General features: G+C 36.4%; 3 protein-coding genes across 4 annotated transcripts in view; 2 read left to right on the top strand and 1 right to left on the bottom strand.

Moving 5' to 3' along the window:
• LOC125676392 (uncharacterized) overlaps positions 1 to 6,061 on the top strand; it is a 22,662-nt gene extending 16,601 nt beyond the window's left edge. The window contains exon 3 of the mRNA XM_048914267.2: positions 2,097 to 6,061. Within this exon, the coding sequence (XP_048770224.2) occupies positions 2,097 to 2,806 (710 nt within the window). The 3' untranslated portion in view covers positions 2,807 to 6,061. The remainder of the gene's footprint in view (positions 1 to 2,096) is intronic.
• Positions 6,062 to 25,595: 19,534 nt separating this feature from the next.
• Positions 25,596 to 28,285, top strand: LOC125676421 (thiosulfate sulfurtransferase-like). Its single transcript, XM_056164612.1, has 7 exons — positions 25,596 to 25,738; positions 25,947 to 26,148; positions 26,449 to 26,544; positions 26,718 to 26,841; positions 26,965 to 27,057; positions 27,530 to 27,651; positions 28,037 to 28,285. The coding sequence occupies exons 1-7, from the start codon at positions 25,596 to 25,598 to the stop codon at positions 28,073 to 28,075; spliced, it is 819 nt and encodes a 272-aa protein (XP_056020587.1). The 3' UTR covers positions 28,076 to 28,285.
• On the bottom strand, positions 28,117 to 67,065 carry LOC125676402 (uncharacterized). Of its 2 annotated transcripts, XM_056164493.1 has the most exons (7): positions 66,649 to 67,060; positions 66,372 to 66,536; positions 47,565 to 48,479; positions 40,753 to 40,820; positions 30,440 to 37,947; positions 30,078 to 30,319; positions 28,117 to 29,635 (listed from the first exon to the last, which is right to left on the bottom strand). In XM_056164493.1, exons 3-7 carry the CDS (start codon positions 48,469 to 48,471, stop codon positions 28,854 to 28,856), a joined length of 9,507 nt encoding a protein of 3,168 aa, XP_056020468.1. In that variant the 5' UTR covers positions 48,472 to 48,479; positions 66,372 to 66,536; positions 66,649 to 67,060; the 3' UTR covers positions 28,117 to 28,853. The 2 variants fall into 2 exon arrangements, with proteins under 2 accessions (XP_056020468.1, XP_048770231.2); XM_048914274.2 differs by having other exon boundaries at positions 66,372 to 67,065.
• Positions 67,066 to 72,089: the final 5,024 nt, after the last annotated feature.

Here is a 72,089-nt window from a genome sequence, read left to right as displayed (position 1 = left end):
ATTCAAGTTTGTTCAAATCATGGCCCCCGGGGGTAGGATGGGGCCACAAGGGGGGATCAAAGTTTTACATACAAATATATAGGGAAAAACTTTAAAAATCTTCTTCTCAAGAACCACTATGCCAGAAAAGCTGAGATTTACATGAAAGCTTCCTGAAATAATGCAGATTCAAGTTTGTTCAAATCATGGGCTCCGGGGGTTGGATGCCCGGGGCCACAAGGGGGATCAAAGTTTTACATACAAATATATAGTTAAAATCTTTTTCTCAAGAACCACTGAGCCAGAAAAGCTGATTTTTACATGAAAACTTTCTGACATAGTGCAGATTCAAGTTTGTTCAAATCATGGCCCCCGGGGATAGGATGGGGCCACAAGGGGGGATCAAAGTTTTACATACAAATATATAGGGAAAAACTTTAAAAATCTTCTTTTCAAGAACCACTGAGCCAGAAAAGCTGAGATTTATATGAAAGCTTCCTTATATAATGCAGATTCTAAATTGTTAAAATCATGGCCCCCGGGGGTCAGATGGGGCCACAATAGGGGATCAAGGTTTTACATACAAATATATAGGAAAAATCTTTAAAAATCTTCTTCTCAAGAACCACTGAGCCAGAAAAGCTGAGATTTATATGAAAGCTTCCTGATATAGTACAGATTCTAAATTGTTAAAATCATGGCCCCCAGGGATCGGATGGGGCCACAATAGGGGGTCAAAGTTTTTTTGGTTTTTTTATTGTTTGTTGTTGTTTTTTTTTCGTTCTTTTTTTTTGTTTTTTTTTTTTTTATATAGAGCAGATTCAAGTTTGTTAAAATCATGGACCCCGGGGATTGGATGGGGCCTCAAGGGGGGGCATCAAAGTTTTACATACAAATTTATAGGAAAAATCTTTTAAAATCTTCTTCTCAAGAACCACTGAGTCAAAAAAGCTGAGGTTTATATGAAAGCTTCCTGATATAGTGCAGATTATAACTTGTTAAGATCATGGCCCCCGGGGGTCGGATGGGGCCACAATAGGGGGTCAAAGTTTTACATACTAATATATAGGAAAAATCTTTAAAAATCTTCTTCCCAGAACCACTAAGCCAGAAAAGCTGAGATTTATATGAAAGCTTTCTGATATAGTGCAGATTCAGGTTTGTTAAAATCATGCCCCCCTGGGGTAGGATGGGGCCACAATAGGGGATCAAAGTTTTACATACAAATATATAGGGAAAATCTTTAAAAATATTCTTCTTAAGAACCATTGGGCCAAAGAAGTTGACATTTACATGAAAGCTTTCTGACATAGTGTAGATTCAAGTTTGCAAAGGGTAGTTTGGGCCATAATAGGGACTAAGGTTTTACATGCAAATATATATGGAAAGTCTTCAGATATGGGCCACGGTGACTCAGGTGAGCGATGTATCGGCCCATGGGCCTCTTGTTAAGTTTAGGAATTTCTTTTTGAAAGCAATGCATAATGATTCACATTGGTATTCTCACCAATAAGCATCTTGCTAGATGTCTTAGACAAGATGTTATCAGTAATAGCAGTCAATATTGGGGTTATAATATTTAGTATTATCTAACGAATGAATGACTCAAGTTGGTTTGTTTTATAATAGGATGATAATACACAATGGAAGCATGAAGTATTTTGTATAATCAGCAAAGCATAATTCAAACAACTTGGACATGCTTTCATTACCTGTAGACATGTGTATACCAATAACAGCTGTCTAATCACATCAAGCTGAAAAGTCACTTTCATATCACAGTGTTTATATCAAGAAATATGATACAATGACATAGCAAAGGTTTATAAATATTAAAACATTGATGAATATATTGATAATTTATGGAAAGTCCTGAGCTAAGATGTAAATGATATCCAAGTCCTGATTGGGAATTGAAAGCACTGTCACTAAAACAAGGTTTTGAGTGTTTGTATACCCCTACGCCTGTGTTGTATCCTGTCCATACTGTGAATCCTCCCGACACGGATATAAACTTTATGAAGTGCTGATGCAGGCTATTTCCTCAGTTTTATTTACATCAATTGCCTACATACTGGTCTCACTTCCTGGTTGTAACAGATTTTTGTTCGTTACAGATTGCACTTCTTCATCATTTGTTGTTCGCCCAAAAGACATGAACCACGTGAACCAAGGCTTCAGCTGTGTGTATTGTGTCTACGCAGCTCCCTTAAGGCACCAAGTACGCTTGCACTGTTATGACAAACACACTAATCACCCGGCCTGTCTCATGGAGTTTCAGGTCCATGGGGAGGAAAAATCCTTCCGCAATGACGGCACGGAGGAGGTCCTGCTAGAGTGTTCGGAAGATAGCAGTGAAATGAACACAAGGACAAAATCAATGAAAAAAGATGGTGATGATAAGGAAAAGGCTAATACCTCCATTGATGAAACAAACAAAAAATCTACAACCAGAAACAGTGATATGGATTCTTCAGAGGTAGATGATGGCCGTGTGAATGGACTGAAAAAGCGGAGTGGGAGTTTAACAAGTGGAGGAGAAACAGACACTGATGAACTTCACTCCTCTGAAATTATAGACAGTGGTGGAAACCGATTCCGACGAGGAAAGAAGAGGAAAAACAAGTTTGACAATCCACTGAAAACTTTGGTGCACAAATTGAATTCCAGCCAGATTAACCTTGAGGACACATTTCACACCAGTTTGGATGAAGTGGATTCATATCTCAATAAGTTTGGGGTTCGGACTCTGAATATGGACATGTTGACCCAGCAGCAGTTTTCGGACTTCATTGAGCGATTCGGGAGCAGTCTACAACCTGTGTAATGTGATTTTGTAAAAACATTTATTTTTGTATTATTGTTTCATATAGAGTTTTAAAAATCATGCAAACTGTTTATCATAGTGCAATGTGGAAGAATTTCATTCAAAGCATTTTTAATACATTGTTTTATTAGATGCACAGCTGCATGTTGAACTTTGATCAACTTGCATATGTTAATAGTACAGAGGTTCTGTTACTAATGATATTCATTTGGTCTGGTATATGTAGAAACTCCAAGTTTTGTTGTCATGTTAAACCAGTTTGTTTAAAGTTGTATGTACTCCAGTGCTTGGTATTTTTTTGCATCACTGCACCAAAGTAAGGGGATGTACTAGTTCACCTATGCCCTTCGGCATCAACCCTTCAGTCCATCATTTGTTTGTAACATTTTTCTTGTGAATTATCGTCACTTGATATTTCCCGTAGGTGAGCTAGTTATTCTGAGTAACATGTTTGATGAGAATCCGTCACACATCTGCATCTCTGTACGTCCCTTGCATGTAATGCTTAAAAGTATTTTATCACATTTTCCCATTAGATGTAAACTTCCTCTTGCAAAACCATTTGAGATTCATCACTCATGAATTACTTTCGCATATATATATCCATCCTTTAAATCATGTAACACATATATGTATCAGGTATACATAGTTTATATTGCAGTGGTTTGTGTTGCAGTTTTAGCTTACCCAAATCACCTATCGCATTCTGTTTTTGTCCTTCATCATGCACTATCATTTAAACTCCTCAGATACCAGTGAGCCAAATTTGGCAGTGGCATAGGAGGATAATTATTTTGATTTTTTGGTCCATTCCCCTTGGGAGTTAAGTGTCGGGTCAAAACACCATTAAAAATGATGCAATCTTTTTAAAATCTCTCTATATCTAGCAGACAAACTGTATGCATAGTCATTGTGAACATTACAAAATTGTGAAATTCAGGGCACATGTGTCAGGGATCCTGGTCTAAGATGGGGGATATGAGTTGTATAGTTAGAATGCATTATTTCTCTAAGCGTCTTCTCATTGATGGACATTAAACAACCAAACAGTGCATAATAATAATGACAAGAGAGAAACCTCTACTGAAAATATAATATTCATGGCCCCTGGGTTCCAGGCTCTGGTCTGTGGTATGAGTAGTGAAAATGCATTATGTCTGTAGAAAATCTTCTTTACTCCTTGGCACTACACCTCCTAACTTAGTATATGGTAATAATGCATGGAGAAGACTACCAAAAATGTAAAATTTAAAGTTATTGGGGTGTAATAAAAATGCAGTATTTCTTTAGAAGCATTGTCTTGACTTCTTGACATCAAACAACCTGAGTAAATAGAATTAATAAGGATAAAAGTTTCTACCAAAATGTAAGAATTTGTGGTCCCAGAGTGTAGGGTCCTGTGGCAATTGTGTGGCTTGTACAGTCATAATGTATGTTTTCTTTTGATATCTTCTTGATTCCAGGACATCATACAACATTGATTGCATAATAACAAGGGGAGAAACCTTAGACAATTTTGTTTTTTAACAATTGTCCTTTAAGTTCTGGGATTTGTTGCTAGGATGGGCTCTAAGGTTCTTGTGGTGAAAATGCATTTTTTAAATCTAAAATTCTGTTCTATTCCTGAATTACAAACGGCTAGAATGATTGCATAGTAAAAATGGGGGGGGGGTTGGGGGGGGGGGGACCACTATTAAAATAATCAAATTCAGGATCTCTGGGTCATGTGTTCAGGCCCCCAGTACTTGGCGGGTCGCTAGCAGTGAAATAGCTAAAAGTAATTTGTTGAGAGACATTAGAAGACCTTGCTTGTCGGAAAGATTTCCCATGACCAAAGAGTTTATATTACCTTCTTTCAGAAACAAAGGACCAGGAACTATAATAGACATTGTTTGATTATATGAATTCGGTAATTGCAATGTTGAGATAGTCTAAACAAAGCAAAATTCATGTCCCCAATTCTAATATCTAAATTGAAATATGAAATCACAAAGTGGGTGATTTATTTACAATGTCAGTGAAAATTGCTTAAACATTTCCAAGGCAGGTTTACGCTTAATAGAAATTGTAGGGTCAAAATCAAAACTATATGACTGATGAAGGTCAATCATTAAAAGTAAGGTTCAATTAGCTGGAATTGAATGTGGCCACACATGTTTATTGTGTTATTTTGAGATCAAAATTTGACAGAGAGTCTGAGACGGACAAGCACACTTTTGTATAAGGTAGGCTTGAAGAAAGCGCATTTCATATTCACAAGTAGTCATTTCTTTGGTATTGAAGTGCATTAATAAAAGAATACATTAACATTTCAAGATGCAGTATGCAAGGAAATGTCATAAAAATGAAAGTTATTGACATTAACAGTGAAATTTGGTTATATTTCATGCTTTTGTGTGATACTGAAGAGTCTGTCTTTTGAAAGTAAAAGTTTAGGGTGCATCACACGGTGACATAGATAACTTTTGTACAAATTTTATTGTGTATTTTTTCAATTCATTTAAATGTATGAATGTTGTATGAGTCTATGCAGATTATCTCCATGCTTTTGTTATCATTGTACACTAACAGTAAGATGTGGTGCTTTGTTGTAATATTAGTGTGGGGGGATGTTCTGGTAAATATTTGTTTTACTAATCACACATGTTAAGTATTTTTCCAACAGCTTTCAATTTTATAAACAGAAGGAGACCATGATGTAGTAAAGTCAGCTTCAGTTAAAGTGAGAAATTAAAACGCCAGTAAAGATATAAAACACTCTTAAGCAAAGCCATATTGTATGTATATATGTATATGGAAGTTTTCATCAGGCATGGATGAGGAGGACATTTTAAATGTGTAAACAAATATGAGGTTTATGAAAAATCCTTATATTAATCTCAAATCTGTACATCACTCTGAAGTGGTTTAAAGTAAAACCATTTGATTTGAATTTTAAAAGTAACAAAACGTCATGTGATGTAAATTGTTATTGAAAAGAAAGAGAGTACTATGTTGTTTTCTGTGCATTCCATGGATGTACACAAAAAAATGTATGCTGAAATATACATGTTACAATTTTTTTTTTGGTATTACAGATTGACCACTGTATTTTCACTTACTTTCATATGCTTCCCTCATATTATCAACATGCTATCCGAAGAAGAAAAAGTTTGCTTTGTTTTCTTTTTATTAGTGGTATAAAGCATATCTTTAAATTGTAATTCAGATGAAAATCTTTTAATTTCTACAAATAATAAAACTTCAATTTACGAATTTTATCTTGTTTACTGTCTGATGTTTGTTCAGAAACAAATTGCTTTATGATCCAATTTATTGAATATCTTTAGAATAATATTCTTCTGAGGTCTGATTAGACAACTTCATTAAACCTACATGAAAGTTTTCTTTAGAAACAAAGTTGACATCTAGGCACTTGTCTTCAGTTCAATGATAGGTTTTGATAAATTTTTAAAGTGCATGGGCAAAGAGAGGTAACTCCATATCATTATACGCCCATCTAAGACGGGACATATAATGGTATGGCGATCATGCCCGTCCGTCTGTCCCACTTCGTGTCTGACTCGTAACTTAGATACTATGAGATTTGGAATCGTCAGCTGATGCATCTTGGTTAGAGGATGGGTCACACTTTAAGTAGGCCTCTGTAACCTTTGATTAAGACAGTGTGGCCAAATATGGTTAATAGCATTTAGAAGTGAGAATCACGGGTCTTTCGGATACCTTAACGGAGGTCGCGGCAGGCGTCGACACGATAAAGAACCCTCACTGCTACGACCCTGAGTGCTAAGCATAAGTCTAAATTTGTGTTACTTCACCAACAGCTGGTGACATCTTAATTCTCAACCAAAAAAAAAAAAAATCATAAAATGTAGCTACACAACAATAAATATTTTGTTTCTAACATTAATGATATAAGTATTGTACTACAAAATATGCAAAGACTTAACATGGTGTAAATCAAATGTGGATTTTAAAAATTCTAAAGAACTTGCAATTGTAGTAAAGAAATGGCAAAGCTTTTCTCAAATCAACAGCATCAAAACGTATGACTTTTCAACACTTTACACGACCATTCGTCATGATAAATTAAAGACTAGACTTGACTTATAGACAGTTGCTTCTTCAACAAAAAAGGAAATATTCATACCTAGTGATAAGTCATCCAAAAATTACTTTGTTAAACACAACTCTGAAGTTGAACAAACAAGTTGATGGTGCAGGGGTTTCAACAGTCTCGTTTAAATTCTATGGTCGTTATAAAGATATCCTCGTCCTCGGTACCTGATCCCACCTCTAGTATATCCAGGGGTCCGTGTTTGCCCAACTCTCCATTTTATAGGATTTATGAAATTGATCACTGTTCGTTATCTTCACCTTTTATGCACATCATTCAACAGATAGAGGAATTGTCTCTTGGGAATAATGATCTAAGTCATGGTGTTTCCAGGCGTTCAGTAAAGCCAAATTCTCTCTGTTGGACGGATTTGCCTGTGGCGCCCTCTATCAATACAAGATAAGATGACTGACTCCGGTTCCTTATTACATATAAGATTCCATTTGTCCCTTGAGAGTGATGATCGAAGCCATGGTGTTTCACAATCTAATTAAAATTAGATGTTGGATCCGCTCGTATACTCGCTACACAAACATCTAACAACATCCCGTAGAGGGTCACGTCAGAGGTCAAATTCGATTGACCAATGAAATCACCGCTGGCAAAATCATTGAATGTTTGTTGAAGCCGATAAGTCTAGAGTGATACCGAATTTGACCTCTGACGTGACCCTCTATGGGATGTTTTTAGATGTTTGTGTAGCGAGTATGCAAGCCGATCCAACATCTAATTTCAATTAGATTGTGGTGTTTCAAAGAGTTCAGCTGGACATGCAGAGATCATTTTGATAAGGGCCAAATTGCATCTGTCCAAGATTAATTAATAAGTGTAATGTAAGAAGGCTGTGGAAATAATTTGTCTCTCCTTTAGTTATAAGGGCATTTCTTTGTACAACCCAAAATTGTTCGTAATAATATCATGTGAAAGAAATCTGAATACATGTAATAACATGAAGCAAGTTTTTGAAATGTAGTTATTTGAACAATGCAAGAGATATATTGTCAAGTAAATAGTTGTACGAAAGTTAACATGATTTTGTTCCATGCACACTGATTTGTTCATTTAAAAAAATGACCAAATATTACATATTTAAAGGGTTATCTCATTTGCAAAAGAAAATCAAATTAGAGGGACGGGTTATCCATATATTATTTTGAGTGTTATACAGATAATTTGATCAATACAGATGTAGGTGTCCATCTTGGGACCATATTGGAAACATTACTCCAATTCTTTTCCCCAAGGTAAAAATAAGAAAATAGAAAATCATTTTATTTTTCTGAAATGATCCGATGTCCCTGACTGATGTCGTTTACACGTATCTTATTACACGTGGGTCATTGTATGAAGATGGCAGTTTGTTTGTTTCACGTCCCGTCGAGAATGTTTTCACTCATTGAGACGTCACCAGTGTAAGTGAAGTACCACAAATTTAGTCCTATGCATAGCACTCAGGGCCGTAACAGTGAGGGTTCTTTATCGTGCCAACACCTGGCGTCATACCACAAATTTTTAAGGTCATATCCGAAAGACACGTGATTCTCATTTCTAAATGCGGAGCGTTTGGTGAAGGAGCAATCACTACCTATGGTACCGTCTTGGGTTTGACGCGACCATGGCACGAGCGGGGCTCGAACTCACGACTTTCCTGTTATGAAGCGAACGCGGTGGCAGATTGTTCTTGAAAGGTACAAGTATAGAAAGAAAAAAAAGATTATTGATGTGCAAAATGTTAACTTATCAGAAGAAATTCATTTGAAATTGACATTGCTTTCATAGGCGACAATGAATGTATGTTTTTGGAAACTAGTTCGATCCGGTTTTTTAGGACCACCTGTCTGCGTAATCATTACCAAATATAAAGCGTCATCATGGTAAACGGCTGTGTTAGCTGTTTAACATAACGAATCGGGTCAACCATAAGATATTTTAGTACTTAAATCTAGTTTATATTCTAAAACAATGCTTAAAAATATAGATATAAACAATAAAATGTCTTTCTTTGTTGTTTCATCAGGTGATGAAGGTAGCAATCATTGCAGAAAAGTTTACATAACCGGCTTCCGCGGGTTTTGAATTTTTTTTCTGCAATGCTAGCTACCTTCATCACCTGATGAAGCATCAAAGAAAGAAATTACATCTGTCTCTCAAATCTGATAAGGTTTGTGGTCTTAAAGAAATCGCTGTCTCTATTGATTTTGTGTATCAGATTTGTTTTTCCTAATTAATTTCCTGCCATCTTATTGATGCGCAAGAGAAAACACCTGAATATGAACTGAATGGACTACTCGAATTTCCGTGGTGTCTGAGGTGATACCTTTATGTAACTCCCCAGATACCGTACTATCTAAATGACATTCCTTGAGAAATTTAAGATGCCGAAAATTGTATGATTACTTTCCTGTGCATGGTAAAGCATGCTTCATGACAGACCGAAGGGTGTTCAGAGACATTATGGAGATACGCACTCTAACCATCAAGGGAGTTTGCATCAAATTAAACATTTCATTTTATTGTGTTGATATCTTTATGAACCTTACTAACTGATAAAGCTTACCCCCATCCCTCCTCTCCCTTTTATTGCGGAAATAAGACAAGTGGTAGAATTCATGTAGGTATTGCAAACCAATTGTAAAATTGCAGTCTTTGAAATGGAATTTAGCGGACTGCAGATGGCTGTTATAGAGGGTACAGGGTCGGGATGCGTCGTAGAAATAGTTCTCCTTTTGCTGACAGCTAGGAAACCATCACACAATACCAGGGAAATGATCTGAATTCTTAAATAGGAGTAATAGCGTGTATACTGTAAAGCGCTTTAGAGGACGTTTTAGATAAGACACTATATTTAAAAGTATTTCATCATAGCTTAAGCATACCAATATTCTAGCCTAAAGAAATTGCACAACAGGTACGTACAGAAATTTAAGGTAAACATCTTTCATGTGCTCTGTCTCTGTCAATTTCACTTAAATATCTCTTTTACTTTGAGAGATATCTCTTTTACTTTGAGAGATATCTCTAAGAATTCTTAGAAAGATATCTCTCAAAGTATAAAAGATATTTTTTATTCGTTAAAAAAGATGCATTTCTCAAAGAAAAAGAGACATCTCTATCCAATTTTTTATGAGAGGGCGAAGCCCTCTCACGGCCGCAAGGACCGGGAGAGCTCCGCTCTCCCCCTATAGGTAACACGTATATACATGTTTAAAAGGAAAATATAGCAAAACTAATGAAAAATTTAAACCATACCTATGGAAGTTGAATTTTTTTGGGTCCCAAATGGCGTCAATTCGAATATTAGCGCGTGGACATGTATTTCTCCATTTTGAAGCACGTCTACCCTAGTTCACGTCGTTCAGAGATGTTACATAAAATCCGTAAAAACATGTAAATCTTATTTTTTAATCATATATAATCACTCCTCGATTAACGCGATTGTGCCATGTCTCCTATGTTTGTAAATTTGCTAAATACCGACGTTGAATATGACGTCACAGTGCACTGTTTACATCAATTGCGTTATATTTCCTGCGTTCAATATATAGGCGGATCAAATGTCCAAAATTAAGATATTTTGATGAAGCTCTGTCCTCGTGCTAACTTCGGGTTGTTTTTTGTCCTGTTTTAGATATAGATACTAATGCCAATACTTTATGCTTCGCCCTCAAACACGGTCACGCCGTAGGACATATTAGTTTGAATGCTTAAGGAATTCTCCCTAAACTGGAAGCCCGCCAAAGCAAATCTTACCAAGATGGCTGCAATCCCGGGCGAAGATTTTGCGTTTACCGCATGTGAAGTGAATACAGGTAACAAAAACAAAGATAATAAATTGATAAAATATGTGAACTAGACTGGATTTACATTTACATCCTCTCGGCAACTTGATAATGTTATCCTTATCACCTCTTCAACCTTTTCCGCCATTTTTACCTAGAAGTATTTTGATTGGTTAAAAAATAGGGTTATTGCATATTAATGGCGATACAACAGGGAGAAGTCATTATGATCACTGGGGGAAAATCTGTTTAATTTAAAGAGATATCTCTTTAAATATCTCTTTAAGTTAAAGAGATATCTCTCTAACTTAAGGATGTATCTTTTTTACTTTGATAGATATCTCTTTACGCAAGAGAGGTATCTCTTTCTCTTTAAAGCTATACAAGCTGTAACTGACGGCATTTTTTCAACTATTCAATTATGCATCAATTAACTCCTATCGGTATAACTGATATAATCCCCAAGATATGAAGAAAAATTCAGCAAAATAAACAAGAGAATATAGTTTGAGAGCATACCTACCATGAGCGTTTCATATAAACCGCCATTGCGTCGTATACACGGACATGGGAACGATGATTGCCGAACATAATCGAGTTGCTGAGACCGACGTCATATACAAAGATGGAAACTGACGTGAATAACTACACCTTCCATTTGTTTAAAATATTACATTGTTTCATGAATGACAAGAAGTACTATATTAGTGTTAGAAAGTAATAATTACGCAAATGTGCAACTCAAATGTAATTTTGATAGTGAATTTTCTATAAAAGTGGCATGTTTTAAAAATTATTTACAAATCTGACATGTGCTCAGTGCCTCTCTTTCGCTTTTTTCCGAACTGGTGACCTCCGAGGTCAATGCACACCGGAAATTAGGAACAGGAATTACTGACAGGATGACAATGATTCACGAATCGACATTTTCTGCTGATTTGACAGGTTTATTGCTTCAGATTCACTCTGATTCTATTAAGTTGGATGTATTTAATCACAAATAATTTCAATATTTGTTCTTTTATTTTCAATATATTTACCGTCAGTTACAGCTTGTATTGCTTTAAGAGATATCGCTCCAAGAGAAAGAGATGTCTCCCTAGCGTAAAAAGATATCTCTCTAATTTACAGAGATATCTCTATAACCAATAAAGACATCTCTCTAGCGTAAAAAGATATCTCTCTTATTGCTCTACAACCAATAAAGACATCTCTCTAGTGTAAAGAAATATCTCTCTTATTGAAAGAGATATCTTATGTAACAGGGTGTTGATTGCGATTAATAATGATGACCAACTCCTGTTGAGGTTCGGAACAAGGCGTTTATTCAGCAAAGTATATATTCAAATATATGTTGTTTGACGTTGTCTAAGGTTGTTTAAGCCCTGTAACAATTGTATAACAATAATCAAACATATGTATAAATCATAAAATACAATATTACTTTACAGACTAATTGATATACAATTGATGGTAGTAATATTTACATACTTCAAGGGAGATAACTGTCTTACACAAAGGGTTATACATGTAACATTAAATACACAAATGCATCTCCCAATATTTACTATTGTCTCTGGATAAAATCTTTACTGTACAATTATGCTTAATGTGGAATCGTCAATGTTCGTGGGGGATTAATGCTCGTGGATTTCGTGGTTCACTCTTATCCACGAATTTACGTGTCCTCGAACATTTTTTTAACCAAGTAGAGTTATCTCTCCGAGTGACATCGTATCACTTACCCACGAAATTACGTCCCCACGAACTAGCAAAATTTTGCTTACCCGCGAACATTGGCCCCCACGAATTAAAATGATTCCACGGTATCATAATATGAACATTACTTTGATATAAAATATGCACTCTGAGAAATACTGAAATGTTTAAATCAGTAACTCAAAATACTCAAACACACCATTCTGGGAATAGGCCAATAAATACAATGATGAACTGTCATTGTGATAATTAAATGTCACCATATAGAGTTCAAACCTGCAAGTTAATCAAATAACTTATAACTTGCTGCTAATGCAATTATCACGAAAATATGGTCATTAATTAAAATACATCATAGTGAGAAAATTGAACTACATGTATTTACACTTTATAGTTAAAATAAATTATTCTCTCTCACTACATACTTTTACTCAGGCTGAAGTGCATAGGAAATTAATCTTAATGTAAAATTGTAGAGGAAAAGTCAGTCTCAGGTAGTACTATCAGGTCTTTGTAAAGTCAAAACTAATAAACTGACCTAAGGACTTTTCACTTCAAATTTCAGACAAAGAATGAACTGAAACAAAGAACGTTTGGTGGGGAAAATCCCAATAATCAATAAAAACGCAAGACACAAAAGTAAAACACCAATGAAACTAAAAGACTTATGGATAACTTGGCCAAGACATAATTAGGCACCGCAGGCACTCTATACCAAAGAATTCACTAAGTGTTATGCTTGACCGGATATTGAATTATTGCAGATCCCTTGAAGGATCAATACACATAACATTGACCTTAAATTGAAAAAAAAAAAATGAAATAATATCAATGCATATATGAATGCATTATGTGCGAAATGACTCTGTCACACTTTTTTTACGAATAAATAGTAAAAGGACTTGCCATAGTGTTGCCACACTTATTTTACGAATAAATAGTAAAAGGGCTTGCCATAGTGTTGCCACACTTATTTTACGAATAAATAGTAAAAGGGCTTGCCATAGTGTTGCCACACTTATTTTACGAATAAATAGTAAAAGGGCTTGCCATAGTGTTGCCACACTTATTTTACGAATAAATAGTAAAAGGGCTTGCCATAGTGTTGCCACACTTATTTTACAAATAAATAGTAAAAGGGCTTGTCATAGTATTGCGTTGAGAACTACCGGATTCCACAAAATATTATCTTGGTATGGTACTTAGGGGTCCGTTTTATTTTTATCTCCAGAGTGTTGGTCGATATCCGTGCTAAACTATATTTATATATACAAATGTACTCCAAAGTCGGCTATCTGTAACCGTAACCAGAAAATTCCGGAAATCTACAGTTATGACGGACGGAAGATAACGACACTGTAGTAGTCACGGGCACTACATGGTGCGTGTAAAGCGCCCGTAACAATGAATATACAATATGTATGGCACGCCAAATTCACAAAAATGAGCTAAACATAGTTTCACAGTTGATAAACTAGGTTTATCGACTGTAAACTATAGTTTACGAACTGTAAACTATAGTTAACGATTCGTTAACTATAGTTTTCATCCGTAAAACTATATTTAACGGTTGTAAACTATAGTTTACAAATGCTAATCCAAGTTTATCTGTCTTTAAATAAACGTTAACAATAGATTTTGCTGATAAATACAGATTCACGTTTGTAAACTATAATTTACATTCGTTAACTATAGTTCACAGTTGTTAATCCTAGTTTCACAAATTGTGATACTATATTTATTAGATAAACTATGACTTGTAAACCGTAGTTTACAATCGTGAAACTGTATTTATCAGATAAACTATGTTTTGCAATCGCTAATGATTGTTTTCATTGTTAATTATAGTTTACGCTTGTGAAACATAGATTATCTGTTAACTATGGTTCACAGATGTGAAATATAGATTAACGTCGTTAACTATAGTTTACGGTCCGTAAACTATAGTTTACAGTCGATAAACCTAGTTTATCAACTGTGAAACTATGTTTAGCTCATTTTTGTGAATTTGGCGTGCCATAAATATGATATAATGCTATATATATAATTTTACATGAAAATGTAAATCTTGAACACATTTGAAAATTTATGACATATACTGCTTATCGTAGAATTCCTCTGATAGCTTCCTCGGTAGCTGCAATCCAGGTAGGTCAAAGTGAAATTTATATGTATAGTTTAATAATTGTAAAATGAAGGCGTGGAATTACACGTAACTACACGATGTGATATGTATGGTAGAATGTACATTTTATGTGTCCCATGAAGTGTTCACGTCTCCAGCTCAAAAAATTATTAGAACATCGATAAAACAGCGTCAACCATGTCACGGGGTCATGCAAGTGCTTGTTTATGATTCTCATTCGAAAGAACGCCGACTAAAATAATGATATCCTACCCGACCGGGATCAGTCAAACATCATATCGATATTCATGGCAAGTTGTTTTTATCGAAACAAGAGGCCCACAGGTCTTATCGGTCACCTGAGTACTAGCTAAAAGTATCACCATTCCCAAGGGTTATGGAAACTAGAAATACAAATCCTGTGCTAAATATCTAAGCTAAATTCTTATATTCATCAGCAGCTAGTATAAACAGGATGTGTTCTTAAAACTTCGATGCCATCAAAATACATGCATACTAATGAAAGGCTTTATTCAATATATGTATTAACATTAAACGACATCATTACCGTAATTTGGACCCATCCTAGACTGAAAACTCAGGGGTTGTGAAATTCACCATTTTTTGTACACCCTTTTCTGTTTTTCTTAAATATGCATTTAGTTTTTATACTGTTTCAGCAAACTTAAAGAAGTCCTTCAAATGATAAAGACAAGAATCACTATCATAATTTTGGCTCCACCCTGAAGTCAAACCCCCACTCCTCTAGGATCATGAAACTTTACAATTTTGGTAAAGGAATATCTATTTCTTCTAAATATCAATTTAGTATCAATAGCATTTTAAAAAGCAGATACCATTGACATGTGTGGCACATATACACGATATACACCAAGTTTGGCCCCGCCCTGGGGTCAGAACCTCTACCCTCAGGGATCATGAAATTAACAATTTTGGCAGAGGCCTACCTGCTCTATATCACAATGCATTTAGTTTTTAGCTCACCTGAGCTGAAAGCTCAAGTGAGTTTTTCTGAACACCTGTTGTCCGTCATCTGTCTGTAAATTTGATTTAATTTCATTGTTTGGGAATGGGACCTTATTTTGGCCCCCTACAGACCCTAAAAAACCACTGTCATGATTCAACTCTTGTTATTTAATTCTTAGTCTAGGTTCATTTCTTGAAGTTGTGTATAAACAATCCCCTTAAAATATGAAAAAAGAGAAGAAAAAACCTATAGTGTACCTACCTACCTAGATGAGTTTTTTTTTGCTTTGGAAATAGGAAACATATATTATTATGTGAGCTTCCCTGATCACCTGTTGTCCGTCCTCTGTTCATCAGTCTGTTCGCCTGTATGTAAACGTTATACATTTTCGACTTCTTCTCCTGAACCATTGGGCCATTTTCAACCAAACTTGGCAAAAACATCCATGGGTGAAGGGCTTTCACGTTTATTAAAATGAAGGGACATGCCCTCGTCAAAGGGGAGATAACCACAAAAATGCAAGAATAGGGTGGGGTCATTCAATAATCTTCTCAAGAACCACTGAACCAGAGGAGATGAAACTTGCATGAAAGCTTCCTGACATAGTGCATGAACCTCGGGGGTAGGTTTGTGCCACAATAGGAGATCAAATTTTTACACGGTGATAGAATAGGGAAATCTTTTTAATATCTTCTTCTCAAGAACCAATACGCCAGGAAAGTACAAATTTACATAAAAGCTTTCTGACATAGTGCAGATTCAAATTTGTTAAAATCATGACGCCTGGAGGTAGGAAGGGGCCACAATAGGGGATCAAAGTTTTATATACAAATATATATGGAAAATCTTTAAAAATCTTCTCAAGAACACTGGGCCAGGAAAGTACAAATGTACAGGAAAGCTTTCTGACATAGTGCAGATTCAAGTTTGTTAAAATCATGACCCCCGGAGATAAGATTGGGCTACAATAGGGGGTCAAAGTTTTACATACAAATATACAGGAATAATCATTAAAAATCTACTTCTTAAAAACCACTGGGCCAGGAAATTACAAATTTGCACAAAAACGTTTTGACATAGTGCAGATTCAAGTTTGTTACAATCATGACCCTCAGGGGTAGGATGGGGCCACAATAGGGGATCAAAGTTTTACATACAAATATATAGGGGAAACTCATTGACATCTTCTTCTGAAGAATCACTGGGCCAGAAAGGTTTACATTTACATGAAAGATTCCTCATGTAGTACAGATTAAAGTTTGTTAAAATCATAATAATAATAAAGCCTTTATTTATCCAGGATTACATATTTAGCGATAACGCTAGTTTTCAATATGGTCCTGCATATAACATACATACAGACAGATATTAGTAAAATAAACACAGATTAAAAGAAATAGAATACATATAAACTTAATAAATAATTATGAATGTAAGATAAATAGGAACAAAATGAAGCTTAAAAAGTATGGTGATAATCTCTAAGATAATTTCTCTTAAAACACACAACACTTGTTAAGTTTCTTATATTTTGACTCAAGGCATTCCACACTGTGCTCCCTGAAATGCTGAAAGATCTTATATAATATTCTGTTTTTGCCCTGGGTATATACAATATATTTGAATTAGAATTTCTAGTTTGCTTCTGACTGACTTCTGATACATATTTAAAAACATTTAAATAATCTGGCATTGAACCATGTAAAACTTTATACACTAAAATGACTTTTCTATAGACAAAGTAATCTGATAGAGGCAACCAGTTAAGTTCCGTAAACATGACATTAGATGGTGTTTCAAAATTTCTGATGTTAAGAATTACCCTTGCAGCTCGTTTTTGCAATATAAAAAGCTTATTCACATTTTCAGCATTTCTTGGATTGCTCCATATAGTACAACAATATGTAAAATGTGGAAAAATCATAGCATTAAAAAATCTTCAGCAGCGCATCGTTTGACAAAAAATATCTTATTCTTCTTAAAATGCCAATTCTCTTGGAAATCTTGTTCATAAGTGATTCTATATGACTTTTCCAGGACAAAGTTTCATCAATAATAATACCAAGTAATTTTGACTCCTGAACACATTCTATGACATGGTTATTTATGACTAAATTTAATTTTCGATACTTTGATAATTTTTGTGCCGATCCAATAAGCATACATTGAGTTTTAGACAGGTTTAAGCTTAATTTATTTTCCTTAATCCACATTATACTGCGCTGAAGATCTTCACACATCTTTGACTCAATATTTTCCACCGACTTATCTGTTACATTTTGTGAAGTATCATCTGCATACATATTTACATAAGAATGTTTCAGTGCTTGTGGATAGTCATTAATATACAGGATAAAAAACAATGGGCCTAAAATAGAGCCTTGCGGAACTCCAATGGTTGCATTGTTTTCATCCGATAAATTGCCTTTCCAAATAACTCTCTGTGTACGATTTGTTAGATATGATTTAAACCATTCAAAAGTATCATTGCATATATGCCAAATGACTTGAGTTTGTGTAATAAAACCTTGTGATTGACAGTATCAAATGCTTTCCATAAGTCTATAAAAAGTACACCAGTAAGTTTACCTTCATCAATATTTTTAAGCCATCTATCTACTAGAGAAATAAGAGTACTTTCACATGAGTGTTTTGGGCTAAAACCAGACTGACAATCTGTAATTAGAGAATTTACTGACAAATACTCATAAAATGAATTAAAAACACGCCTTTCTAAAAAATTTGCTAACACAGGGTAAAATGGATATAGGCCGATAATTATTAACTAGACACTCATCCCCTGATTTAAAAAGTGGTACAACACGTGCCTTTTTCCAGTCAAGTACATGAAGATAAAGAATAGTTGAAAATATATGCAAGAATATCACATACACTGTTTGATGAAAGTTTTAGAAGTTTGACAGAGCTATCATCCAAACCTGTTGCCTTTGATGTAGACATACATTTTATCTCATTTTCAATAAATTCTGCAGTTATACCTGATATTGTATAAGAATTTTTAGGTATTTGTTCTTCAACAGTAGGTAAAGTGTCATCAAAATGTTTTCCTAGCTCATGACCAATGTTACAAAAGTAATTATTAAAACATTCGGCAATATTCTTTGTATCTTTAAAAATTACGTTATTGTCCTTAAGAAATGTACAGTTTGTACTCGTTTTCTTGGATGGTAAGAATTGCCTAAGTTTGTCCCACATGTCCTTGGGCTTGTTTTCTGCCTGGGAAATTGCTTCCTCAACAAATGCATGTTTTACCTCCCTGATCTTTTTTGTCACCGTTTCTTGATGCTCTGTATAGGTTCCACCCCTGATCATCATTACTCTGTGTCGCCTTTTTAAAGAGGTGTTCACAACAGTGCATTTCTGTAAGTATGTCATCGTTTATCCATTCTTCTGAACGTGAGTTAATTCTTCTTTCTTTTAGAGGAATGTGTTTATCCACCACTTCAAAAAATTTAGAATAAAAGAATTGCCACATAGTATCAATATCCACCATTTTATATATGGGACTCCAGTCAATAGTGTTTAGTTCTTCCCATCATGCCCCCCTCCCGTGGGAAAGGGTGGGACCACAATAGGGATCTCAGTTTTACGTACGAATATAAACATATTATCTTTAAATATGGGCCAAGGTGACTCAGGTGAGCGATGTGGCATATGGGCCTCTTGTTCTTAAAGATATGCAGTTATAAAGAAGATATGTTTTTACATGAAAATGCAAATCTTGAAGACATTTGAAAATTTATGACATATACTGCTTATCGTAGAATTCCTCTGATACTCTCTCGGTAGCTGCATTCCAGGTAGGTCAAAATGAAATTATATATATTTTGATAATTAAATTGTAAAATGAAAGCGTGGAATTACTTAACTACACGATGTGATATGTATGGTAGAATATACATTTTATGTGTCCCATGAAGTGTTCACGTCTCAAGCTAAAAAAAAAATAGATCAAAGATGAAACAGCGTCTGTGCTACAACTCTGGCAGTAATTCGAAACTCTCCTATTAGGTGTCTACACAGGTCACACAAGACCTATGTTACTTATTTGGTGATTAATTGTTTAATCGGTCAAATTTCTCCATTTATCAGTGCTTCGTTCTGGGATTGGATGATTGTTTAATTGTATAGTTTAACAACGACAATATAACTAGGAAGCCGTGTAATTTTTGGGGGGAAAAATCTTTTTTTTATGCAAGATTAATTTCTGTGTTGTTTAAATCAACATGAAAAAATACGAAACAAAACGTGAAAATTTATTCGGTTATTCATAATGGTCAGACCTTTAATTTCAGGATTTAATTCAACTTTCGAACTCTTGATCTCTCGAAGTTCTATTAAGATCCCTTAGACTTCGAGTTATGAAGAGTCACCTATATCTTCCTAGTTAAAGATATCTCTCTCCAAGTCTAAGAAATGTTTAATAATGATTAACGTTTCATGTACTTCTATTGTGTTTCCTGTCGGTATTAGTTTGAACGATATTTTGGGAAAAAACAACACCCTGGTGTTATTTGATTGGACTCGGCTATCAAACATGGTGACATAAGTATAGAACTTTGTAATTCGTCGGAAGATGCCTAAGTGTAACCCTCCAGACAGTTTTGCCGTCAACAGGCCGAACAAATGGTCGAAATGGAAACAGAGATTAGTGCGGTTCCAGACTAAACTCCACGAAGAGGACGACGTGATCCAAACAAGTTCGCTTATCTATGCGATGGGTACAGAAGCAGAGGGGATCTTTATGTCGCTCGGACTAGCTGATGGTGACGAGAAGGAGTTTAAGAATGTTCTAGAGAGCTTCAGTGAATACTTCGTATCAGAAAGAAATATGATTCACAAACGTGCGAAATTCTACGTCCGGTATCAACGAAAGGGTTAATCTGTGGAAAAGTTTCGTCCGGAACTTACACGAGTTGTCGGCGCATTGTGTTAACCAAATTTGTGACAGGTTTAGTCGTTGGCATTATTGACAAAGGCTTAACTGAAAAACTACAGCTGGAATCAGAACTACCATTGAGAAAAGCAGTCGAAATGGCGCGAACTTTTTAAGCATTAAAATTAAAGACTTACAATCTTAGAACTTGGATGCAGTGAGAGTGAGATAACATGATGACAATCAAGCACAACATGATCACAACAGACAATATAAAGCTAAGAAAGGGTTTTGTATGAATTATGTGACAGGTGTAACCAGAAACACAACCGTGGTAATTGTCCTGCATCAGGTAGGAAATGTCTTAAGTGTTGGGGGAAAGGGACATTTCAAGGTTGTAAACCCCTGGATGAAGTTCAAGATGCTACATGCTCTGAATCGTTCAATATGGGTTCTATCGACTTGAGTGAATCAGACAGTACAGACGCGTGAACATTGAAACTGAAAGTGTGATTAGTTATCTGTGAAACCGAAACTGCAGCCACTAAACCACCAGTTGTACAGCTCAGAGCCAAGGCTTTGTTACACCCCAAATCGTCGCCGGCGACGATTTGGGATTTCTTATGTAATATCCCAAATTGTCGCCCGTCCTAAATCGTTGCCGGCGACGATTTGGGCATAACCTCATATCCCAAGTTGTCGTCCCCTTTGCTGCAACTATTTGGAAACATCATTTACATAAAAACTGACCCTGTTTGTTAACTCCTTCTCCTCTTCTTTCTTCTTCTATGTTCCAGCTATGACCGGAAAGGTTCTCTGGTTTTAATCTTCTACTTCGTCTTTTACTTGTTCTGTTGTATACGGTTTTTTTTTAAAGGACCGGTCGACAGGGGATGCTTATTCCTCCTAGGCACCTGCTCCCACCTCTGGTGTGTGTGTGTGTGTGTGTGTGTGTGTGTGTGTGTGTGTGTGTGTGTGTGTGTGTGAGAGAGAGAGAGAGAGAGAGAGAGAGAGAGAGAGAGAGAGAGAGAGAGATGACAATGAATTATTTCGCCTTTTCCTGTAGGGTCATTCTGCTGATCATGGAGTTGTTAAGTCTTCTGCACCGCAGATGTGTTAGTGACCTCAGATTATATTAGATTACACCTATTAGCCACCGTCTGGACACTCTCCCGTCGTTTGGACACTCATAGAAACCTCGAGAAACATCCTTCCTTCCGCTATTTTTCAAAATTTTGTTTGTTTAACTCGTTGCTCTCTCTCTCTCTCTCATGAAACCTATGTGTTTAGTCTAATATAACCTGTATGCAAAATTTCAACTCAATGGGTTTACAAACACCAGAGTGACAGTCGAAAATAATTCGCTATGACAGCTCTTGGCGCTTTGAGTTCGGGATCAAGAGATTTCATGTTACAGGAAGCACATGCCAGGAACACATGTAACCCACATATCGGTTCACAAACACCAGAGATACTGCAGAGTTGCTGAAAATTAGGCACTGCTCTCAGCGCTTTAAACTATCATTTCAGAATTCTTAATTTTTGGGGAGGCATGTCAGAGGGTCAGTTGTAATCTACATACAAAATTGTAGCCCAATAGGTCGACAAACACCATAGATATGAGTGCGGACAGACAAACAAACAGACCAGATGAAACCTATGTGCCACCCTTCACGCATATAAAAGAGGAGGGCACAATAAAATATATTCTGTGTAATCTATCCTAAAAACGTCAATGAAATATTGGCGGGCGACGATTTAGAACGGACGACGATTGGGGGTGTACTATAGTACATCCCAAATAATCGCCCATAATGATAGTGCAATCTTGTCCCAAATCGTCGCCGGGCTGACGATTTGGGATGTAACGACGACCAGATAAGAACTTTTTAAGTTTTGAAAGAAGGAAAAAGTCGCATGGGGCTAGATCTGGAGAGTATGGTGGGTGTGGCAAGACGGTAACCTTCGACGACTTCAAGAATTGCTTCACAAGCTCAGATGTATGTGATGGAGCATTATCATGAAGTAGACTAACATGCCTAAATCCTGACACAGGGCGTCGTTTATGATAATATTTATTGAGATTTTTAGTAGAACATCTCGGTAATACCGACCAGTAACACTTTTGCTCCACGGCACCGGAATTTGTACGGCTATACCATCACATGAGAAGAATATGCAATAAAGAGCCTTCTTTGTGCTTATGGTTCTTTTGGCAACTACAGACCTTCTACTGCGTTTAGTTAGCTATAATTTGTTTCCATTTTTTCTTACTGGTTCGAAATAGTGAACCCATGCTTCATCACCAGTAACAATGTTTGCAAATTGTATTTGATTGAATTTGGGAAACATTTTGAGCAATTGCTTAGCGGTTTGTACTCGTACCCGTTTTTGGTTATCTATCAATATATGCGGTATCCATCTGGGAGAAATCTTTCGTACTTTCAAAATATCCTTCAAAATGAAATGCACCCGCGATAGCAATATGTCAATAGCTTTGGCAATATCACGAATCGTGTATCTGCCATCACTTTCAATTATTTCCCCGACTTTTGCCTTGCCTGTTACAGTCACAGGTCGGTCAGATTTTGCTGTATCTTTGACGAACAGAAATATCCTTCTCTACCTACGAACTGTGTCATAAGATACCTTAGTAGACCCATAAACTCCCCCCAATTCAGAAAAAATCTGCATTACCGAATGACCGAGTTTTATGCGAACTTTTATTATAAGCTCTAATTTCTTAAATATTCTCAACCCGTTTCTCAACCATTTTTAAAACAGTGGTCAACGACTGGCTCTATTGAAATGACTATAAGTTTAAAACTATGTGGAGCTGAAGGCTCCTGTTTATACCGTTGGATAGGTATTGAATAGAGCTATTCAGGAGTATCATCATCCACGAAATCGTGCAAAGTGTTATCGCGCTGTGGTACAATACACATTACATATCGAACAGCCCTCGTACATGTGTATATGCTTAAGAACTTTACCAGTGATTATAATATGCTGAGTCGAAGTGTGGCACACAGTACGGGACTCGTGATGAAAGTCGAGGGAATTAGGAATGTGTTTGGAAGATATGAATACCGTAAATGCCCGCCTGTGAAGATAACACGGAAACCAGACACAGTTCCATTTCGTATCACAACAGCACGAAGGATTCCGTTTCTTTGCTGTCAGCTATCGAAGAGGAACTGAAGAGTATGGAAAACGCCGGAATCGTCACAAAGTACCGAGCTGACTGATTGGTGTACGCTGAACTGCGCCTAAGAAAAACGGTGATATTCATGTGTGTGTTGACTTGAAAAACCTCAATCAGGCAGTGAAACGTGATCATTATATGTTGCTGAATCTATACGACATTACACCAGAGGGCCTCCGTGGCCGAGTGGTTAGAGCATCGCGCTCAAAATTCACGGCCTCTCACCTCTGGTCGGCGCGGGTGCGAATCCCGCTCGTGCCAGTAAGTGAGAAAGTTTCCCAGTTTACTTTCGGAAAGTCGGTGGTCTCTTCCCAGGTACATTGTAACTGGGTTCTCTCTTCCATCAATAAAAAACTGGGCGACACCAGATAACTGAAAAATTGTTGAGTGTTGCAAAAAACAGCAAAACAAAAAACATTGCACCAAAGTTGAACAAAGGAAATGTTTCCTCAAAAATGTATGCAAGTAGTGGGTTTGACCAGATACCATTACCACCGGAGAGTTGTCATCTAAAAACATTCATGCCACCCTTTGGACGATATCTTTTCTAGCGGGTACCCTATGGGATAACGTCAGCTTTCGAAATATTTCAACACCGAATGTCCGAGATACTTTCATATATCGATGGAGCCGATGTAATCATGGACGACATCGTGGTGTGCGGCAATCCAGTATGAAGAGGGACACGAAGAACGCATAGACGCTGTCCTTAACCGCATTAAGGAAGTTGGCTGAAACTTAACAAACGGAAATGTGAGTTCAGAAAACAGAGTATTGAGTACTTTGGACACTTGATAAGCTCAGATTTATCAAATATTCATCCGTGTACGATTCGGGATTTTGCGGCACCTACAAATGTGACAGAACTGAAACAGATTTTGGGTATGGTTAACTACCTTGGGCGATTCCTACTAAACCTGTCATAGGTCATGCAGCCACTTACCGATCTCTTGAAAAGTGGCTTAGCATGAATATGCGATAGACTCCCCAAGGAAGAAGCCTTCAGCAGGGTGGGCATTCTACAATTCCACAGAACCCTGTATGATTAGCGCTGATGCAGTAGCTATGGACTAGAAGCCGCCATATTCTAAGACTTTAGGGACCATCTTAAACATATTGCTTTTATGAATAAATATTTGAAAATAGCGTCCAATCAAAGTAATCGTTATAGTTACGGAACCCTTCTGTTTTAAAGGTAGCATTAAGTTAACTTTGCTATCACAATAGCTTAGGTCACGCAAGCTGTTTGACTCTCCACTCAAACGCCTTGTAGAATACTGCATTGGCAAACGTGTCGGTGACCTAGACTACTATCACAACAATTGTATATCGATATTGGGCTGAAAGCGTCTTGTTGATTGGACAAATTCGCTCAGGGTGCACAAATATTTTTAAATTAAAGAAATCGTAAATGCTCTGTAAAATCATGCTTTAAGATTTCACCATGCCTGCAATGTTTCTTTTAATTTGAAGCAGCTTTAGTTAGGCTGTTGCGAGTCAAAGACATTTACGAAATAACGGTCATGTACAAATTAACCCTTCCCATGCATTAAATAAATTATATGAAGTATCTTATATGATAATTTGATTTCCTTCATCTGTTTAGTCTTAATATGGTAACTCATTACGTGTCAACGGTTTAGAAACATTGTAAAAATTGATCGTGGCTGTGCGCTGGCATTGACTCGTAAACCGCTGGGTCAGCACTAATATGGCGGCGCCCTTAAATGAAGTCAGATAATTTTGTATAGATATTTTGAAATGATACATTATTTCTCCTATAACGGTCTAAAGTAGTTTTCAATCAAGACATATTTGATTTTTAAAAAAAACCTCATTTTGAATTTCTGTAGTTTGAAAATATTTTAATCAGGTGTTTCTCCTTGCATAGCGTCACGTACCCTTCAACTAAACAGGAATATTGGAAAGGTGGAGTAAAAGACAGTATAAATCAGACTGATGTTCAAAACAAAACATGAGGAAATGTTTGTCAGCTGTCAATGGCTGAAGGATACGATAGCCAAGGGATGCCATGCCGGGGATATCGTCATCTTAGACGTGTCATGGGCGAGTGACGGGAACATGGAAGAGGAGTATCGAAGGTAATCTTCTGAGATGATGGTAAATGGACTCCCAAGTGTGATACTCAACACACGGATTCTAAAACATTTATACGTACGTTTAACATAAACATGGGTTCTTTTTCACATCTTCTTGTGGTTTCCCAGTATGTAACGGATCATAATATATATTGATGGCATATAATTTAAGCAAGGGCTATATACACAGCATCATATCGACATATTCCAGAGGGCATATCCCTGGAGCTCGATATTTCCATATAATGGATGACAACCACACGGAGATGTACCCTCGGAACATCCCATCACCGGAAAACTTCCAGAGACGGGCTCGACAAGTAGGGATAAACAATAACTCGCACCTAGTGTTGTACAGCAATTCACAACACTGTGGTTTGTTTGCAAGTGGACGGGCTTGGTGGACTTTCACGGTAAATATCTTTAAGTACTAGTAGTACGTTCCTTAACGAGTTCTGATCGCTGATGCCAGGTAGAAAATTCAGTTACCTGGTCAGAACTTGTAGGGACCTGGGTTCGAAACCCAGTCTATTCCGTGATACATTTAATCCCTTGTAATAATTGGTGTCTCATACCTGTCCATTTCACAGAATTGGTCCATTATTTTCTTCCTGTTGCAGTTTCATACGTTTTTTTACTCTCCAATATCAACCCTCCAAAGCACCGTCAAGTCCGTATCGTTACATATATACACGTATAGCTTCATTTTGTAGTATTTTGGGCATCGTCATATCAGTGTTCTCGATGGTGGATTGACTAAATGGATTAAAGAAAATGGAGACATTGTCAAAGACTGTCCAACACATAGCGTCAGTATATATCTGATTTTTTTTTCAGTCTATAATACTCGGATGGGGTGGGGGGTGTATTAAACGACAAATGTAATCATAATTACAATCGATTTGTGATGTCATCATTTTTCTGTATGTTGAAGTAAAAGCTATATACAAGATATATCAATATATTCTAAAATTCCTTCAAGGTGGGGAACTTTTCTGTCGAAGTTCATAAAGAAATAAGGGTGGAGTTCGACGAGATGATCCAATTTGTAGAAAAGCAGGGTCAGATAATTGATTCGCGAGCCAATGATAAACTTAATTTGGAAGGTCTGTATCTTTCAAATCTTGCAATATACTAGCAAGATCTTGGTTCCAAATTATCATCAACTTTCAAAGTGACGTGTATGATATGATGGTACATCTAATAAGACATTCATATTTCAAGTACAGATCCATCCTCGTACATCGGAAACGCTATCAATATTCCAATGAGTTTTTTGGTAAATGACGACACCATCAAGCCAAAGGAGGAACTTCAATCTTGTACGTTTAAACAATACGCAACGTTAAAAACTACATGTATGTGGGTGTAAAATATGCGATATTGTATTACTGTACACAGGGTTATTTTCGCCTTTCTACACTTGTAGACAGCTTCAGCCCGTTTTAAATTCGGATATAGTTCGTGTTAAGAGAGATACGAGAAAACATTTTCACCCACTCTCAAATTCGCCCGATGACAACGAGGGCAAAAGGGACGAAAAATAGAGGCGAATATTTCCCTGTATACAGTAGATTGATGATGACTACATTGCACAAACATTCTACATTTTGCGTGCCATGTGCTTTACCTAACGTGTTGCATCCGTATCAGCAACGTAATTTCTCAAAAGCTACATACGAGTTGTGATCTTCTGGAATTTAGATAATTACGTCAAGATTTCACGTCGAGAAGAATGTCTACAATTCTGTTAATTCGCCAAATCTCCATACATGCATCATATTATCATTACAGATCTAGTTGAGCAGGGTGTGAACCTTTCTGATTCTGTAGTTTGCTACTGCAACAGTGGAATGTCTTCATGCAGTCTGACAATGGCAATACTCTACTGTGGAGGCCAAGCAAGATTGTATACTGTAAGTGTCTGAAGCATTCACGTCCATTTCATATGTACAAGGCTGTACACTGCAAGTGTCCGAAACATTCACGTGCCACTTTACTTGTACCAGGTGATAAAATAATCCTTTAACAATGTAGTTGCAACTTCAGTAAAGATAACATTAATCTACCTGCAATTCGTCAAGAATTTCGTAGTACTGCTCAATCCTACAAAGTGTGTACCAACTGTAGTCACTCAGTGGTAGAACAATCGTTTTGCTTTAAGGAGGGTGTGGGTTCGAGCCCTAGTTGTGATAACCAGTGCGCGGCATCAAGACTCTTTCATGTAATTTTTCATCACCAATACTCCCTGCTTTTAAAAAGCTTTGACGAGAGTTTAAAAACTAATAATTACTTTTCCAGGGTGGTTATAATGAATGGAAAAGAAGAGACAAACTGTAATACACAGGATTTGACAGGGATTAGATTTCATTCGACACCTGTGATAGTACTTTGATTTATTGAAAATCAATTCATCAATAATACAATGCAGCAGCAGCGTCAAGTGTATCTACAACACCAATAATCTACATTTAGGACGATCTGAATGGTATACTGGTATAATGAATATGGTTGTAGCAGTATCAATTAAAAATAAACTGTGAAAATGTCTACTAATAGTTATTGTATATCATCCATGTCATCAATCTACTTGTTTGAAAATATAGTATTTCCTGGAACAGTAATGTACATGCATTTCAAACACATTTGTAAAGTCATGCTTTTCAAATACAGAGTATTAACCGCATGCACTTCGGTATTGGAAATTCTTTCCTAATATCTATAGTTTAATGATGATCACAACCGAAAAAGAATACATCTCCATGTTGACAGCATTAAAATTATGCATACACTTGTAACGAAGAAACAAAAAGTATAGAAGAAAGCAACATATTTACATCAATCATCTCCTAAAAGAGATACCTTGGACAAGGAAGCAAGTTTCAACATGAATTATGACATAATAATTTTCGCTTCTTGAAGTATAAATTCAAATGCAAACCATATAGCATACCATATATGTCTGACACTCCATATACATATGCATTGTTATCAGCTGAAAAGAATGATTACACAAGCATCGGTAGATGTAAACATTCATAGTAACTGTACACCAATACTTTGTACATGTATACGCAATCATTAGCAGACGATGTACGCATGCAGTTAGCGCCAACAATTAATCACTAGGAATGTCTTCATTCTCACTGACATCTTCATAAGATGCCTCATCATTCACATTTAATTCATCATCACTCACATCTTCGTACTTCTGGTTCTCCTCAATCTTTATCTCACCATTTGCTATCATCGTTTCCAAATCCCCTAACTTATCTATTTTTTCGTCTTCCATTTTATCATGAGGTATGGACTCCTTCTTCACTTTCTTTATGGGAGGTGCATCCTCCACCTCATTCTCTGCAATTTCCAACCCAAGAGTTTTTGACACTGCATCAAACTTTTCATCTGGAATGTAATTTAGATCAATGACACAAACATCACTATTATTCAGTAGTTTCTTAAACTCTTCAGAATCCATAACTAGTATGTCCATGAGTTTCACTTTTGGCTCCATGTTCACTATCATGGCTTTGGCATCCAATTCCTGGCCAATCAGAAAACTGCTATCGCTCTCTTTTACGACATCTATGGGTTTTCCAGGATGTGTTCTCCTTATATGATTCGTTATTCCACTGGCTCTGTACTGGGAAAACGTGCAATACGGACAAGAAAATGGACGTGTAGCAAAATGATATTCCATATGTGTTTTGAAGTCATTATCATCAACTGCTAGATATGAGCAGTAACCACACTTTAATCTTGATTCTATCTGAGTACCAGGAACGAGGTGCTGAAAACCATCATGACTTGCCAAGTGCTGACGAAAATGGTAGAGTCCACCTGCTCTGTGATCACACAGATTACATATGTAGGTAAGTTTTCCCGAATCTTTTGAAGTATCTGTAATCATAAGATAAGTGTACAATTCAACTGAAATAAATAAAAAATACTTAATATCTCTGCTGCAACTTTTGACATTTGTTATGAATGAGGACTTCAATTCAAACACTTGCAGTAAAATTCGTAATACATATCATGAACATTCAAATCAAACATCCTTGGGATGTGACTTTCTGAAATTACATTCATCTGAATGTCACTACCTTTTGACTGTAATAAGTTCCATTTTATACTAAAATATCCAAACTGGGTGTCCAAAGAAAGGGGGAATGTAGAAGGAAAAAATGCATTTCTTAGTGCATCCAATTTTGCATAGTGAACACTCTGGACCTTAGGTAACCGAACCCTTTTCTTTTCAAGTAAAGTTATTATGGAGTTCACTTATGTAGTTTTTAGGTGATCCCATCCCCTTTCTCTGGTATGAAGCACTTTAATACATTACCTGGTGAATCATGATCAGCTTTTTTTCTTTTGCGTGAAACAGCTGTTGGACTTTGTCTCTTTTTTGGTGAAAAGTTCAATTTCAATCTCACATTTTTTTTCCATTCCTTACTCTTCGGTTTTGATGCACATCCTTTTTTCTCATAATTCCTAAATTTGAGATTCCCCATGCACTGTCTCAAATCAACAACATGGACTGCTTTCCCTGGATGCAGCTTCAGTATGTGATTGGCAATCTTTGATCTATCAGTAAAAAAACGTAATATATATTTCAGACATACAAGACCAGATATAAACTGAAAATCTCTACAATACTCTGTATTAAACATTTCAAATCTTCAAAATATAACGTCAAAATCTTACCGAGGATAGCACTGAAAATCACAGTATGGACACTTGAAGACATGCGGAACATGGTGATAAAAATGAGTTACAATAGTTTTGTTCACTGTGCTCTGGTAGGGACATATACTGCACTTGTAAATTGTCTTCTGTCGACGATTGTCAAATTCCACTTTGTAATTGTGACAAGGACTGAACATGTTTTTTAAATCTCCCCTTGGTTCATTATCTTCTTCCTCCTCCGATTCTTCTTCTTCTTCCTCCTCATCTTCTGTTTCGTGATAGTCTTCATTGTCCTCGGTCTCTAATACTTCTTTCTTGATCCTTAATTTTGGAGTGAGGTGTGCTGATGTGGGTTGTCCTTTTTTTGTGAAAGACGCACTCATTTTTGTTTTCCTAGATAAAGTCTGATATCGACTTCTTTCTAAGATGTCTGATATTTCCTTTTCCAGCTTAGCATTTTTTCGAAAGGTGTACTCATTCATTGACTTGTCTGGATGGATTTTGCTAAGATGAACTCTTATGTTCTTTTGCATTTTGCACTTCATGTCACAATGATTACAATGGTATGGGTTGTAATTGTAATGGGTGTACATGTGTCTCCTAAGTGGACATCTCTCTGAAATTTTATCACATTTTGGGCATCTATACAAAATAACTGGACGTTGGTCTAATCCTTTTTCATGAATAGTTTCCTGAGATATAGCCGTTAGTTTCAGATCCACTAGTCTTGTTTTGTTGTGGAAAAGCCTCGCATGCCTAAATAATAGAGAAGGAAGATGTGCTGCATACTCTTCACATTCGCCACATAAAAGCTTTTTATCCCTGTGTTCATTAACGAAGTGGTCCCTGAATGCCCGGAGGTCGTTAAAATCATCATTGCATACAGGACAATTCATAGTTTGTCGCACATTTTCTTCACTCCACATCTTCATTTCAGTAGACAAAGGTTTAGATACTGGTGATTTAATTGATGGGTTCACTTTCAACTGAAAACGATCCTTGGTCCTCTTTCCTCCCTTTTCATTAATTGGTGATTCAATATATTTATCACTTTTACTGCAATTCAGAGTTATAATTTTGTCACTAAGAGGTAAATTGGTTACTGTTGCAGTTTTGTGAGAGTTTTTAATGTGTTTAGCCATTTCCTCTTGATTAATGCTCGTAAAATCACACTCTGAACATCCTTTCAGTGGAGTGAAACACTTTGCATTTATGTGTTTTGATAAACTAGATTTCCTTTCAGAAATAAATCCACATTCTTGGCATTGATAAGACACTGGTTGTTCAGCTGTTATAGTTAGTTTTTCCTTTTGTTTAGTCTGATCTTCTTGAATAGATTTCTTAGGTGAACTGGACACTTCTGTGTATATTTTGAATCTAATTCTTTCTCGTGGATGACAATTTCGCATGTGATTTTTAACACCACGACTACATTTTGCTCTGAATGAACAAACCGGACACCCAAACTTTTTATATAAAGTATGGGTAAATGTATGACGGATACAATTAGCTCGCGAGTGTGTTATGTATGAACAATTTGAACATTGCCATAAATCCCCTCGTTTTACAATTGTTGCTACAGCCCCATTACTTTCTTTTTCCCTGACGGTCTCTTCACTTGCAAATTCTTCCGATTTCTTAATTTCCTTAATTCCCTCTTCATGCTTAGTGACAGTAATTGGCATAGTATGTTTTCGAATCTTGCCATTTATGGCACAAAGAACAGGTTTTGCATCTCCAGTCATTTGATGCACGTCTTTAATATGATCTTTGATCACCTTTTCTTTGTCACTCTTAAATTTTCTGGTTCTACAAGCTGAACATCTCCACAATGGCCTCTTGCATTTTGTTTCACGGATATGTTTATAAATTTTCCCTCTTCCTTTCAAAGTGATCTTACACAGAAGGCATTTGTAAACAGACCGAAATCCCACAACAACTTTCTTCCCTTTTCTGTCATTGCTCTCAAATTCTTTAGAATCTTCCTCAGTTTTGATCTCTACTTTAACATCTTCGTGTTCTTCCTCCTCAGCTTCAACTTCATCTGGAGTATCTAGGATTTGTTGCAACAAATTTGGAGCAATGTAATCGGCATCTAACTCTACATCGGTTTTATCATATTTAACACGAAATTCCTCACCTTTATGCTTCATATGTAAATGCTTACATATATCTGATTTGTAATGTGATCGTTTATCACAATAAGGACATGCATATCTTTTCCTGGAGCAATGTGTCATTGCATGCCTAACCAAGATGTATGATTGAATTGCCTGTTGATTACACACAGTGCATTTAAAACCGTTTTCAAAGGCAATTACACATTCCGGAAGTTTATTCTTTTCTGGAGTAGACGACAACTTCTCCTTTAACTTTGGTTGTTTTAAAATAATTGGAGAAAGTGCACTCATTGATACAGATTCTTTTCTGTCTGCAAAAACATCTGGTTCTGAAGTAACAGAAGGGGAAATGATCGGAACATTCAATATAGGCTTCTCATCAGGTAAGGATTCACTTTCCCCCCAATATTCTTTTGATTTGATATTATGAATGGCTCTGTTTATTTCATCTTCCAATTCCTCCAAATTAATCCTTGTGTGTTGAATTGGTTTCCTGTGCATCTTCTGGATGTGAGTCACCATTGCAGAAGTCTCAAGTTCCCCATTTTCACAGTACTTGCACTTGTAAAATGAAATCTGCATATGCTCAAGAATGTGTTTGTGGAGTGTGTACTTATCTTCAAAGACATCACTGCACATAATACACTGAAAAATTGGTTCCTCTTCCTCTTTTGTGAAACAAGGCTGAAGTTTTTTATGAAGTAAATCTCCACCCAAGAAATACAAATTTGCCTGCTTGATGTTTTTGACATTAACTCCACTTGTTGATTTCATTGCAACTTGTTTCCTTTTCGGTATCGTGAAGTCCGATTCAACGTCAATCTCTTCTTCACTTTCATTGTCTGCTGTTCTTAATCGCTTGTTACTTTCATTTTCAGAAGAGTGTTTCCTTTTTCCAAACTGAAATTTAACAAGCTCTCTTGTAGATCTTTCCTGAGGATTAGCTTCTTTTCTCGGAAATTTTGTCATTCTTGGCTCCAAATTTTGGTGACCTTTGATATGACGAAGCAAGTCCAGTCTTGTTTTGGTTTTGAATGGACATTCACTACATTTAATAATATCTTTAAAAACATTTCCTGGTGGTATATAGAATGGTTTCCTGGGGCCTGTGTACTCTTTCTTTGGTTTCTGTTTTGCTTCTTCCACAGCCAAGGGATTGGTCACCAATAGGTGAATTTTGGTGTGCTGAATCAAACTATTTTTATTATCACAGCTGAAAGAACAACAGTCACAGTGATATTTGTCAATGGACACAGGTGCGTTTGTCACTGCTTTAAATTTTGATGATTTGTGCTTTGACATGTGAACAACATATTCTCTCTTAGATTTGTACAAATTCTCACATATTTCACACTCGTACACAGTCACATTTGTTTCTAAAATTCTGGATCTGAAGTCATTCAGTAAATCCGAACCTTTATGACTTTTTTGTAGATGAAAATTTATTTTATCGCTCACATTAGTTTGGTAATTACACAGCTCGCACATGTAAATGATAATTTCAAGGTGACCTTCATGGAGATTGATGTGTCTTTCAAATTTTGAAATAGAGTCACTTGAAGTTGGACAGACAGGACAACAAAATGGTCTGCTTCTGTCACTTGGTCTAATGTGTTGGAGTCTGTGTTTCCTCAGAAGTAAATTACTTCCAGCTAAATAGGAGCACTTGCTGCATCTTATCAAAGATCCAATTCCTAATTTCATTCCTGTCTTTTCCACAGTTTGTCTTTCTTCAACCGGTTCATTTGTGCTTAAAACATCTATTTCTTCCTCATATTCAGAGTGTTCATTCTTGTTCAAGTTGCTGTTTTCTCCAGCAGGACTGTCCATTCTTTCGACTTTTATACTGTCAACTCCAACTGGCATGCTGTCTTCAAGGGGTTTTGGTAAAGTCTCACTTTCCTCTTTGAGCTTCGGTTCTGGCAAGATTGGATTTGATATAGGAGATAATGGTTTTGGTGCAATGTAAGAATTCATTTCCCTTTCTTGACATACAAGTTGCGATGTAACAGTAATTTGTCTTGGTTTTCCAGGATGCATGGTAGAAATGTGTTTCAAAACAATCCTCCTATTTGGATCTCGCATTGTACAGTACGGACACAATACAAACTGGAGTCTGTTTGTTTCGCAGTGGTTAACAAGTCCATCAATATTGTCAAAAACTTCTGTACATGAAGAACACTTGTAAGATTGAAGATTTGAATGAACTTGATACAAATGGTCTTTGAAGTGTTTCAGAATATTGGATGCATACATGCAACCATCTCCACATTTGAAAAGCAACCCCGATTGGTTTTTAGCATGGCAATATATGTGTCGGAAATGGCATTCATCTGTGTAACTTTTATGACCACAGTGAGCACATTTAAACTCTTTAGCACCCGAGTGCAAGCTTGATATATGGTCTCTATATTCAGTTGATGTTAAGCCGGCAAATCCACAACTCTCAAAACCGCATTGGTAAAATTTCAAGGATACAGCACTAACCTTATGATCATCGACCTTTGCCTCAAGTGCTGGAACATCATTCACACCGATTGAATCAACTATATTTACATTTGATGGTGCATCATGCACTTCCTTTGGCACATCCATTTCTATTCCATTATCCTGATGAATTTCAGATTCAGTTTCCTGTTCCTTTCTACCACTATCGGACTCATTGAATGCTGTATTACTTGCTTCTGCATTGTTGGTACCTTTCTCCTTGTCTGCCGTCTGATCTTCAGCTGATTTTGTATCATCAGCAGAAACACTGTCCGGGGATAAATCTCTAAACATGTCTTTTTCTGACATTTCTCTATAACTTCTGCTCACCTCTTCCCCTTCATCTGGTTGTGAAATGGTTTCCTCCTCAACTTCAGTTGGCTGCACAGCTTCAGTGCATTGCATATCAGATAAGGGCTCACTCAAGCTGAAAGTACTTGTTATTTTAATTTGCAGCTCATTTTCATCATTGTTTGAATCAAATTTTTCTTCAATATTTGGAGTCTGAAGTACTGTTTGAATAATATCTTTATTGGTATCTTCCTCCTCATCAGAACTAAGAACAATTTGCTCTGGTGTCTGTATGGTTTTCTTGGTTTCTGATGATGCTTTTCTCTGTGCTTCAGCTGCTGCTGCTGCACATTTCAAGCCATGCATTATTTTGGAAACTAATTTGCAAGACATATTTGGTTTATAGTCTAAATGTTCTCTCAATTTACACATATTCTTCAACAAGTGTATATGTTTCCAGATGTGTTTCATAAAATTTTCTTCTATTTCTGACTTAAAATCACAGGTATGACAAGAGTACAATTGTCCCGATTTCTTGAACAGTAGCTGATTATCTGCCTTTGTTGAATTTTCATCCTCTTTCACAGATAATTTTAAAAATCCAGAATGTCCATTAACTACAGACGAAGAAGATGGGTCTACTGGATTCTTTTTCAAATTATAGTCAAACGAGTGCATATCCATTGTAGTCACTGTTGTTGGAAGACTTTGCTGTACTTGATTAATATGGACAGAGCTTTTGGCTTGATTAACAGTTGTTGCTGCCGGGTTATTGGCTGGAACTACAAGCAATCTTTGTGTCTGTTTGTTTGAAGTAACAGCATGAGGTGTTGGTCGAGCTGGAGTAATGTTAACAAACTGGCCAATAGGGGGACGGCATACAGGAACTAACCTTGAACCCATCTGTCCATTTCCAGACTTAAGTGAAAACGGTCCTGACACTACACTTCCTGCCTGCATTTGCTGTGGTAGGGAAACCTGCACTGGATTCACTGGTACAAATATGACTGGCTGAGGCTGGCAGGTAACAACATTACATAAAACAGGACCTCTGACTGCTGGTGCTTGGAATGTTAAGGGTTGAGCGAGAACAGTTTGATGAACAGATGTCACATTCACTGGCAACTTTGTTGGAACAACCTGGGATAAAGCTGAAGTAGCTGCACATACTGGTAATACTGCTTTTGTTGATAAAATATTTTGGCTCTGATTTACTTTTGATACTGTTGGAACTGAAAGAATTGTTGTGGTGTGAATCAAATCTTTGGCTATGATATTTTCTATCTCTTCAATAGTTTTTGGCAACTGGTTAACAGTTGTTGGAGTTTTAAGAAATTGGTTTTGGGCAGACTTTTGATCCATCACTGACATCAATATACTCTTCTCAAGACGTCTCCCATGAAAGGCAACTTCCTTTTTCGTGCACAGCTCTTCTATGATTTTGTTAATCTTCTTTGATCCTCTGAGTCCACACTTAACCATTTTGTTGGAATGCTGCTGTTTCACATGCTTTTCTATTTCCTTTTTTGAATCATAAGTTATTAGGCAAGTCAGACAAATATAAGGGTCTGCAAGAAGATGAAAAGCTACATGTTCCTCAAACTTCTTTCTTTGTGATGAAACAAAAAGACAATTCTTGCATCCATATTTACCATTAGCTGAATACAACAGATGAATTTCTTCTTTCTTTGCATTTTTTTTAGTGCAAGATGACAAATGATTGTCAAGTAAATCTTTCTGATCAGTTGTAAAAAGACAGTGAGAACATCGGACTAATCCAACAGTGGACCATGCGGCCTCTGTTGATCCCTTCTTTGAAGAACTAGTTTTAGATTCTTTTTGTTTAGAAGAAGTGTTGCTGGATATAACTTCTTTTTGTTTAGAAGAAGTGTTGCTGTTGCTGGATATAACTTGAGACTTACTGGAAGATTTAACAAACTCTTGGAAAAGCATTTGTATTTCCTCTACACCATCCTCAGATTTTTTCACTGTGGTCGAATCCGTGGAGCAATTACTGTCTTTCTGATCAAGAGCCTTTTCTAAAACTTCCTTTTCTGATATATTTTCATTGCTCAAAGCTTTTTTATTGTTAACTCCACTTCCATGAACAGATGTGGAATTTTCATTACATTTCCCAACTGCTGTATTTCTTTCTTTCTCTGCACTATCTTCTGTGGTATTTCTTTCTTTCTCTGCAATATCTTGTGTGGTGTTTCTTTCTTTCTCTGCACTATCTTCTGCTGTATTTCTTTCTTTCTCTGCACCATCTTCTGTGGTATTTCTTTCTTTCTCTGCACTATCTTCTGTGGTATTTCTTACTTTCTCTGCACCATCGTCTGTGGTATTTCTTTCATTTTCTGCACTACCTTCTGCTGTATTTCTTTCTTTCTCTGCACCATCGTCTGTGGTATTTCTTTCTTTCTCTGCACTATCTTCTGCTGTATTTCTTTCTTTCTCTGCATTGTATTCTTCACATGTTGAATCAGTTTCTGTCTGATTAATCACCATGGTATCAGATTCATCACTCTCTTGTATGTCTATCACAAGGTTTTGCGAGTCTTCAAAATTTATTTCTAAATTACCATCCTCATTTGCTGAGTGTTTGACTCTTTGTTCTCTTTCTTCTACCTGAAAAAAAAGATGATTTTATAAGATTTAATTCGAGTGGTCATTCTCCACTTTAGATGCTTCCTGGTGTCATTAAAAGATATGCTGTCTTGTTCAAACAAGGTTTTTGCATGAGATGCTAAAATCCATGTAAAACAAAATCCAACCCCTTATGACTGGATGCCTCTGGTCACTCCCTCAGCTGTACAAAATGAATTCTTAATACTGGATTTTAAAATTTGGACCCAAGAACACCTTTAATTGCTTCATTGTGAGGATTATACAGTTCAAATTTAATAAGAGGCCCACAGGCCTTATCGGTCACCTGAGTATTAGTTAAAGTATCACTAGTCCTAAAAATTTCCTGTGCTGAATATCTAAGCTAAATTCTAATATTCAGAAAAAAGTACACATATAAAACAATGCATGTTTTTAAAACATAAATGACCTCAAAAGAGCCTATATTGATGAAAGGCTTTACATAATATAATATATGTAACATTAACGCCAAATGACTAATTTTGTCCTAATGATTGTCCTAGAGTTGATCAAAACCCTGGGGTTGCAAAATTCACAATTTTGGTACACCCTTTTCTGCTTTTCCTAAACAAGCATTTAGGATTTTTAATACCATATCAGCAAACTTTAAGAAGTCTTTCAAATGACAAAGACAATAATCACTATAATAATTTTGGCTCAGGGATATGACTGAATTCCTCAGAAATCGGAGGAAAACTGGTCAAAAAGGGAGGAAAACACCTCATCCTACCTAAAAAAATATATCCTTTTCTGCCACTTTAGATCAAATCCAGAGTGTTTCATTTTTTCGAAAATTGAGCAAATCAGAGGATTTTCTCTGAAAAGCGGAAAAATCACATCCCTGTTGGCTCCACCCTGGAACCAACCTTTCTTCTGGATCCTTCAAGGATCATAATCAAAAAATTTACAATTTTGGTAAAGGACTACTTACTCCTTCTAAATATCTATTTAGTTTCAATTTAGTATCAATAGCATATATCATATTATTTAACATATACACTATATATTCCAAGTTTGGTCCCACCCTGGAGTCAGAACCTCTACTCTGGGGAACATTTTGGTAGAGGCCTTCCTGCTCTACATTACTATGCATTTAGATTTTCTTATATATGTGGGGTTCTAAAGGAGAAGATATTTGAAAATTGGTCAATATTTTGCAGTTTTTGATCTGCCCCTAAGGCCCAAGGGGTGTAGGAGTCCTTTTTACAATTTATGTCAGCCTTGTCCCAAAGATGCTTAATACCAAATATCAAAAGAATTGGAATGGTAGTTACCAAGAAGTTAAAAATGTTCAATTGTTAACACATTTAATCACTGACCATTTTGACCCCACTCTAATACCAAAACCCCTACCCCTGGGATCATCAAATCTACAATTTTGGAAAAAGGCTACCTGCTCATTCTTTATATCCATTTAGCTTCAATTTAGTATCAATAGCATCAAAGAAGATGTCTTTTAAATGTTTTACACATAAATACTATATACCAAGTTTGGCCCCGCCCTGGAGTAAGAACCTCTACCCTGGAGATCATGAAATTTACAATTTTGGTAGGGGCTTTCTCTTTACATCACTATGCATTTAGTTTTTATTTATACATGTGGGGCTCTAGAGAAGATTTTTTAAAATTGGTCACTTTTTGGCCTGCCCCTAAGGCCCCAGGGATCTTGAAACTTACAATTTATGTCCCCCTTATTCTAAAAATGCTTCATAACTAAATTTGAAAAGAATTGGAATAGTAGTTATTAAGAAGTTAAAAAAATTTCAATTGTTAACACACGATGGAGGACACATGATGACAGACGCCAACCAATTGCAAAAGGCCACCCAGGGTTTGAAATTAACCGTCTCCCACTCGCCATTTGCGACTAAATTTCTGAGTGGGCGAATTAAAATTACTGTTCAAGTTGCCCACATGGCGATTAGTAAATTTACGAAATAAATATTTGTTTTTCAATTTTGTCCGATCATTTCGGTTTTTTTTCTTTAGAAAAAGTTCGTAATCTGCAAAGCACTTCATAATTAACTTTCAGAAACGCTTCTCTGCAAAGCGTCTAAATGATTCTGAATTACCGACAATGTAGCGATTTATAAATGGGGTCAGTGAACACAAGAAACAAAAAAATACAGATAGAAAAGAGTATCTGGGTGCCATCAAATGCCACAGGGTCCCGTTTGTTACCGGTTGCATGTTGTATATATCAAACAGCATAACAAAACATGAAAATACACTATGGCTTTTCAAGTAAAAGGTATTCTAATTTGTGGGTGACTAAATTTTGATATGAGCCCCTAGAATTGCAAAGTTCAGTAGCTCACATGGCTACCAAAGGTTTCAAGTTAGTTTCAAACCCTACCATCTAAGTTTACTCAGGTGACCTAAAAATATCATGACCAGTTTTAGCAGTACTTCACATTTTTCATCATGACCCTCACTGCTCGATGGCCGTAAGCGCCGAGCATAGGCCTAAATTTGAAGCCCTTCACCAGTCTTGGTGACGTCTCCATATGAGTGTACAACTCTCGAGAGGGACATTAAACAAGATACAATCAATCAGCCAATCCCAGTAAACTTGAGGTTCTCCAAATGCCCTTGAGTTAGGATCATGACATATCTTTAAGTCATATGCAGCCTTTAATACCTGTTTAAAGTGTAGACAGTTAGTGCTTCTTCTAGACAGACAGCTGCCGTGATTCTAGTCCTCTAAATTCTGTCTGAAGGGATTGTGTTATCACCAAATTCCAATTTCAACACCTTCATTGCTATAAACCCTAATCAATGACATACCTGTTCCACTGCTTCTTCTTCCTTTCCACAATGTGATGGTTCTTCTTGTTTACCATCAATGTGCTTTCCTGTAAGTAAAGAACCAAACTGCCTTAGTATAAAATTCCATTTCTCACCGATTCTGTGAAAAGAGATTACACAACTCTTCAAAAAATTCATCTCAGGACTAGGGCATATATTATCAATGATTATAGGGACACACATCTTGTTTACAATTTAAAAAAAACAAAACTTCTAATTCCACTATGATCAAGGCTTCACCAAGCAAAAAATTGAAATTCACATGTAAACACTACATCAAAATAATGATCAATTGTGTTAAATGTTTTCATTCAAGACATCTTTATTATACACCAGACCTTGGTTTATTAACATTCTTGTCATCAAAATGAAATTTCAAAAACTGTTGAACATCCCAGCATCAATAATTTTAAGTCAACTTTGAAAACTCCCTGGTATCTCAGTCAATCCAATAGTCACCAGACCATCAGATTTATCTGATAAAATTGGAGTCAGGATGGTAATGAATATTAGGAATCCAGCCCAATACGCAATTTCCGAGTTGCCAAATAGTTCTTTCCCTTTGTGGAACTCTTACGCACAGTGAGACACAAAACATACTTTCGTCCACACGCGGTGGGTACAAATGCTTATCGCTGCCTTCATATATTGCCTAAAGAATGATTATCAGACATCATGCAACCATCCAAACTGCTGGGACACACAATTTTAGTAAGTTTATAAGTATTTGATAATACATTGTAAGGTAGCTCAAACAAAAATCAATAATCACCATCTTTCTTTGATTAAAATATCACTCGTGCAGAAGAGGAAATCAAAAATAATTTCATATTTAATTTAATGGCCTTATTCAAACAAAGATTATTCTTGATATGGTCAGTCTAATGTATATCAACGGCTGATATGAAAAAAATTTATGCTTTCATAACTTTTATCCTTATTTACATAGCTAGTCTATAATATATGTATACATCTTGTACCCACCCAAGTGTTAAATAGAATACTGAACGTACCTCCATCGCAAAAGAGCTGATATCTCGGATGTTGTGTATTACCTAGTGACATTTTCAACAATAGAAAATAGAGCTGGAACAATTTGATACTTACTGCAATACTTGTGTCACAATTCAATATTTTCAAGAATATTTACCACAAGGCCAATTAAAATTAATTGATAGATTATCATCCCCGCCTACCCTTCAAAAAAGGGCCCACCCTGATTTTTTTTATTTTCACAAAAATTACGATTTCAAACAAACTTGCTTCCCAATGACATGAGTGAATGATTAATGTCACAGAATGTTGGCTTTATATCTTCTACTAAGGGTTTTTTGAATGTTAACTTGATTAACACTTTGTGTGATGCCTTTTGTCATTAATTTTTTATCTCGAGGAAATAAAAATTAAAAAATAAAATCCTCCCACCCGCCCCATATTTTTTGTGACCCCAGATGATAATCTACTAATTAAGTTGAATTTGGCCTAACCATGCATTTAGTTTTTCTCGTGCATGTCTGAGAGTAAAGATTTTCAAAGATTCAACATAACTTTACTAAATTAAATGGCCAAATTTGCCCAACCCTAGAGACTGAACCCTTGACCAAGGGGCCATGAATTTCACAATTTTAGTAAAGGGCTTCATGGATGTCATAGCCATGCTTTTGATTTTACTCACACGTGTATAGATATGGAAAGTACAAACACGGAGTGGGCTTATGATTTCTGGGAAAGCAAGCTTGTGGTATAAAACCAAGTTATCTCTATCAGACTAAGTTTTTGTTTGCATAAAAGTCAATAAACAATGCAGATATGATCTTTTTTTCCTGTATGCTAATATCTACCGGACAGTTTGTCAGGTGAGGTTTTACCAGACAGTTTGTGAGGTGAGGTTTTACCAGACAAATTGAAAATTTACCGGAAATTTACGGTAGTCCGGCATCTTTTGTCTACTCTGCATTCTTCACACTTTGAAGTTATTTTTTCTAAATTTTCATGATAGGTCTTTAAATGACAAATGCACATTAAAGAGTCAAGTGTATTTTTAAATTAGTATGTTTCTTTTTTTTTTGTCACAAGGCCGTATTTAAAAATATGTTTGTTTCCTCTCTCTCGACCCTAAATTTCAGAGGAGGGTTGGTAGCTTGGTAACATTTTTTTTAGCCAGCAGAATTTTACATAGGATGAAATTTCCATGACCATTAACAAAGCCCGATTCCAAAACGTCATGAAGCACATCATTCCATGTTTCCTCGTCAAATTCATGAAGTTGGTTCTTGCGTAAAGTTCTGCTTTGATTGCCACGTTTAGGATCTAAGTGAAGGTGTTGATATTTCGGACAGTACTCAATGTATCTCGGAAATGCTAATGCTCACTATCTAACCACTGAACATAGTATATATGTATACTGTAATAGACATATTGTACATGTGTAACGGTTGATTCCATGAACACATGGGTTTCTTCAGATTTTTTCTGCTATTTATACCATATATAACACTTAAATAAAGTCAGGTAGAATGTTGGAACTCATACAGACAGTGGTGTTATTTCGGACATGTCAGTAACTTTGGAAAGTTAGTAAATTCCCTTGCTACCTTTTATTCATGGTTCACTTGCATTTCATGCTTTTGTTTTTACACATTATGTTAATTCATATGTGGTAGTGATTTTGATTTCATTTATAATCTTTTAATCATATCAGTAGATTTAACTTTTACAGGTAAATGTTTCAACAGGATTTGATTTTGCCGATCAAACAAAATGGACGCTGACATCTTTTACAAGGTTATGTACATATAAATTAACCAATCAGAGCTAAGTTACACATGCACATAAAATTTGGTGTTTTCCAGTTTGTAAATATATTTCTTTTGAAGTGTCAGACATTTGGTCTGATACTGTTAGAAATAGTGTCAGCCCAAACAAAATTTTGTCGGGCCAGAAAAAATGCATCGCTTTAGAGGTTTTTATAAGTTTTATTTATAATTAAATAATTGTATTCAATCTCCATCTCAGCAATAAGTTCAATAAGTTTGTAAATTCTCCTTTCATACTCTTTCTCGTGTGCTCACACTCGGAATCTTCCTCACTTTCACGGAGTCTCTTTCTTGCTCTACTTCTCTCTCACCCTCCACTTTTCTCTCCATTGAGTATCCTATCTATTCCTCTCAACTTCTTTCTCATCTTTCTCTGCAATCGTTGCAGTGTTTTTTTCCTACCTACTGGTACCGGTACCCATTCAATTGGGAAAAATAGCATCAAAATCAAACAAATTGGGAATTTTCTACCTATGCATCGGCAAATGATTTCAACTAATAGAAAAGAAAAAAATAGAACAAAACAAAAAGTATTCATCTCTTTAAACTTTTTTATTTGCTGTTGTGAGATGTAAGGAATCGTTATAGGCTCGTTTTAGAATCACTGTAGCTCTACAACACATGCACTGCCATGATCTGTACTTTCAATTTAATACCGGAAGTGATCAATGTTTCAGACTAAGTAAATTACGATGTCAGTAGTCTACTTTTTGGCAAGTGAATTGGGAATTTTTAGTCTCAAAATTGGGAAAAAGTGACGGTTTTTGGCATTGGGAATGGCACCATTTATCAGTACCAGTTATATAAGGGAAAAAAACTCCTGTGTTGTAAGTACTCTTTCTCTCACTTTGGCCTGGGTGTAGTTGGTCTTTCAACTTTGAGCAGATGGCGTCGCATAGCAGTACTAAGGTAAAACTGCATCAAACAAAAGCCATTGTTTCCCAGCTGAAACAATCGGTTTCTTTTCTCCTTGTAGTTCTTCACAATAGATTCCTCACATTTACATAACAATGCCTTGCCGGATTTAGCATCGGTTTGAAAATTTATGGGTCACATGGCTGCCATTTTTTGGGGTAAAAAACGGACTTCGATCCCGATCTTTTATCGGCCATCAGGACCAACAATTAAGTAACTTGTGTCAGACATTTACTACTTTTGTCGGATAATCCGACATTACTGACACTTTTCAAGAACTCTGATATGTCGAATTCGGAAAAAAGTTTAATTAAATATTGAGAACACATAGATATAATGCTTCTTATTGAGGGCCTCGGTGGCTGAGTGGTTAGAGCATCACGCTCAAAATCACACTACCTCTCACCTCTGGTTAGCGCAGGTTTGAATCCCGCTTGTGCTGGTAAGTGGTAAAGTTTCCCAATTTACTTAGGGAAGGTCGGTAGTCTCTTCCCAGGTATATTGTATCTGGGTTCTCTCTTCCACCAATAAAAACTGGGCGCCACCAGGTAACTGAAAAATTGTTGAGTGTGGCGGAAAACAACAATCAATCAATCAAACAACCTTATTGACTGTCAAAGATATCACACTCATCCGAAATATTAACACTTTCCCCTACTGAAGAACACAACTTGCATACCGGAAGTCCCAAAGTCTCCTTGTCTCCTCGCTCATCGTGTAAACAACATTTCTCCATCTTGGTCTTGCTAGCAGAACACCTCTATTCTTACTATCTTTTTTATTTTATATTAGATCGAAACCAATGAAGATATAAAAAATTCTGGTCATTATGAAAACTGATCTGTACCTGAAACAACCCTGAAATTTTCCGGAAATAAAAATCAAACTTCACCAGAATGACTCAATAATAACCTTTAGATTCTCAGACTTGGTCGGGCGAGGGGAAACAAACAATATTTTATTTTGGCCCAATGTTGGACATATATGAGAAAATCCTATCCCTCTAATAGCTGTGGAAGATGGAATAATCATGGCCAGATTGTAAAGGTGAAACACAAGGGGAAAAAACACTACTTCAGAACATCATCCTGATAAAACTGTAGTAATTAGAATATGTAGCATTTCCAAAGTAAAACCATGTAGTTGTCTTTATCTTGTAGACACACAAACACAAAATCTGTTTCATTATTAAATGAATGACTGAGAATCAGTGTTCCATGTTAGATATGTAAGTTGTACATGAAAAATTTAATCCACCAAAAACATCAGTGCAAATTTTGGGGGAAAGACAACATACATTAGGAAAAATCTGTCGTTTTTTGAAAGGAGAAAAGGCCTTTTTATGGACCTAAATTGGGTGAAGAAAAATCACTGGTAAGTAACCATGTTTTACTCTACACAGTCATTTGTAGTACAAATTTTCAAGAATTAAGTCCCACAACTTCTCCATTTTACATAATCCAATGCTTTCTATGGTAAATGTTTTACTTTCAGAAAACAGAGCACAGCTTTGGACATGTTGGACACACCGAAATTTTCTATCAATTGATTTCCAATTGTTTTCGACCAATGTGGAGGTATGTAACCAGATGACCTTAAGAATTGATTGTATTATCACTTATATTAGTCTTGCATTATCTTTATCGATTATATTAGCCTTAATTACCGGTTATATTATTAAATTTACAATGTATGTGAGTGATGCAGGCCTGTGGAATCGCACTGATCATATTTAGTCATTTTAGCTGATGAAATTATGTCAGCCGCATTGCAAACAAATACATAAAGGTCACCATGTTTTGTACGACCTTTATGAGTAAAACTCGCGATACTGTTATTCCAGTACCTGCATCACCCATAAATGATTGGCAGTTGGGACAGTTTTGTTACCAAAAATGTACACTACTGCAGCTGCGTTTATTATAGCGCATTAGTGTCAATAATGTTAATCACGTACCCATTTCATATATATATACGTTTGTAAATTTGTCAAAAGGAGAAGAGAATAGAACCTGGTATTGTATTTGAATGTTGCTGAGTTTATGTTAGAAATAAACTTTGAAACCAACGCGAATTGAGTAATAAGACTTTGTTAGTATAAGTCTTCAGGTTAAGACTTTGTTGGAAGAAGTCTTAAACAAATAATCCGGTTACAGGTATTTCAGCCATATTTCAGCAATATCATCAAATGTTTACTGGAAGATAAATCTATGGCATGAATATATATTGTTTGTTTAAACTTATGATGACTGTTTTCTAGAAGAAATACTGTTTGTAAAGCAAGTCAAAATAACAGAAAATGATCACCAAATGTCATTTAACATTCTGAATCCAGGTCATGTAATAACTAAGGTGCATTGGGATTCCTGCACAAAACACACATAATTTAAGGTTGATCGATCTTCGTGTGATGTCATAGGTTTTTGCAAAACTCTTCATAGATCAAACTTTGCGCTTGATAGAAATATATCTCTCTGAGGAATTTTATTCACTGGATATAATAAAAAATTTGGTAAACTATTAATACTGAAAAAGTTTATATTTTCCATAGATAATCAATTATTTATGATTAAAATAATTTTGTCAAGGGCAATAACTCCTATGCTGGTATTTCCTCTACTGGATGTCTATTATACATTGGTTTACCTAATATCCACAATTAATCTATACATATTTATGAATTATCAGTTTTTAAAAACTGTTGATATTTAAATTTTGTCATTTCAACAAGTTTTTATCTATTTTTATTATTCTGTTTAACGAAAATGTGTAATTTTTTGATGTTGATGTACACTACTGTTTTTGTATGTCTGACATCTTTAAAAAGGTGGTAACATATATATTTTCTTTGGTTATTAATTAAATTAAACTATATTGAGTGGAAATTAATACAGTTTTTCCACTTTTAAACATTAATATTGATAAGTCACATGAGGATGTAGCTACCTTAAGATAAAAGTATCACTGTCAAATGTGGGCAAATAGAGAATTTATCATATATATATATATATATATATATATATATATATATATATATATATATATAAAAACTTTGCTTACCTGTATTTCCTTGCTGTGCAGCATCATTATCCTCTACATCTAATATGTTTTCCTTAGAGCCAGTGTCTTTGACAGCATCTGCAGTTTCGTCAGATTTTCCTTCCAGTCTTATGATCTCTTCCTTTTCTAATTTTTCACCACTGCAGTCTTCTTTTCCTTTTGAAACCTCCTCAGACACCTCATTTAGTTGAGTTTCAGGGACATGTTCAAAGTCACATTCACTTTTATGGTGTTCTTTCTCTTCCACTGCTTTCTCATCTCGGCTAACATCTTTCTGGCCTTTGCTGTCTTCACTAACAGTACCACTATTTCTGCTGAAGTCTGAATCCACATCCTGATTAGTGGGCATTGAATTTTCACTACTATCACATGTGTTTACACTATGGCTTGTTTCCAAGTCTTCTAAGATTTTTTGTGATGAGCCCTTTTCATCAATTGTAGGGCATGGTGTATCAAGACTTGAGTCATTTTCTTGTGATCTGAAGTTATCTTTTTCCATTTCTTGGCAGACATTTTCTGTAGTGGTGTCCGATAGTTCTTTATCTTGGTTTTGAGGTTTTAGTACCGTTTCCTGGTTATTTTCTTGGGATATGTTGATGATGGGAATCACAGGATTATGATCTTTATCACCCTCCTTAGACTTTTCATTTACATTTAAAGACGGACATTTGCTTTCATCATCTTTTGCTAGCAAGTCGTCAAATATATTTCTTGCACTTTTTCTCTCCACCTTTTCTTTGTTCAGACTCTCAGATGGTGTTGAATTGGATGCTTTAATTTCAGACTTCTCTTTGTCTGGAAGTATATCTCCTTTAGCATTTTCCACAGCTGAAGTTGAGCTAACATTGTCCTCCCGTACAGTGTTATTCAAGCGAGTACCATCCACTTCATCCTGTGTTTCATCCATTATCAATCCTGAAATGAGAAATATAATTTCATACTACCATCTATATTAACATATGACAGGGAGATATTTTGTGTGCCAAGGAATGGGGTGTTAAGCTTGTGTGACTGTGCATGTCGAGCACTAACTTTAACATCACACACCTGTTTTTATCATTAAAAATCCAGACTCCTAAAAGATGGACCTGAACATATTAGCTTCATAGCATAATGGTTCATTGGCTACAATTACTTAAAAAATCTGAATGTATATATATATCCTTTCCACAATTCAAAAAAAAAACAGAGCTTCATCCTCATTATCTGCCTTAGGAGTCAATCTGAACTTGGAAAAATCATAACATTATTAACCAAAATCTGAGGACATGAACTAAATTAATTAATTATTGATATTATTAAAGACATTTAAAACACATATATGCAAAGACTACCATATACATGACCATCTTCAAATCATCTGATACAGAGTTAAAAGGACTGGTTCATGTTTTTTGAAAAAAATAATATTTTTTTTCTTGTTTGATGTTAAACATTAAAACTACATCTCATTTAATATTGACAGCAAACATTATGACTTTCTAAATGCAAGAATAAAAGCAATATTTTAGCTTTAAATCTGTATTATATACACAAAGAAATTGTCTCCATGTTTACAAACAAACCAGTGAAACTATGTGAAATGTTGATTTTGTTATTTAAAGCATCTCAATTTTTTATCAATCTTTAGATGACACATTTTACCTAAAGAATACTTGTTTGACTGATTGTATATTGTTTAACGTCCCTCTCGAGAATTTTTCACTCATATGGAGACATCAACCATTGTCAATGAAGGGCTGCAAAATTTAGGCCAATGCTCATCACTTTGAGCCAAGATGGATCTTTATTGTGCCTCACTAACTGTGACACGGGGCCTCAGTTTTTACGGTCTCATCCGAAGGACCACCCCATTTAGTCGCCTCTTATGACAAGCAAGGGATACTGGGGACCTGGATACCAACGGGACTAAAGAATACTTGAAATGTGATAACTAAAGAATACTTGAAATGTGATAACTAAAGAATACTTGAAATGTGATATAGATATAATAAAGTTAGATTGATATTCATTTCTTTTGAAAACTTTGTAAACAACAACATACCCGCAATCTTTGTTTACAAAACGAATAATAAACTCTCTAAAATGAGCTTCTGTGATAATATATAACCTTAATTTTATTGCGAAACCTTTTAAACACAGTAGACAGTCATTAAAAGTGAAAAACAAAATTGGGGGGGGGGGGGGGGGGGGGAAAAATTGTGAATCAGTCCCTTTAAGGAGGAATGCTACACCAGAGAAATTTGATGTGGATGAAAAGTGGAGGATATGTAAAACAATATTTTGAAATTGAAAATTTTCAAATTTACTTTATTTTGTCAAAAAATGCAGTCTTAGTAGAAAGTAATCTGGGGGGAAAAAACAATATGCCCCCCGATCTTTGATCTCGGGGCAATAAAAATTTAAAACCCCTGCTGGACTTGAACCTGCAACCTACACTGTCCAGCAGTCAGTATGCTAACCCACTGAGCTACTCCAAAAGGAATACACCAATATTGCTGATATTGATTTTTTCATCCATGTTCTAAAAGGAAGTCAGCCATTATGATGATGTAGAGTACCTCCTTAAGGTGTGGACAACATACTTGACTCCACACGTTTTCCCCATCCAAAAGACCAAACTCAAAGTTTGAAACTACACCACAAGGCATACCCTATTACCAGCCTATATCAATCTAACAAAGAAGAGAACAAGAGCACGGTACCATACATGGTACACAACACGTCAGTCACAAGCTGACTGTTTTTCTCATGACATGAGTCGTAGAACTTTACTGAAAGTTGTATCAGCCTTCATCACTCTGCAACATTTTTTATTTTGCATCACATGAATAAAAGGTCTTAGCTTAAAAACTGTGACAGGAGGTCAACAGACAAACAAGTTTTCTAGGTAAAATGCTTTCCCAAAACTGATTACTTTCAGTGACCTATGTCCCGTGGGAATCCGGGTTAGAATATATCCTCAGTATCCCCTTGCTTGTCGTAAAAAGCGACAAAATGGGACGGTCCTTTGGATTAGACCACAAAAACTGAGGTCCCATGTCACAGCAGGTGTGGCATGATAAAGATCCCTCCCTGATCAAAGGCTGCAAGTGCCAAGCATAGGCCTACATTTGCAGCCCTTCACCAGCATTGGTGACATCTCCATATGAGTGAAAAATTCTCCAGAGGGATGTTAAACAATATACAATCAATCAATCACCTAAAAATCAATAGGGATCATCTAATCTTTAGGATACAAGTACCAGTGTACCAATTTTGGTGTCAATCAAGCAAATGATTCTTAAAATATTGGGGACAATATATTACTATGTCCATGTTATCCCTTGACCTTTGACCATGTGAACCCAAAATTCATAGGGGGTCCTGAGTGGACTGATCCTTGACCATGTGACCTCAAAATCAATAGGGGTCATCTACTCCTTAGGATATACCAGGGTGCCAAGTTTGACATCTCTCATTCAAAAGGTTTTCAAGATAACTGAGTGGATAGTATCTTCTTATGTCCAGTTTGACCCTTGAGTCCTTTGACCAATTTGACCTCAAAATCAGTGGGGCTATCTACTTCATAAGATAAGTAACTGAGTGTACCAAGTTTTTTAGCTGTCAAGCAAAGGACTCTCAAGATATTGAGCAGACAGCATCTTCCTATATCCAGTTTGACCATTGCCCTATGACTATGTGATCTCAAAATAATAGGGTTCATGCCCGGCCCTACTCCTTAAGATGTACCAGTGTACCAAGATTGATGTCTGTCAAGCAAATGGTTCTCAAAATATTGAGCAGACAGTAAGTATATTCCTGAGACCAGTTTGACCCTTGACCATGTGACCTCAAAATCAATAGAGTTTATCTACCCAGTGTACCAAGTTTGATGTCTGTCAAGCAAAGAGTTATATTGAGCAACAGTATCTTCCTATGGATTGACCCTTCACCTTTTGACCTGAAAATCAATAGGGGTCCTCTTCTATACTCATAAACATCCCAAATATGAAATATTACATTCAAGCGATTGACATGATTGATGGTTCTTAAGATATTGAGCGGACAACATATAGCTGACCGACTGACAGGTGCAAAGCAATATATGCACCTCTTCTCAATACATGCACATTTTCAATACCCACAAAAACACTCTGTAAAATAAGAATTAAGGTCCTTACTTGAAAACTGTTGGAGGAGTTAGATGTACTCTCTATATAATATTTTCTCAAAATCGAGCACATATTTTTCTCAAAAATTGAAGACGATCAAAATCCTTGCCGCATGCAGATCTTCAATACCCATACAAACACTCTTTAAAATAAGAAGCTCAACACCTGGAACTCTGGGAGGAGTTGGACGGACAAATCATGTACCCCCAACATTAATTTCAAATAAAGGGACAAAACTCCTGCAAGACACCAATAGAAATAGATCAAAATTGCAACATGATCTTGAGTGACCTATAAAAAAGCTACACAGCAAGTTTCAGCATGACCCATGACAGAGAAATGAAAATGGAATGGAAAAAGAAACTGAGTAGATGGGCGGTATGTTGTAGACATCGAATTGCTGTTCTAAAGACAGTGGTGTATTAAAATGCAGTTATCATGCCTACTAAATAAGTACAATATTGGATCTGTGTATAATTTGGCAAGTCTAAAAACTGCTTTTCGATATCATGTATATATTAAAATGCTAAGTTTATCTTATATGAACATGCACTACTGTTCTTTATTTATTTTCATACCTGGCTAAGGTCATGTATAGGTTTATACTGAAATTAAGGAAGTAAATATTGTGAAAAGGTCAATCTTTCTTTCATTCATTCACTTGAGAATCTATATTTTAATGATGTGATAAATAAAATATTCAAGTCAGAACGAGACCAATGTGTCATTGGATGTCCTTAACCTTGGGGTGAGCACACTAGTGTGTATATATTTTTATGTATATAGATTTAGTGCATCCATCAGGATAGAGTAAGACATTTTGCTAAATACTCAACAGGCAAAGCTTTACTTTAAATGATACATCTTTAATTGTAAAGATGATGATGAATTTCAAAATAAAGATTGTGATGAATTGAGATAAGAAAATGAAAAGTGGACATCAATGTTTGAATTGAATAGAGATTAAGACATTTAAAAACACGGTATTGCAAGTTTTTTTGGGAGGTAATTAAATTTGGCTTGTTTGTTCGATCTGGTAAATCAACATTTCTTGCTTACCCTAAAATATAGAAATTTCACAGAAATATAGGAATTTTTGTGGAAATATAGGAATTTATATAGGACCCCCCCCCCCCCCCCCCCCCAATACACGAATTTATAAGAAACTTGATGCCCTGCATGTGATAAAAGTTAACCAGGTTGTCACCTCAATGTCCAAAACAAGTGCACCTAATGTCTTGTAAATTTTTTTTTTTAGACCTTCATGAACACTGCATGTGGTTCAATTTTGAGAAGATTTTTATAAATAGACTTTCCTCTGTATCTCCATGCAGTTTTTTATATATATTTTTTAAAGACTTATTACTGGTCATGGTAACTCAGTGGTTTGGGAATTCGCTTTGTATTGAGAAGGTCATGAGTTTCATGTCTGTTTGCACAATGTTAAATCAAAAACTTGAACATAGGTAGTGATTGCTCCTTGCCAAATGTTCTGCATTGAGAGTGAGAATCACGGGTCTCTTGGATAAGACCTTGAAAACATTATATATAGGCCCCATGCTGTGGCAGCTAGACCAGGCATTTTTATAGCTCTAAGCATAGGTCTAAATTTGTGGTACTTCACCAATAGTTGGTGATCATGGGGATATCTCAATATAAGTGAAAAATTCTCAAAGGGACATAAAACAAAGAAACAAAAGAATTATTACCAACATTTTGGCATTTTCCCCTTGCTTTGTTTTCATTAAGGCAAAGAAATTGAGGGTAAATACTTGCTTAAAGGTCATAGGAGACGGATTTTAACAATACCTTTTCTCTCCATAATTATTAACTTTGTTTCATAGACTCCTCATAAAAATGCTTTATTAAGATTAATAACGATATTAACTCGAAGAAATTGAAGTGAAAAGGTACTCGGATTAGAAAATCGTTACCCGATTATCGTTCCTGATTTCCTGAATTTGTGACGTCATAAGAGACCACACTCAGATTTGCGAATCAAAACAAAAGAACGCCGAGAGACGATTTATTCGCAACTGGAGGAGTTTTTTAATGGGGAACCATAGTTTGTTGCACAAGGATATGACCTTGAACTCATAATCAATGCAATTGCGAGCCACATCGACGATTTTTCATCGGAGGACGAACAAAACGATCAATCAAGGTCCTATTTATTCCGAACCGGTTGAAATAATACTGACTGGTTAGCGGTTAATGATAAATGTATGATAATTTCGGAGTACATTCTCTGATGACAATTCGAAAAATATAGATAGTTATTACTTGTGCTATTTCTAACGCCATGCAGACACGCAACATCGTTTTGTTTTTTCCAAGGGGGGTGGGGGGGGGGTGGGTGTGTGTGTCAAGTTGAAGGTTGACTGACAAAAAAGGTGGGCAGCCCCTCACCCTCCTTTGGTTTTATTTGCCCAAGTCCCACCCTAACTCGGATATATTTTATAGCCAGATCGGAATTTCCTTTGCACACATCGTGAGCGCCGTATTTTGAATTTATTTTCATAAGATTTTTACAAGTATCGTGTGCAGCTATTTTAGTTTAATAGGTGAATCTAATAACAAATATAAGTAGCTACTTAACATTCTTTTACAATGAAATTTGCGATATTAGGGCCTATGTAGTGCTTCATTTGAAAAAGATAAATCATCCCCCAACTCTTGCATGACCGTGAAATTTGGTTTATTTCACTTAGTTTAAAAACATGTAATTTCAATATCGCTCCACCATTTGCTTTGAACATTCTTTTTCAAGAAGAAAAGGGGGGGGGGAATCTGATTATGCAACTTTCAACATATAAAGTTAAACCTATCCATTTTCAATTTATTTACTTATATATTCAGAAAAAAAAGATTCTGATCAGAAGAGATTCATATGACTATTTCATAGTCACATTTCATTTCTAAACAAATTACCGTAGATAATGTTTATGCTAAATTATGAATATTTGTACTACCGTCATTATACAGTCAACGTTTTGCGTTTTCGCCATGCTTGCAGTTGGTCTGTAGTCGAAAATAGTTAGAACTGCATATGGTCAAAGAATTAATTTCATAAACCCATTGGTTTTTGCCAAAGTAGAGTGTATACGATAACGAAACTGATCCTCATCAACCCCCGTAATCACGTAAATGATTGTCAAACAACTTCGAGTTTTGTGTTCTCGGTGTAAATTTCACAGCCAAGTCTTTCTGAACGTTCGATCATTTAGACAAAAGTATATTGAAATACCTGACTTGCTACATTACAGTTGGATGTAAGCACATTGAACATTTTGAGGGCTAAAACCCGCAGTTGTTAGTATAAACAAAGACACATTTGCGTCAGGCTGGTCTCTTTTGACGTCATCAAGCAAGGGAGATAAGTCATCTTACTATTTTGATACTTCACACCACACCAACATTTGACGCTCTGTAGTGTGTGTTACCTTACGATTTTTTCTGAATGACTTATTTACATATGTTAAGTAATTAAAGAAGAACACATTTTCCTGCAAAATATTTTTTTTTTGAAAATCGTATCCTATGACCTTTAATGTGAGTTAAAAATTTAAATTAAAAGTGAACAAGAGGCTCATGGGCCACATCACTCACCTGAGTCACCTTGGCTCTTATTTAAAGATTTTCCCTACATATTCGCATGTAAAACTTTTATCCCTATTGTGGCCTCAACCTACCACCAGGGGCCATGATTTTTAGAAACTTGAATCTGCACTATATATCAAGAAGCTTTCATGTAAATTTGTACTTTACTGGCTCAGTGGTTCTTGTTGAGAAGACTTTAAAAGATTTTCCCCAATATATTTGTATGTAAAACTTTGTTCCCCTACCATGGCCCCATCCTACCCCTAGGGGTCATGATTTTAACAAACTTGAATCTGCACTATGTCAGGAAGCTTTCATGTCAATTTGTATTTTTCAAGCCCATGCAGTGGTTCTTGAGAAGATGATTTTCAAATGTTTTACCTAAATATTCCCATTGTGGCTCGACCCTACACCCAGGGGCCATGATTTTAACAAACTTGAATCTGCACTATGTCTGGAAGCTTTCATGTAAATATGTACTGTCCTAGCCTGGTGGTTCTTGAGAAGATTTTTAAAGATATTTTCCCTATATATTTGTATGCAAAACTTTGATCCCCTATTGTGGTCCCATCCTATCCCCGGGGGCCATGATTTTTAACAAACTTCAATCTGCACTATGTCAGAAAGCTTTCATATAAATTTCAGCTCTTTTGGCTCAGTGGTTCTTGAGAAGATTTTTAAATGACCCCCACCCTATTTTTGCATTTTTGTGATTATCTCCCCTTTGAAGGGGGCATGGCCCTTCAGTAGAACAAACTTGAAAGCCCTTCACCCAAAGATGCTTTTGACCAAATTAGGTTGAAATTAGCAAAGTCAGGTTCTGGAGAAGAATTCGAAAATGTTAAAAAGTTTACAGACGGACAGACAGACGACGGACAACAGGTAATTAGAAAAGCTCACTTGAGCTTTCAGCTCAGGTGAGCTAAACATCGCAAGTGGTTGGACAGTTCGAAACAATGCCAATATATGAGGCTTACTTACTTATGTCAAAGACTGCCTCATCTGGGTTTGAAAATATAATGAAAGTTGTAGAGCTTTAATATGTTATGTTTTAGCTGCAACACTGCAAAATATGAGAGGGTATTTTCCAGCATGAAACTTATGAAAACAAGGTTAAGGGCAACTTTGACTCAAGAGAATCTTCAGGCACAAATTAATGTAATGGTAGAGGGTCCCTCTCTACAGGAGTTCAAAGCAGAAAAGGCTAATGAACACTAGCTGTCCTCTTGTAAAGGGTCATCTGGAAGACATTTACAAGGACACATGACCCCTGTAAAAGACACATCATATAGAAATCACAATGGGATTTATTATGATGAATATGAAGTGGGCCAGAAATAAATGAATGACATAAACTATGTTTTGTTGTTGTTTCAATTATAACCTATGGTAGGTAGGGCAAGTAAAATTACAGGTAGGGCAAGTGAATTTTGGCCATGCACTTGCCCTTAATTTATTTGTCAGCCCCTGAGCCCCCACCTACCCCAAGGGGGCATGATTTATACTAACTTGAATCTGCACTATGTCAGGAAGCTTTTATGTAAATACAGTAAACTTCTCTGGCCCAGTGGTTCTGGAGAAGATTTTAAATTATTTTCCCTATATATTTGTATGTAAAACTATGATCCCCTGTTGTGGCTCCACCCTACCCCTGTGGGCCTTGATTCTACTAAACTTATATCTGCATCATGTCTATAAGCGTTTATGTAAATGTAAACTTCTCTAGCTCAATGGTTTTGAGGAGAAGATTTTTAAAGATTTTCCCTTTACATGTGTTAGTAAAACTTTAACCCCTATTGTGGCCCCAACCTACTCCATGGGCCATAATATTTACAAACTTGAATCTGCATTTTGTCAAGAAGCTGGGACCAAATGCCTTAAAATTCACCTGACAGTAGTTAAATATTCTTCAAAACCAACATCTGGAAATAACAAATTTGGTATTCATGCAGACTCGGCAATTATAAAATGTAGAAAGTCCAAAAAAGAGCTGTACGATTGATGAATGAAAGTAAAGATGACTATTCCAGTTTTGCATATCTGTCGTTTCAGCCCTATCAGATATGCAACTGGCCATATAGGTTTACTCAAATCTAGTTCTGAATCAATATATAATTTACTACTAATTCTGATATGGTAATAATTTTAACAGGAACTTAGTAATATTGATAATGTACGAACATTTGTTGCTTACAAGTGTTTGAGACATCTCGGATGTTAACGTTACTGCATACAGTCAGAACTTCTCATTTTCCAAAAACAGAATATTGTGCCCCAATAAAGATATGAATGAAATACAAAAATGTTATCATTAAAAACAGAAGAATTAGGAAAAATTTCATTTATATGGTGATCGACCCTTTTACTGGCTTTTAGTACATCCTGCATGCCCCCTATCAGAGTTTTTGAAATTTAAAAAAATTCACTGGTCAAGTTGACCTGTGCATTGATGAAAATTACTGACCAGTCTGAAAAAATATATTTATCAGTCAGTATTTTAGTTACTTGAAGAAAAAAGAAGTGTTTGTGAAACACAAATGCCCCCGATAATGGCCAATTCCGAAGATGGCCATGGTCACAAGGACAAATATCTTGGTACCAGTAGAAAGATCTTGTCACAAGAAATGCTCATGTACAATATGAAAGCGCTAATATTTACCATTTAGAAGTTATGACCAATGTAAAAAAAAATTAAAAGTAGGTTGAATGTCAAGGTCAAAAGGTTTAGTACCAACGGAAAGGTCTTGTCATAAGGAATACTCATGTAAAATATCAAAGCTCTATCACTTACTATTCAAAAGTTATTAGCAAGGTTAAAGTTTCAGACAGAATGACAGACAGGACAAAAACAATATGCCCACCGACCTTCGATCTCGGGGGCATAAAAAAAACCCAATCAAACAAACAAAATAATACTTTTAAAACGAATTGGCATTTAATGTCAAGTCACAAAATATGAACTTCTAGGCACCTGATCCCACCTCTGGTATATCCCGGGGTCTGTGTTTGCCCAACTCTCTATTTTGTATTGATCACTATTCGTTATTTTCACCCTTCATGATCAGTAATAGTAAATTTGGACCATTTGAATGTGATTCATGAGACTTCAAAAGCCTTATTGAATATGCAGACTTGTTCTCCAAGGGCTGCGAAGGTGAATGCAATTTGTGTGAACATCAATGGAGCCCCAACCTGGAATGACCTGCACACCGAATTCCATTAAATCTCACTGATGCATCTGTTCACAGGACAAAGTCAATTTCATGTAACAAAAAATGTATCATTAGTTGCTTTATCCACATCTGCTTAAGATTTGAATATGATCCAAAAAATATGAAAAAGAAATCGTCTAATTCGCATTTGCAATGTCTTCGTTTCTTTTAAACCTTTGGTATATAATACTCAATCACAAATCATAAAATGCTCAAATCTACTCATTTCAGTGATTCAGACTGGAAAAGTTGATAGGACAGAGGGCCTTAATGTTAAAAAAAATGGGTCAAAGACTCAATTGGCCGGGTTGCAATATTTAGAGTAAATAATTTGGGTAGGGATTTATTTATGCCGATATATATAAAAAAACAACACATCACATATTGCCGCAGGGCTTTTATTGATTAATAAAAAAAACATGATATATGTAATATTAAGTAATAATAACTAAAATGAACAATAACTTCAGGTGCTTGAATTGTATATGATTATATGATAAAGAAACAGAATTTCTCTATTTATATTGCAAATTTACAACTCATGCCCAGAAAATTTGACATTCATATATAATTGAATTTTTCCTCAGAGGTAGTGCAACTAAATTTAACCACAAAAGATAATCTCACTTACTTTTTTCAAGTTGAACTCTATTTTTAGTAACAACTTTTTGCTGTAGCGCCCATATTCGACAAAGGTCAGACTTCAAAAAACCTAGTGCATAACTTCAATATATATACTTACTTTCTGCAAAGTTTCAAGGTTGTACATAAAAAACTGTAGGAGGAGTTGATTTCACAAAATTTCCCCAATCGCCCGCCCGCACTTCACCATACTATAGACCGGATTTGCACTTTGCGCAACCCGGCCAAAAATTATAGGCCATTATGGCCAAAGTTCATGAAAACTTTAGGCCCTAAATATATATGAAACAATGCTGCAAAATAAATTCAAAACCTTTTTTTGAAAGTTAAAGGCGGACTTTTTATTTTTCAGTCCTTCAGTTGATTGTTAACTGTTTTGGAATTCTTCTCTATCGTTTCCTGTGTTGCAGAGTGTTGTTTGTTTGATTTACTTCCCGTCGAAAATTTTTCACTTTAGATAGATATTGAGATGTCACCAGTTGTGGGTGAAGTACCACAAATTCAGACCTATGCTTAGCACGCGCTCAGGGCCATACCAGTGAGGAAATTTCTTTAACCTGCCAACACCTGCTGCAACACAGGACCTCTGTTGTCAAGGTCATATAAAAAAGACTGTGATTCTTACTTCTAAATGCCAAGCGTTTGGCTAAAGAGCAATCACTACCTATGTTAAAGCCTTAGATTTGACGTGGCCATGACACTAAACGGGGCTCTTACTCACGACCTCCCAGTTAGGAAGCACTGAGCTACTGAAACCAAAAAAAATCTGATGCTTATTAGGGTTTGTTGCCCAGCATCAAGCCGGACTCTTTTCTTTGGAGCCATTTTTTCTCTATACCGTTTCCCCACTGATTGGTGCTACACACAAACAAGAGAAACAAGATTAACAGGGGTACCACTTTTATCATTTGTTTTCCCTCAGAGTAATTTGGTCTGGATGGAAGTTTTTGGAAAACCAATCAAAACCTTCTTTACAAACGAATAATTGAGTACCTGTATCATAACCAACCGAGATGATAGCGTTTATTTTCCTGTGGCTGGTAACCATTAAAAAACGATCAGCCATCCTGACCTAAAAATGAAAATTTCATAGGCCATTTTGAATATTTATTGGCCATTTGCCGATGCCAATCTGAATCACTGCATCTAAATATGCAGATGCATACATTTAGTCAATTACACACTACATTTAAGAACCATGCATATAAAGAGGTTAAACTTTTGACTGTTTACATATTACCAGTCCTTCGTAATGATTATATACCCAAAAATCACTGGACTTTAGAATATTTACCGACAAAAGCAAGTGGTACCAGTGCATTTCAGAAACTCTGCCCTATCAGCAAAGTATACACCAGGATGACCCCTCTTTAAAGATTAAATGTGCCGTTTTCAAAATTACAGTATCAATGAACCAGAGGGCAGGTTAAAGTGATTCCTGTGCGTTGGGAACATATCTGAATCAGTGTGTCATAGACTAGAAAATGATGGTAAATAGAACTGCACAATGTCTAGCTAAACAACTGAAATGACTGAATTGCTTTACAAATGATTCATGACTCGTTAGCAGATAGGGAAGGGCAATTGGACCAAAATCCATAGTCGATTATCGGTAATAATCGGACACATGTAATCGATTAATCGCAATTGTCATTGCAGTGGTTTCCCCTCAAAATAGATAACAGAATCATTACACATATATATACAGTGAAACTTCTCTAAACCGACCGGCTGTTGGACTGGAAAAAACGACCAGTTTAGAGGGATGGCCGGTATAACGAGAATTAAAGAAATTATAGACGTTTTATCTCAATATTCACAAAGTAGGTACTGTTCACTTTGATCTGGTGATCTATGATCAATTATCGGTGGAGATTAAATTAGTCCGCTTGTACCTAAAGGTAATTATGAATTACAAGAAATATTTTCCCTGAAATCATCTAATTTTAAACTGAAAATCTATAAAAGGATACATAAAGAAAACACAGAGGCCTCTTATTGGAATTCCTCTTGCCTATAAAAACTCTGTTTACATTCATCGCTTTTGTCATTAACAATTTTGTTTTGACGTTTTTAAAAAGTACAGTAGTAAATATGAAATTGTAATTTGAATATTTCTTTGGAATTTTAAGTCTATGGAAACCAAGAAAATGAATCTATCTTTTAATAATTATCATTAACAGTCATATGGGTTTGTTCTTTATTAACTACTGCTTATATCCATATGATAGTATGGTGAAACAATATGGCTTTGATACTGTATTCATTCAATATGTTCCTACCTGTTTTTGTTGTTGTTTTTTTTTTTACATTTTGTACAGAATTTGGAAGGGTCTCTTGGATGAGCTAAGTGTCAATTAACACCCTGGACAGCACAGGTAAACAATAGAAATTAAAGAGGCCACTAGTGTTTTTCACACCTCCAGTTGATAATTTTCCACCTGGCCAGTTGGTCAATCAATTTGCACACCTGGACTATTTTGATCAACCTCTGGCCAAAATTTTCTTGTCTTCAAAAAGTGGCTGGTATATTAAGAGTAAATTACACATGTTTGTTAACACATGTACTTTATAAAGTGGCCAATGTCCGGTTGTCAGGGGTGACCGGTTTTGTAAGACTTTCTTTGTAAAGAAATGTTAAGATTTCTGCTGGGACTTTGAAAATCGGCCGATATTCAGGGAGAACCGGTTTTCTGTGGGGACGATTTGGAGAAGTTTCACTGTACATGAAAACAACATTTGAATTCTTCTTCGTTCCTTTTGTTCATGAATCAGAATTTCAATATATCAAGTAATGGAATTTATTTACATGTATAATCACAATGTCTGAAAGTTATCAGAGTCAGACTCCTTTATCTGACTGTTGAATGTCATTGTTATTACCGTTAATTCTCCCGCCATTTTGTTTGCTTGATTTTTGATCGGGTTTGACATGTACAGAAAAGAAAATATGAAAAAAAATTGAAATAACTTCTGGATTTCTTTTGGTCAACCATGTTGGCTACTTTTATTTTGTAACCGATTAGTAACATCAGAGAGCTCTAAACGACCGACAATCAATCATCGGCAACAATCGTTTCATCACTAGCAAGTCCTGTTCCTGCCCACCTTGCACTTTTTATTATGGCAGTTTTAACGAAAAAATTTCTTTGGCCTCTGTATCTAAACTGCTTACAAGACCAAAGAAAAACTTACTGTCCAAATCATACACAATTTTTTTTTTTCAGTTTCGAAAAGAACTTCTAGATCGAGTTCATAAGTACTATAGGTTTACTCAAAACTAGTTTAAGTGTGATAGAACCCCGTAGGGATCCAGGTTAGAATATATCTTCAATACCCTCTTGCTTGTCATAAGAGGTGACTAAATGGGGTGGTCCTTCAGATGGGACCGTGAAAACCGAGGTCCCGTGTCGCAGCAGATGTGGCACGATAAAGATCCCTTAATTCCTGCTCAATAGCCATAAGCGCCGAGCATAGGCCTAACTTTTGCAGCCCTTCACATGGGACTGAAACGATACGCCCCCTTCACGATACATATTGCAATACTTATGACACGATTCAATACGATACAATTTACAGAAGAAACCAATAATAACATTGAAGAAATTAATTATCAACATTCAAAATCATAATTTTATAAGCAAAACTGCCAAACAGTGAGATGCCTGTTTGCTGTAGTTTAATACTGATAATTAGTAATTATTATTTTCGTCAACCTCAAGGCAAACAACAGTTTGAACATTATTCGACACTATTTCGTCCCTCATGCAGGTAGAAACAAGAGGTACTGTGAGCAATGCTCACTAAGAATACCCCCCGCTTACCCCAATCTCCCAAAGGGTGTTGGTAATAGGTAGGGCTGGGACGATTCAGGGTTAGCTCGATTCGGTTCGGTTTCGATTCAGAACAGCACGGTTCGGTTATTTTCGATTCGGTTCATGTTAGATCCAATTTATCTAATGACACCACAAAAATTGACAATTTTAATGAGTAGCATATTTGATTTGATTTAATTCAAGTTATATAACTATATGTTGTCATTTGTAAACATCATATCTATTCATAATGGCATTTTATAACTTTGATAGAAAAAAGAAAACACTGACAGTCTATCAAAATTTGTTATATTAATGTGCTGCATAAGTTTTGGATTATTAAACAAATCTATAGTGAATCTAAAATGTATGATATTGTTTTCATTGATATGCAAAAATTCAACAATTCTATCAATTGAGAGTCTTTGAAAATCTCTCCTTTATTGATTTACTTCTCTCATGTTAACTGTCAAATCTGTGTCATTACTTACGATGTTGATTTCACTCCACCACTGACAGAAATGCTATATATGTCATGTAAAGATAAACTGCAATGATCTTACGGACCATATTCTGTTGGTATCTGAGTGGTGAAAATGCTAACTCTTAACACAGTAGTGATTTAAATCTCCGTTGCATAAAAAACCACATGTTTTCAACATCACTCGGACGCCATATTTGTTGTTTTGGTGTAAGTAAAATCCAAAACAAAACCGAACCGAACCGAAATCCGGAATTTGTAATCGGTGCATCGAATCGAATGGTATGAATCGCGGTGCACCGAAATTTTCGGTGCACCGCACAGCCCTAGTAATAGGTAAAACTTCAGTATTATGATCCAAAAGGTATCTAGGAACACAGCATCTCCATGCGATGAAAAAAGCCATTAAAGAATTTAAATGGAAACCATATTGCTACTTCGATGTCCAGTGCGCTTGACCTTTGACCCCAAAATCGATAGCGAACATCTTCATCCCATGGGTAGTCCATATATATGATATGGTGACGGTAGGTGGAAAGGATAATGCTTTAGAGGCCGGAAACCATTGCGTCTACAGACGGACAGACGCACAACCCGATTCCAGTATACCCCCCACAACTTGTTGCGGGGGGTATAATAATATGTACAGGCCGAGACTGATGTAGTTTATGGAACCAGTTTGTATGAAACGTATCGAACCGAAAATCGAGGCAATGAATCGAACATCGAATCGAGTGTTTATATTGAACAGTATTGATATTTCGGTGAATCATTTCAGCCCTACCTTCACAGACAGTGGTGACATCTCCATCTGAGTGAAATATTCTCGAAGAGGGACGCAAAACAATATTCAATCAATAAATCGTGATAGAAACACTATATTTGCTACCAACTGAACTCTGATTACAATCATCACCCTCTTTAAGTATATGGTTATAAAATCTTAACAGGAACTTGGTAATATTGATGAAAAGCACTGGCTCTGGCAGCCTTGTATGTGCAATACTTTTACAAACCCAATCTCAATTTTACTAGACTTGATCTTCAGGCTATTGGCTAATTTTGAAGGTTGCTATTGTGCAGAAATCACAGAAGAAAAAAGTAGACTGTTCATGCACTTCAAAATCACACAACAACAAATAATTAAGATGTTGTGTGAAAAACGTTTTCCCAAAAAGAACAACAGGGATAGACATGACCGTTTTGGGACAAGTAAACTTTGTTCAAGGCAACTCCAAAATCCACTTTTTTTTTTTTTTTTTTTTTAGACATGTGTACATAATATTTGCGATATGGCTGCCTTCAGGTAGTACTCTACATCGTTAAGGGTGAATCAATATATCGATATATCGAAATGTACCGGTATACGCCTGTCCAGCGATATACGATACGGCGTTTCAACGATACGATATGTCGGGTTAAAAATAGCCCTTTTAATAGTCGGGAACGAAGTTCATAATTTAAAAATGGCTTCTAACAGGAACATGAATCCTCAGACTTTAATACCCGCTTTTACATTGTGACATCAGTGATTCCTCGGACTTTAATCCTGCTTTTACATTGTGACACATCGGAGATTCCTCAGACTTTAATCCCCGCTTTTACATTGTAACACATCGGAGATTCCTCAGACTTTAATCCCTGCTTTTACACTGTGACACATCGGAGATTCCTCAGACTTTAATCCTCGCTTTTACATTGTGACACATTGGAGATTCCTCAGACTTTAATCCCCGCTTTTACATGGTGACACATTGGAGATTCCTCAGACTTTAATCCCCGCTTTTACATTGTGACACATCGGATATTTCTCAGACTTTAATCCCTGCTTTTACATTGTGACACATCAGAGATTTCTCAGACTTTAATCCTCGTTTTTACATTGTGACACATCAGAGATGCCTTAGACTTTAATCCTCGCTTTTACATTGTGACATTGGAGTTTCCTCAGACTTTAATTTTCATTGTTTGTTTTGTTATGAAATAACATATATTAAACCACTTCATTTTTTAAATTTTTGATATTTTACTTCAGAAAATGCTAAACTACATTGAAAATCCAATATATCGGATATCGCATCAGAAAATATTGTATCGTATCGGAAAATCTTGAGCAATACACACCCCTATACATCGTCATAATGGCCAATTTCCTTTAAAAACATGGATAAAAAAATCGATATCAGCAATATTTGACTTTTCCTTTTCCATTTAAATACCTACCTGAGTAGCTCAGTAGGTTAGAATACCGACTGCTGAATTGTAGGTCGCAGGTTCGAGACCAGCAGGGGTTTTAAATTTTTTTCAGATTACCTTCTACTAAAACTGTATTTTTTGACAAAATAAATGAAAATTTTCAACTTCAAAATATTGTTGTACATATCCTTCACTTTTCATCTACATCAAATTTCTCTGGTGTAGCATACCTCTTTCGATGTACATTCTGCATAGAACATGTATTAACATTCCAAAAAGTGTAAGGTTTGTGTTTGAATTGAGGAATCATTAAAAATTGTAGAATACATATAATGACTTATGATAAAGATATATATGCTAATATTCATGTTATCAAACACCATACGATTACAAAGCCACAACGAGGTTCCGGATCTTACTCAACGGTCATGTGATCAAAACCGAAAACGAGACAGGTGTTAAGTATACGATAAATACTATACAATATATACCATATGTAATAAACAGTGGGGAAAAAAACCGGTTGCTTTTTTCTAAAAATTATCGGTAGAGAAAATTAAAGCACTGTCGTCGCCATTTTGTCAAGAAGTGTTTACATCGAAGAAATATTTCTTACATTTTCTCTCGAATAAAAGCATATTACATTTCCAATCAAATATAAAATAATCGTTCGTAAAATCAAGCTTGTTTTAAAGTTAAAAACTCACGGCACAGACTGTGACATCGATCTCTAACAACACCACTCCCATGTGCGTTTCACTGCCATTGTGGAGTCGGCGAATATTTTGATGAACACTGCCTCGTTTTCATATATCGTTCGGAGAAACAAAGCCACGTGATGTGTTTCGTCATTATCTCTCTGCGCAGCAAGTCTGAACATGGAGTCATCGTAAAAGTGACCAGGTGAATGAATGCATAATCATCAAAATTATGTGCTTTGAATTATTTTTATAAAATGTAAATTGGGATTAGAAAATAACATACTGTCACCCTATAGATATCGATTTGATGAATTTTCTGAATTCGCTATGCTGTAGGTACTGCATGCCAATCTAGGCTAGCTACACATATATTTCATATTGCAATGCATTACAATCGTTTCTTTATGTCCAGATTAACCATAGCGTACCAGACTTTTTTTTCAATAAAGGTTTATGTAACCTATAGAGGACACGTAGATTATATATGTACATAATTTGTCAATCCAATATTAATCATTCAGTAACGTCGCACAAAGCAAATGCAGCCACATCCACAAAGTTTAGCAAAGCTGTGTATAGTGTACACGCAATGCTGCCTTATGTGTGTACACGGGTCGTCTCATCGATCAATGCAGACGACTCTATCCCGCTCGCTACCATTGGCACACACCACCTTTGTGTTTACCGAATCGGTTGATCTATTTTTAGAGCACTATATAACCACCATCTATCGATAGTCGGCTTGTCGTAATGCGGATATCACGGTGTCTTACAAATAGGCATAATGATTTCATTACAGCAAATATGTTCTCAAAAAATATTTGAAATTTACATGGATTGAAATGAAGAAAAAATTCGAGTCAGAAATGCAGCTGTACTTTATAAGAAAATAAAAACGGCTTTGCTCTATCTCGGATGAATGCCTACAGTAGTCCTGATGCATAGCTGCGAGGTCAGTCGTTAAGTATTGCTGTCTGGTGATCAAAAATGGATGGAAAAGTCTGGACATTTTTTTTAGCTGCCCGGATGTCGGAATGCCATGATCTGCATATTCGAATGAATATATATATATATAATGCATCATTCCCTATCGTTTAAATGCATACGGCAGTTTTACGTCCCATTGAAAACTCAGCAGGCGAAGTACTTATCATGTTTAAATCCTATACTGTAGATTAATTCAGACCAATCGATTGATTGTATATTGTTTGACGTCCCTCTCGAGAATTTTTCACTCATATGAAGACGTCACCATTGTCGGTAAAGGGCTACAAACTTTAGACCTATGTTCGGCGCTTGCGCCCTTTGATCACGAGGGGATCTTTATTGTGCCATACCTGCTGTGACACAGGTCCTCAGTCTCATCCGAAGGACTGCCCCCATTTAATCGCCTTTTACGACAAGCAAGGGGTACTGAGGACCTATTCTAACCTGGATCCCCAAGGGACCAATTTAGCAAGGGTACGGAAAGTGATATCACCTAATGGGAGTTACAAGGTTCCATCCGATATTTCCGTGGCTTTTTCTCTTCAAATACCGAGCATTTTGGCTACCTTCGATGAAAAGCAAAATACTGGTAATCGCGACATGTTTTTCAAAATGGCTTGATTCGAACTCGCTTTCTGAAAATCAGAATGAAAGGTGAAGATAACGAACAGTGATCAATCTCATAACTCCTATAAGCTATACAAAATAGATAGTTGTATAATTTCCATTTCATTTTTATGCTTCCAGTGTAATTCATCACTACCTGAAACACCTCAATGAACGCTTTATGTGTTCTGTCCTGATCTCGTCGAATTAAAAGGTATCTACAGATATGCCGATGTTATAAATGTTAAATCAAATTGTGACGTCACCAGCTGTAGGTGAAGTACCACAACTTTAGACCTATGCTTAGCGCTCAGGGTCTTAATGCTCAGTGAGGGATCATAAGCATGCCAACGCCTGTCGCGGCACGGGACCTCCGTTTTAAGGTCATATCCGAAAGACCCGCGATTCTCACTTCTAAATGTCAAGCGTTTGGCGAAGGAGTAATCACTACCTATGTTATCATCTTGGGTTTGATTGATTGATCTTGCTTAACGTCCCTCTCGAGAATTTTCACTCATATGGAGACGTCACCAAGACCGGTGAAGGGCTTCAAATTTAGGTCTATGCCAGGCGCTTACGGCCATTGAGCAGTGACGGTTCTTTAGCGTGCCACACGTAGCGTGCCACACCTTCTGAGACACAAGACATCCGGGTTTTTTAAGTTAATCTCCGAGGACCTGTGACATTCACACCTGGCGATGGAACTGTCACTACCTGTTTTAACGACTTAGGTCTGTCGCGGCCGGGATTCGAACCCCAACATTCCGCATGCGGGGCGAACGCTCAAACCTGTAGGCCACTGCAGCGGTTCTCTTGGGTTTGAGGCGGCCATTGCACGAGCAGGACTCGAACTCACGACCTCTCGGTTACGAGCACCTATCTCCTTATATCCCAATCATACCGGTCACGGTAGCTCAGTGGTAGAGTGTTCGCTTCGTAACCGAGAGGTCATCCGTTTTTAAGGTCATCTCCGAGGACCCGTGATATTCACACCTGTTGCCGAGCGTTTAGGGATGGAACTGTTTCTACCTACTTTAACGACTTAGGTCTGTCGCGGCCGGGATTCGAACCCCGGCCTTCCGCATGCGGGGCGAACGTTCTAACCTCTCGGCCACCGCGGTGGTTTCTTGAGAGGAAGATTGTGTGAATGTCACGGGTCCTCGGAGATGACCTTAAAAACGGATGACCCGTGTCACTGTAGGTGTGGCACGCTAAAGAACCCTCATTGTTCAATGGCCATAAGCGCCGAGCATAGGCCTAAATTTGAAGCCCTTCACCTGTCTTGGTGACGTCTCCATATGGGTGAAAAATTCTCGAGCGAGACGTTAAGCAAGATTCAATCAATCAATCAATCGAATGAAATTTTGTAAACTGACGTCTAGTGTCTAGGTTATTAAAAATCCAGACAAGAATCCTCTCTCGTTTTGTAGATTTGGTTGTTTAACACCACGTTGAAGATTTTTTTCACTCATAGAGACGTTATCAGCTGTAGGTGAAGTACCGCAAATTTTGACTTATGCATGGCGTTCCTATCCTAAGCAGTATCGGATCTTTACCATGACTTTAGTTTTTATGGTTATATTCGAAAGACTCATGAATTTACCTTTTAATACCGGACGCTTGGCAAAGGAAAGTGAAAAGTCACTATTTGTGTTGAGCGTTTTCAGTTGAGTCTTGACCGAAATACGGTAATAGCGCTCTAAAGATGCGAAAATTTGCAATATCAAAGTAAACAAATGAAATATTTTTGAAGAAGCTTATTTATTCATATACATTTCAAAACTTTATAGAAGTAGTGAATAAAAAAGGTGAAGATAACGAACAGTGACCAAACTTGGAGTAAGTACCCTCAAATGACTGGTCACACCCACCGTCGGCCGGTAAAGGGAGTAATTCATAGTCAAAATAAGTATGTAAAGAACGGCCTGACAATTGGTATGAAACATATCGGTTAGCATTCCAATGATAGGTTGTATGTGTAAATTAGATCATTTTAATGACGATAGAATTTCCGACTGAATTTAAGAGATTGTTAAAACCCCATCAACATCAACTTACCCATGGTTTAAGAATTGAGCACACACAGAACATGCTGTTGCGTCATAATGATTGATTTCCTTTCAAAACACAAAACGAATGAATAAGTATCGGCAATAGATTCCTTGACCTTTTTAAATCCAATTGCTTAACCGTTTAGCTTTATGTATAAACGTGTCCGACTATCAACATGTAGATCGTGGGTTTCAGTCTAGCATGGTTTTTGTTGTTGAGTTTTTCAGGTCACTTTCTACTAGAATTATATCTCTTCACTTAATTTGGTGGATTTGATTGATTGTACTGTGTTTAGCGTCTCTCTCTCTAGAATATTTCATTCATATGGAGATGTCACCATTTCCGGTGAAGGGCTGCGAAATTTAGGCCTATGCTCGGCGCTTACAGCTTTTGAACAGGTAGGGATCTTTATCGTGCCACACCTGCTGTGACACGGAGCCCCGGGTTTGGCGGTCTCATCCGAAGGATCGACCCATTTAGTCGCCTCTTACTCTTACTCCTCCTAAACACCTGATCCCACCTCTGGTATGTCCAGGGGTCCGTCTTTGCCCAACTCGTTATTTTGTATTCGTTATAGGAGTTATGAGATTGATAACTGTTCGTTATCTTCACCTTTCTCTCACGACCAGCAAGAGTTACTGAGGACCGATTCCTACCCGGATCCCCAAAGGACTGGTGAATTGGAAGGCTTTTTATTTCAAAGTATTATTGTATATACTATATCTCTACTTCGCATCCCCGTCAGATTTCTTTTGTGTGTTGTTCCCTCTTATTGCTTATCTTGATCTTCTTTTCATAAATTCGATCGCGGTAGATGAGCGTTTAGAATATTCACTTTGCAACCGGAAGGCCGTTAGTTCGAGCCCTGCTCGTGCCATGATAGCAACAAACTCATGACGTAAACACGACAATTTATCCGCCAATCGCTCAGAATCTAGTAATGAAAATCCTGGGTCTTTCAGATATGATCTTAAGACGGAGGTTCCGTGTCGCAACAGGCGTTGGAACCTTCAAGCACCCTCACTGCTACGGCTTTGAGTGGTAAGCATACCTCCGAATTAGTGATACTTCACCTACAGTTAGTGACGTCTGAATGTGAAAGAGAAAAATCTCCAAGGAACGTATGATTGATTGAATATTGTTTAACGGGAGTCCCTCTCGAGAATATTTCACTCATATGGAGACGTCACCACTTCCGGTGAAGGGCTGCAAAATTTAGGCCTATGCTCGGCGCTTATGGCCATTGAGCAGGGAAGGGTCTTTATCGTGCCACACCTGCTGTGACACGGGACCTCGGTTTTTGCGGTCTAATCCGAAGGACCGCCCCATTTAGTCACTTCTTACGACAAGCAAGGGGATACTGAGGACCTATTCTAACCCGGATCCCCACAGGAAGGAACATAAGGCAAACATAACAAAATCCTAGCGAGACTTATGAATAGTACCTTGGGTTTTACTGAGCCATCAGACCCCGCATTGTATATGCTTGGAGACAACTTTAGTTCAAGTGTGATTTCACTGCCCTGCCATAAATTGTTGATTGTGACATCACATCTGCCTTTTCTTTTGTTATTGAAAATGCATTCGCATGTGCGATTCTAAAAATGAAAAGTGCATGGAATGTGAAAAATGTTTAGTAAAACGTTGCTGACTGAATAGCTGGAAATATACCCGCTCTTGACTGTAACAACGTCCTGCGGTAATTTTTCACAATAGTCAGTCAGTAACATGTAAATCTTATACGGTACCAATTTTGATGCACCAGATGCGCATTTCGATATTAATAATTCCTTGATAGGTTAATTGCATAGTGTGAGGTTTAGTGCCAAATGGACCAACAATATGGAATTGTTTGTTGACTGTTTTTCCTTACTATTTATAGAATTTTATGCCTATAGAGATGACATGAATTCAGTACAATGCAGTGGGAATTTTTTATTTCGGATTGGATCGTAAAAACCGAGGCCCCGTGTCATAGCAGGTGTGGCACGATAAAGATCCCTTCTGCTCAAAGGTCGTAAGCGCCGAGCATAGGTCTAAATTTTGCAACCCTTCACCGGCAATGATGACTTCTCCATA

This window comes from Ostrea edulis, chromosome 1 (assembly GCF_947568905.1).
Source record: "Ostrea edulis chromosome 1, xbOstEdul1.1, whole genome shotgun sequence".
NCBI lineage: Eukaryota > Metazoa > Mollusca > Bivalvia > Ostreida > Ostreidae > Ostrea > Ostrea edulis.
The sequence above is the reverse complement of the archived record's forward strand: the minus strand, read 5'-3'. Positions and strand labels throughout refer to the sequence as shown.

Excerpts from the sequence above, each read along its gene's own strand:
- LOC125676421 (XM_056164612.1), top strand. The coding sequence starts at position 25,596 with ATGTTCAAAACAAAACATGAGGAAATGTTTGTCAGCTGTCAATGGCTG. Across the intron at positions 26,842-26,964 it reads TGATAAACTTAATTTGGAAG|ATCCATCCTCGTACATCGGA; the intron begins GTCTGTATCTTT and ends TTTCAAGTACAG. Across the intron at positions 27,058-27,529 it reads AAAGGAGGAACTTCAATCTT|ATCTAGTTGAGCAGGGTGTG; the intron begins GTACGTTTAAAC and ends TTATCATTACAG.
- LOC125676402 (XM_048914274.2), bottom strand. The coding sequence starts at position 48,471 with ATGGATGAAACACAGGATGAAGTGGATGGTACTCGCTTGAATAACACT. Across the intron at positions 40,821-47,564 it reads TGCACAGCAAGGAAATACAG|GAAAGCACATTGATGGTAAA; the intron begins GTAAGCAAAGTT and ends CTTTACTTACAG. Across the intron at positions 29,636-30,077 it reads AGCTGATCATGATTCACCAG|ATACTTCAAAAGATTCGGGA; the intron begins GTAATGTATTAA and ends TTATGATTACAG.